We start from the raw sequence: 72,089 nt of genomic DNA on the forward strand, positions 1-72,089 counted from the left end.
GCCAATTTCACTGTTTGCCAAACACTTTGAGCAAGTATAGACAGGAGCCCCTCTTCAATGGCTTGAAAGTTGAGGCCTTCAGAGACACAGGGACTAGCATCACCATAGTGGCTGAATGCCTAGTCCCCTCAAGGCAACTTTTACCTGATGCCACATATCAGGTGACAAACATTGATGGCATAGAAACCAAACATCCCATGGCAGTAGTCAATCTTAGCTGGGGAGGTGTCACTGGCCCAAAAAGAGTGGCAGTGTCAGCAAACTTGCCTGGAGATTGCCTACTTGGTAATGATTTGGAAATCTCAGCCTGGGCTGAGGTTGAACAGCAAACCCATTATAGAATGGTAAATCTCCATGGAAAGGTTAGTGGGGCTGTGGTGGCTACAGCCCCAATCCAAGATGTCCATCCTGAAAAGGTCGGGAGGGCTGAGCAAACCTCAGCCCCATCTTTAGCTAACTTCCCTCCTGAAAAGATTAGCAGGGCTGTGATGATAACAGCTCATACCCAAACTGAGTCTCCTCTTGAAAAGGTTGGTGGGGCTGTGATGGCCCCAGCCCAAACTCAAACTGATACATGGGTAGTGAAGCCTGAAATGATGGATCACTCCACCCAAACTGAGAGCATGGAGGAGGAAGAGAAATCTCCCCCTCACCAGACATTAGGAAAGGATCAGCCTCCTCAGGGAACTGATCTTACCCCTGATGAAGGAACTGTCCCAGAGGTTGTTAGGCCTGGCCTGACAGAGCCTCTGATGGCAGTGGCCCCTTCTCAGGTGGGACCCAGTCTGGAGCAGGTAACCTGCCCCTCTCTACCTTGCCTTAGTCAGCCCAGGGCTGCAGAGGACAAGAAGGATATGGAGCCTCAAAGGGCCCCCTGTCAAATAAAGCACCCCCATCAACAGATTAGGGGCACCGAAACTAGTAGCCCTAGTAAAGTGAAAACTTTAAAAACTCCTCAGGGAGCCCCCTTAAAAGTAGTTAGGGACCTCCCACAGATGGATTCTGTTGGGCACAGCCAAACCTGGGACCCCAAGGCCCCAAACCTGACCTGTCCCTCCAGTAAGCCAAACAAAGGGACCAAGCCTCCAGCTTTAGGTAGCCAGAGGTTGACCCTGAGAGCACAGTGCAACTCAGTAAAAGAAAGAAAGGCACACATGGTGGAGAGTGATTGGAGGAAGTTGAGTCCTACAGAGGAATCACACTTCAGTACTCCATCCCAACGCCAGCCTTTAACTTTGCAAAGACACACCACAGGTAGAGATTCCCTATGGTGGAGACCCTCAGATACCCTTAGGGTGAGGGATTGCTTAGTGGACCATGAGACAGGGGGTAACCAAGCCAGAGCTAGTACACCCTTATATGGCCACTTAGGCAATATAGGCTTACCTGGTCAAGGATAGCCGTATCTCCTTTCGTTTGGGGGGGGTGTTGTGTAGGAAGGTGGATATCTGACTATGGTTACCCCCAAACTTTTTGCCTGGTGTTTAGCTGGTTTTTGACATAGTTGGCCTGTGATCCTGCTATTCAGGGCCCCAGGCTGATTGCTCTCTCCTTAAAATGGATTCCATGTACCTTAGGTGCATACACAATTGGAACTGGCTCACCTTATAGGCCCCTGTAACAGTGTACCATAGGTACCCAGGGCATAGGTGTAGCCAAGGCCTACCAGGGGCTGCAGCATGTATTGTGCCACCCCTGGCCTGGCCTCCATATTTTTACACAACTGGCTGATCACTCAGCTGGGGTAAGTTGATATCATCACCTCTTACTTAGATATAGTATCCCTATATCTAACCTTAACTGGACACATGTTAACCTATAAGCCATTCGTATGGAAGGCCCCTGCAATCCTGGGGCAGAGTGCATGGTTTCATGTGAGATGGTGCTCTAGCATGAGCTGAGCCTGTCTGCAGCTGTCGGGAACAACTCCCTTAGCTGTTCCGGGATATTGTCATACCATATACTCTTAAGAGCATTATAATCCTCGCGGTTATATGCTAACTTTGGTTTGGCTTTATCAAAACATGTTGAGTAAGGTGTCATACGATTTGGAATACTATCCCCTCGACAGTTCTGTCGACGGGGATAGCATTCCACCCTTCTAGAGGGACACGACATGTACATAACCTGAACCCCGGTTAAAGTTAACCAGAGCCTCAGCATCACAAAATGGATGCTGCCACCACAGACACAAGTCTGACCTCCTGCTGCTGGGAGTCCTTCCAGCGAGGGAGGCTTGGACAAAGGGTTTCCTGCCTTGGGAGGTGTGAGCACCACCCCAGACAGGATTTTGTGTATTGGGTAGGACAGGGCTGAATAGAATCAGACATGCCCGGGGCACACAAGGTGTCCTCGTGCATAAGCCAGTCCAAACCGGTCCTGGGACTTTCCAGACCCAGGCCTGGCAAGGAGCTGGACAAAGGAAAGGGGGTGTAACCGACCCCCCTTCCTGGCCCCACCCAGAGGAGGAACCTAGCAGGTGATCCACCCCTCAGATTGGGAATAAGAGTGGGAGCAGTGCCATGGCACCTCAGATCATCCTGAAATCAACTTAAAACTAAGAAGACGCCGGACTTCGACATTCTGCTGCACAGAAGACTGAAGAGCATCTCCCTTGTGGCCTAGGAGTGCCACCCTGTGAACACAGTCACCATCCAGCAACTCGACGTCTGCTTTGCCGCTACCTCCCGCCAGAGCCCGAGCCCAGAGCTTGATGAGACCCAGACTCCCAGACTTCTCACCGCCCGATCCACAGTCCTTGCAAAGAAGGGACCCGTGGAGGCACCGAGAGACGTGGGACCGGACTTCTTGGAAGACCCCTGAAAAGCTGACTGCGCAGCACCTGAGGCACCCTCGATGCTGTTCTTTGGGGATTGAGAACCCCTACAACGGAGCAGCTCTTGCATCGAAGATCACCCCCCCCAGCATCTCCACGATCTGCGTGGGGCCCTTTTGCATTGTGCCACTCGACGCACCATCCCGGCCATTTGCCACATAGTCAGCGGCCATCTTGGCAATGAAACCTACAATCTGCACTGCAAGTCTGGTTGCTCAAGACTTGCCCTCGCTCCTGTGAAAAGGAGCACCCGCTCTGACCTTGCTGTTCCGAGTGATAAGCCTTTTTTGATTACTGCATGGCTTGCATTAGCCAAGGCCTGTTTGCTCTGATCAAGTTGCCGACACCGCCATCAGCTAGAGCCTTTGTGGGACAGCTCGTGACCTATGCCTGGACGTCCTCAACCTCTTCGTGTCCACGTGGTTGCAGGGAGAAGCTACACCTCATCGCCTGTTTGCACCCGACATCGCCTGGTTCCATCCTGGTTCCATGGTAGTCACTGGCTAGTGACTTTGAACATTGTCCCCTCTGCTTTCAGGTCTTTACCACTTCAGATCCACCCTTGGGTCCACCGGAACTCTTCACATCGAGCCGCCTGCAGCATCTTCAGCTCCAAGCACCATCGACCTGCGTGACGAAACCCGACACTACTTCGCACCTTTGCACCCGCTTCCTGTGGGTGAGGTAACTCAACAACGCCGGTGTTCCTACACTGGTACACACCTCTAGTGTCTGTGTCTAAAGTTTCACTGCTCTAGGTCACTCGGAAGGTTCCTTAATAACTAACTTTGTAACTTTTACGCACCATTAACTTAACATTGGTATATGCGTGCACTTTCCGCACTGCACCCGAGTCCCGCGGGCCTTTCCCGACTTCATCACTGTTAGTCGCGAACAGCTCCAGCGATTCCCAAGGCCCTAGGCCTACTTCCTTTCAGCTAGGTGGTTCTTATACCACTATTTTAGTATATGGTTTAGGTGGCCCCTAGGGCTCATCCATATTGTGCAACTTTTGTATATTTAAAGTGTGTTTTGTTTTAACGCATTTGCTTCTGTGCTCATAAAGAGTATAGGGGATTTTGTAGTAAATAAATATATATATATATATATTTACAATATATATCTGTGTGGTGTCCTTTCATTTGGTATTCAAGGGGATTGTGTATGGTAAAACAGCTTGCTTCACATGCCTATACAGAGTTTAGCCTAAGACTGCTTTGTCCACGCTACTAGGATAGATGGTCTATAAGGTTGACTTATAACCAATCATCATAAGGGTTGCTTGGCATGGTACAAGGTGATCACTAGAATTAGTGAGCATCACATACCAGGCCAACTTATCACACCCAGGAACAACACTGCCAGTTCCGGGGCAAAGGGGCAGCCCATGGCCACCCCATTGATCTGGAAATAGAAGTCATTGTCAAACATGAAGTAATTTTTTTGTAATGCAAATTTAGCTAGCTGTACAATGAACGATGTAGGGACTTGTGTTGGTTGTTCCCTTTGATCTAAAAAATAAGAAAGAGTTTCCAAAGCTTGTTCTTGAGGTATTTGAGTATATAAAGCGGTCACGTCCATGGTTACCAATAACTGCCTTGATTCATCAAAAGGAACCAATATTATCTGGTTTAAAAAGTCAGTGGTGTCCTTTAGGTGTGCCGGAATACCCGCAACGAGAGGTTTAAGGAAGAAATCTATGTATTTCGAGACTGGCTCAATAAGCGAAGCACACCCTGAAATTATCGGGCGGCCTGGAGTGTTGTTTTGGTCCTTATGTAGTTTAGGAAGGACATAGAACAACTGTGTTATTCGGTGTTTATTTTGGAGAAAAGAAAATTCCTTAGGGCCAAGAATGCCCATGTCAAAACCTTCCAGGATAAAGAAGAATTCCTTTTGCAAATCATTAGTAGGGTTTTTGTTAATCAATCTGTAGCATTTTGAGTCGTCCAATTGACGTCTCACTTCCTCCTTGTATTTATTTATATGCAAGAGGACTATGGCACCCCCTTTGTCTGCCTCCTTTATAACCAGAGACCGATCATTTTTTAATGAAAAAATAGCATTTTTTTACTCTCTAGATATGTTGTAGTTGACATACTGTTTCTTATTCTCTAAGGAAGCTATCCCTGATAGTAATGACTTCTCGAACGTAATGACTTCCTTAGGGAATTTCGAGCCAGGTGGGTTGAATGAAGATTTGTTTCGGAGGCCAGTTGTTTCTGTAGATGTTTGAACCGGAAAATCATTAAAAAATGTTTTTAACAGGATTTTTCGACAAAAGTCCAAAGCTTCTAGTTTCATTTTAACGAAGTCAGTGGGTCTCACCGGGACATAAGATAATCCTTTTTTCAAAATAGATAATTCAGATGTTGTGAGGATCCGATCTGATAAATTAAATACAGGTGATTGATCTAACTCCTGTAGTACTGATGTCTCGTCCGCATTTCCCATGGCTGGTAGTTTGGGCGGTTCTGGCCTCTGCCTCTCCGTTGGCCTCTGGATAAAAAAGGTTGAGATGTTTGGGGTTGATTCTGTTGATTTCCTCTAGAGTTTTGATTTTGGTTGCCCCTTGTATCATTCGCATCCGATTCTCCCCCTGATGATGATGACGATGTGTCGGAGAATGTCAAAAACTTATTACGGGATCTACCTTGATTTTCCTGAAAGAACCGACGTTGGTTAGGTCTTGAGTAAAAATCTGGTTGTAGGTACGGGTAGACGGCTTCCAATGAAAAGTATTTTTGGTCTAGGTCGAATTTGCTTCCTTTTTGGGTCACTGTATAATCTTTAAACTCCAATAGTTCTTTTTCTATTTTTTCTAACAATCCCTTGGCATCAGTAATTAACTGGTTGGTTTGAATTGCCGCTTCCAAAGCTGAAATCTCAGCTAAATCCTTTACCGAAATCCTGTGTGCAGTTTCGATAGTGAGGACCATTAGGTCTCTGCTACACTCAATTCCACTGAATCCCTTCCTAGTAAATACCATCGGTGTGTTTCTGATTTGTAAACCGGAGGGAATTGTTCCTGCTTGTAAATGTAAAAGTAAAAAATGACCATGCAGGTCTGTCCTCACTTGTTTTTTTCTCAATCTGATCAATTTATCAGATTCATTCTGAGTTTTAGCTGTCACGCTGAGCGTACTGGAGGCAAAGACGGGGGAGGTACTAATTAGTTTTTGGATGTAATCCTCGCTGTATGAGAATGCATCTTTTTCAGACATACCAATCAGGCAACAAAACAACAACAAATTAGCACAACACTTAAGACAATGTTAGCAAACATACACCTAAACACAACGTATTTACCAACTGCTTGACCAAAAATGTAGTCAATGGGATCATATGTCCATGCCCCAAATTGTTTATAGGCAAAACCACTCAGAAGATTCGCCACCGAATCACACAAAATGAATCCAGAATCAGAAAAGAGACACCGAACGCGCCCTTAGTACATCACTGGATTTCTCATCAACATAAAGAAGATGACCTACGATGGACTATTATTTCAAAATTTGAGAATGATCCCCGGGGAGAAGATGTTGAAGGGAGATTAAACCAACGTGAGGCGCTATTGATAATGAAATTCAACACTGCGACCACAGGGCTCAATGAAATTTCAGAGATCATGAGGATGAATATATGAAACTACATGAGACAACTTTCCTTATATTTTGTCATGCGGATCTAACGTTCTGGTGACTCGGGGACATCCCTTCAGTGCCTGGTCAGGCATGGTTAAAAATGGGGCTCTATTGACTTTAGACATCAAGTGACATGGAGTGCCCTTTTAACCATACTATACTTTTCCTGCTTTTATGCCAACTGTCTAAACATATTAAATAGATGCCCACCAATTAAACAACCTAGAGCGTTGTCTTGAAGAGCCCAGCATTGATTACAAACGTAGTTAAGTTCGAGTGCCGCATTAAGAGACACATCCAATAGCACATGAATGTTTAATGGATCCTGAGAACATATAATTTTTTTAAAAACCCATCATGGCGTATGATTTTCGCCACAATTGGACTTGTGAAAAGATGTTGTTGGTCAATAAAGTTTTCCTAACGCCGCATATAGTTACACTGTTGCTTTAAAGTCTGCACTGCAACATGGAGATTGAGATCATGTGACTCCCAGCGTGCCCAATAAGATTGCTTGTCTTACTTTGCAGTTCCAACGAGGTCCCCGGACGTTTTGTTTACGGAGGAGAAAATACGCTACCGACGGTAAGGGACCACCTAAATCTCTTCACCATGTATGCGCTCCTAATCCAGTGTGTATTCTTTAACTATTGAATTAACCCGCGGATAACACACTCTGCCATTTATGCGCTCAAAACTCGGTGAGAATCCCCGTTTTTCTAACTCGCGGATACCTCATCTTCTTACAGGATTACAGCAATAAACTGCGCTCGTTCAAGGAGGACCAAAAACTTTGCCAACGGTAAAGGATCCACCCAATCACGCCGCTATGAATGTATCCTTAAACCTGGAGGGACACTTGATCTAACTCGCAACTACTTAATCTTATTTTCAGGACGCCGGTGATAATCAAACGCGGCGGGCAATTTCACCAAATCAATGTATTAAACACGTGGTAAGCTACAAATAATGGTGTCTCTCATCCATGTCGTTTTCATTTGAAAGATGTTGTGTCTAAGGAAGGTTTACAACACCTCATATTTTCTTTTTCCCATATAAGTTGCTATCAATCCTCAAATAGGTAAGTCCCCATGGATGTGGTGTTTGGCATGTATGTGTAATAGAGACTAAATGTGATAAACAAGGCTGAAGGTGGGCAAATCTAAACTGTTTGTCACGTCCTCTCTACTCAGAATTGTCCATCATCTTAATACCATCTGCTCGAGGACTGCTGTGTTTCTAATAATAAGGTATGGCTAGAGGCTATTTCCAGGAGGTGTTACTGGTAGCGAGAGAATTGGTTTTTGAACCGAATATCCTAATGAGTATTTGTTTGTGTTTTTGTAGATTTTTGGTCCTGAGGAGAACTCCGCATTTGGGAGTTTGAAACGCGTCGACCTGTTTATGGGTCCTTCTGTCAAATTTGAATTATACTAAAAATAGTGTTCATTAAGCAGGATTAATACCCCTGAAAGTGTACTCATCACATTAATTATCATTCTTAGGATGTGAAACTGCATATATGTATATAGAATTTATATTTTTGACATTAGGCCCTAAGTATTTTAGCTTTGTGGTACGATTGTAGATGGATGAAAGGTTTTGGCCAGAGTGAAGGTGTGGATGTGTTGTAAATTTTGTAAATTTCTCTGTACATTATGATCTAGTTGTAAGGTTTTATTGTATATTTGTACATGCACATAAAAATTGTTTGTTTGCTTATGAAAATAACCCTTTGTTCCACTAGTGCTAAAAATAAATGAATAAACTAGTGACGTGAATAAAAAAACGGACCGTTATGTTTACTTCATATACGTCACTATAAAATTATTTAGTGTTGTCCAGTACTGGCATTTAGTGTTGTTCTTTGGATAATTTCAGCTCAGCCTTACTGTTCAGAGTCACGACTCTGTGTCGTTTTTCATAATTGGAAAAGGAATGAGCAGCAGCGAATTTTTATTGAAAGGATGTACACCTGTCCATTTTTGATGCAGCCCAGTCAGTGCTTTATTCCAGCCCCAGGTTTATTTGATAGGCAGGTCCAATGTTAAGAATGAGCTTTAGCTGGCACAGGATCCTCCTCCAAATGTACACCTTTCTGCCACCACCGTTTTCTTCTTTCTTGTGTATGCAGCTAGCAGTGTGTCACGCCTGCTGCTGAGATGTAAAAATCCACTATGTCAGCATGAATGGTAGCAAGAGAAGGAGAAAAATAGCTTAGCAAATGCATTGGTCAATTGATACTCCCCAAGTATAACTGTATTACCAACCTATTAAAGGAGACTTTTTTACCCCTGAGAGAGTGCTGGGGCTAATCTCTGTCCCTCCCGTGGTAAACCCCATATGTGGCATTATGACCTTCCTTTCTCCTACTTATTAGCTGTTCATCTTTGCTGATGTCACCCATATCTTGTTCTCTTTCTTGACTAGACCTTCTTAGGGTGATAATAATCACTTAGGTATTTTATGGTATTACAGTTAAATTAAAAGGGTAAGAAGCAAGAAATGCAATTACATTGGTGTATATTAAGAGTATGTTAAAAGCTTTCAATTTAGTACTATTGATTTTAAACCTCTTTACTTTCAAATAAGGGTCTAGAGTTTGCATTGTGGTCAGTAATGATCTCTCTGGGTTACATCTCACAGAACAACATACACAAGTCTTGAATAAAAGTCTAGGTTTTCTACTGACTTCTCCCTTAGACAATTTAAGTGGACAAAGTAGACAGAGGCATGCTGATATCTCTGCTGGTGCTGGCTCTCACATTTTCAGGACACCCTAATTAGGTGTCTTAAGGAACAATTCATATAGCATGGACTTACACTAGCATATGAACAGCTTTGTTGTTTTAAATTCATTGTTCGTCTTCTCTTTCCATCCCATGTTCCCCATATTGAACATTGTGCTGTGGTATTTTGGGCCCCTCCCTTTCACATCTATATTTCATTTTTTGTTTTTCCCTGATTTGTTTTAACCTTTTTACTGGTTAATGAAATATATCTTTATTTCAATTAATTTTCATGAGCTATGTAAAATATCCAGTTTGCATACAATGCTGTTACTTTTATGGGCTACATAGTCAACATTTACTGTCAGGTATGTTTTCAATTTTCCTTTTACATAAAATATTGGCACTAAGGGCCTTATTACGATGTCGGGGAGGTGGATACGGGTCCAAACGACCTCTGGTCAGCAGCCCCGACTGCTGAATTTTGATGCAACTGCACATGATACGCTTCCTTCTCTGTATGGGAGCTTGTGCTGTGGTCAGAAAATGGTTGCAGCACAAGCTCCCATACAGAAAAGGGAGTTTGTGTTCATCCCTGCACCACCTGACAAACCCCTAATGGTGCCTGCCTCATGGTGTACCAGGAGTGCATGGCCACCAAGCTGAGGCCACTGGCTGAAGGGGGCTCTGCTCTGCTAGTCACTTTCCAACAGGCTTTCCTTGTTGAAAGGCCTGGCATGGAAAGCCTGCCAGAAACCAACCCTTGTAATCTGGATGGCATAAAATGTCCTCTAAAGGGATTACAAGAAGGTTCTGACTCGCAAACGGGCTCCTTGAGCCTGTCGGAAGCCATCTGGAATGTCTGTACCATTTCAAAACCGACAGCCTCCATTGTAATGAGGCTGTTGGTTTTGAAACCACAATGATGTTCGAAAAGCCTCTAAACTGCATAATGAGGCCCCATGTTTTTCCGAACAGGTAACCCTAAACATCACATGATGCCTGAATCCAGTCTAAATGTCTAAATAAGATAAATTCAAAAGGTTTTTGTTGCACTCTGTGGTGAATCTGTAATTTTATTCTGTTATACCAATTCAGTTCTTGGTAGGGTGCAAGTGGCTATCGCCCTCTGATACTGCCCATAAATCTTATGAATTCAAAGTTTAACATTGTCTAAACTGGAACAACGTCCCTACAAAGCACTCCGTAGGGTAACTACCCTCTGGCAAATGAATCTGAGCTGTTAAAAGTAAAAAGAAAATATGAATCTCAATGCATTCTGGGGCTGCGCATATCAGTCTCACACGGATTCACTTGGGAGACCAATATGCGGATTAGGATGAAACAAGACAAACAATTCCCAAAGATGAAGGGCACTGGCCCGAAATGCATTTGGGATTCATAAAAAAGGATGACAGACGTATTCTATGCATTTAAATGAACAAGATATATTTGTGTGATGTAACACAATGTTTTAAATCAAATGAAATCCAAAGATTTATTCACCTGCTATCTGATGTTTGACTTTTAATAACTCAGAATTATTTGCCAGAGGGGGGTTACCCTACATAGTGCTTTGTGGTGACGTTGTTCCAGTTTAGACAATGCTAAACTTTGTGTAAATAAGAAAAATGACAGCCTTTTGGCATCACACAAACACACACACATCAGCTTCAGATAACAATGTTGCATTCATCATAAAGCTTAAAATAAAAACTCCTTTAGTTCATTATGTGTGAAGTTGTGATGCTGTTCTGACTACCAATACTGATTGCTGAAATGACCTGTTTTGCTTATGCATAAGAGTGCTGCCACCAATAGAACTGCCGTTTGTGGAGGCTAATGAAAATGGCATGTTGCAGGTACAAGGCCTATGGAAAAATGTAAGGTTTAATTTTACTACTGTCGCAAAGCACCTAAGGTTGGACTCCCTTTTATGTAGGCCCAGAATCCCTTTTAAGCAACAGCTGTCGCCATCTTCCTAATCTTAGACAATAGAAATTGGCATCTTTCCTGATTCATTGTCATGTCTGCCATTTGACACAGATGGTGTCTAACCTTATCTTTCTAAGAATTGTGAAAGCATCAAGTCCTTCATTTGAAGACATAGCCACAATACTTAATGCAAAAATTCCAATTTCTGATACGATTCAGTATGTCAGGGCTGTCTTAACCACTTATCAGTAGAGGTACTTTTCTCAAATTGCATGAGATTCTGACAGAGACAGTCTCATGTACTGCCATCACACTTTGCGGGTGCAAACATTGTCTGAGGCACTGTTGCAAATTCTAATTGCAAGCCGCAAAATGATGCAATTTGTGATTCTCTAATTAGAAGGTTTGTACATCTGGCCCTAGGTCTGTTACTGTTACCAAGTTGTCCTAATCCCTTCATAGGAGGTGTTAGCAACCCAAAAGCAATAACTCTGTTTCAGTAAACACAATGCACATTGTTTTGTGGGACTGCAATAACCTTTCTCATTCATCATTGTTGCATTTAACCAAGTTCACTTGTGTCACCCATGGGTGGGAAGGCAACCTTGTAGTGCTGTAGCTTACTCACAAATACTGTCATCTGGAGCCACTATTAGGTGGTCTCTTTCTTGGAATATGACATGAAAGAATGCTGTGCATATCTACAGGGCGGATGCAGAATAGTGGCAATAATTTACTCATAGTAGGCCACTACTTTTGGATTCAGCCTAGGATTTGACACTAGGCCAAATGGAAGGACTCTCCCATGGATGGTGTATGACCTGTGTCCGTTCTACTGATGCAGTCCTCATTTCTTGCCCCGCTAACAGGCTACAGCTATTACTTGATTCTTTTCATGAATTCATGGGGAGATTTAAACTAAAAGTTAATCACCAGGAATCATATATTATGATTGTTGGCCCAAGAATACATCTTCACTAAGGTTCTTTAGGATTGTCCCATCATTTACATACAATTACATACATTGCGTCCCATCCACACGACATAACGGTCCTAAACACAGGTGACTTTTTGCCTAGTAGCGTACTTCTGTCCCTTCGACAACCAGGCTCTCAGTATCCTATCCTAATCCCTGTACCTGACGCGCATAAAAAGTACGAGTAGCAGTGGAAGTGTGTAAGGAGACAAATTTGCTAATGCTCTAAACATTACAGACAGACAGTAACTCTAAAATTGTTAGAATATTGATTACCTGCAACAGGTGGCCATGTTACCTTCTTGATTGAGGCACACAAGGTGTTCAGATCACAGGTATTCTATTCCTGGGTGAAATTCCCACCTGCAGATTTACTGACACATTTATTTCACGAAAACATAGAAGTGGATCCACCGGAAGTATACATCCCATATAAGGACATTGAAGTCCTGTTAGCTTCCAGCGACATACAAACTGGTTTAAAGGTGCCCTCAAACACACAACGCCGATCCTAAGACTCAGTCCACTCAGCACAGGAGGAGCGACATGGCCAACCTTAGCGACTTACACTCCATCTCCTGAGATAGACACACGCCAAATAGGGGAAGTGCGTACACTTTACAAAGAAGTAGTCAGGGTATACAGACATATTTTCCAGTTAGTCGTGCAAACCATCACATTACAACCTGCAAGATCTGTTTCACCTGGTACTGTCCAGTCCCAACACACACCAATAATTAGTCCACAGACACTAAAAGCAATAATGGGTGCATTCCCATAAAAAGGGATCAAGTACCATTCGGGATTGCTAAAAAAATAGGACAGTTGGAAGCAATTTTTGCTCCAGAAGGTTCCACAGAAAAACACAGAATGCTGACAATTTGCTTGCCAATGGGAATAGTTCCCTCAATTGAGGATTTTACCACATGGGGAACAATCTTTGCTGCAGTCTACATTAGGATACACAGTACCTTAACCATATCCATTATTCCTTAAGTTTTATATAGCGCAAACTAGACCCGAAGATATCAGGTATCAGAGTGCTTCACATGAGCACCAGTTTCATAACAGATTAACGCATTCATTTTTTTGTTAGGCACAGGTAGATTAAGTGATTTTTGCACATTGTAATATCTGTTGGTTGAATACAGAAGAATGTTTGTATTGTACATCAAGTGTTCCTTTTTTAATCTATTTGTGCACTTTTGTGGACCTCCGTTGAAGTTCAATATCAAAATAAAATAAATTGATAAAATAAATTGAATTGAGTTGGCTAATTCTCTCACTGCAACATATGTAGAATACAGATATGATCTGTTAGAATTGGGGGTCTCTAGTTGGCACAGGTAGATACTTGTGACAAATAGGGACCCTCTCCTCTAGTCAGAGTAAGGGGGATTACACTCTTAAAATAACCCCTGCTCACCCCCTTGGTAGCTTGGCACGAGCAGCAAGGCTTTATTTCAGAGGCATTGTAAGTTAAGCATTTGTGACCACATACAGTAACCCAGTGATAACACTACAAATGGACTCCACACAAGGTTTTATATCAAAAATAGGTATATTTTATATAGAGTTACCACAAGACCAATCAATGACAAAAGGAATCCACAGTACTACTAGATTTCAAGAGTTCTTGCAAAAAGGCGTAAATCAAGGTTATGTGCGAGTCGGTAGCCCAGGCGGGCTACAGCGTTGTTGAAAATAACACAGAGTCTAGCAAATTCAGCGGACCGCGTTGGTATGGGCGCACTCAAATGTCGACAGACTCAGTCACAGTACCTTTTACTTGGGGCAGTCGGCACGGATGTGCGAGCCGGTTCCGGTGATCATCGCGGTGAAGAAAGGAAGCATTGCAGGACGCCTTGTCCCTCGATGCGGTGCAGGCAGTGGCCCGTTGACAGAGTTGTGGATCCAAGGCTGGCGTTGCAGGGTGAGACAGTGCTTCGATGCAGTGCTTGCAGCTTGGGGTGCGGCGAAAGAGCCGGAGTTCGGGAGCTGGCGTTGATCAGTCCGGACAGCGGTGCGAGTCGGGCTGTGCGTCGCAAAGCGTGCGAGGCGGTGACCAACTCCGGTGTGGTCACAGGACTCGAAGTCAGCAGCAGTGACTGCGTCGGTCAGACCTGTACGATTCGGTGTAGCGAGGCGTTGCACGTCGCTGTGTCCACCAGTGGCGTTGCAGGCTATGGCTCAGTGACGGTTTCAGGACCGAGTCGATGAGTGCAGAGCTTACTTTGTTCGAGGTGGACGTTGCCTGATACAGGACACCGGGCCGGTCGTGAGAGTTGGTCACAGCTCCCTTCCACTGTAGCCACTTGTTTCCAGCAGCAATTCACAAAGGCTGGTGAAGTCCACTGGTACTGGGACTTCGGTCAGAGGGCAAGCTCTCTTCCAAGCCCTTGGAGATCTTTGCACAAGTTGAAAGAAAAGTCCATAAAGTTCTTTCTACTCTCTTTGGCAGTCAGGCAACCACTGCAGGCCAATCCCCCAAGCAGCTCTTCAGCTTGGGAATAGTCTCTACTCAGTTTCTTCAGTTTCCTTCTCCTCAGCAGAGGTTTCGTCTTGTAAGTCCAGAAGTTATCTAATTTCTTGGGAACAGGGTCCCAATACTTATACCCCAAAATTCCTTTGTTCTCTGAGGGGAGAGGGGCCTGTGCCCAGTTCAAGGCAGTTCTGAAGCACTCTGTTTACCAGACTTCTCCTTTCCTTTCACAGCGCAGGGCAGGCACATCAGACACCCCACTGGGAGCGGGAGCCAGCATATTGGAAGGCAAGTACAGCCCTGGAGCACTTTGTTGACAGTCCACAGCGGGTGTAGCCAGCACTGTGGGGGATGGGCACAGTCCTATTCATGTCCCAGGTACAACTCCTCCCTCCCATCTAGATACAGATTTCTCTATTCACCACTGGGCTGACTCATTCTGTCTCCTGGAATCCCCCAGCCCTGTCACTCAAACTCCAGACAAGGAATACACAACCTAGCAAGGCAGGCTCAAATGGTTAGGCAAGTAAATACCTACTTTGTAAAAGTGGTATTTGCAAACACAGAATATTAAAATAAACTCCACCAAAAGATGTATTTTATTATTCTGAGTCCAGGCATACTAAGCTCGAATTTCTACCATTTTCTCTGAGTTTGCTAGGATTATAAACATGTAATAATCTAGCAGCCCATTCTGGTCTATGGAGAATAGGTAGCCCTGCAATAGTGAAAAACGAAAATGGCTGTAATTCACTATTAGGACATGCCACACACATCAGGGCTTGTCCTACCTTATACTTACAATGCACCCTGCCCTTGGGCCTACCATAGGGGTGACTAATATGAAGACAAGGGAAGGTTTAGGGACTGGCAAGTGGGTGCACTTGCCCAGTCAGCACGACAGTACCAGACTGTTGTAATTTAGCTGTGATTAAGTTAAGCATTAGCAGAAGACATCTTGTATTTAGAGACTATCTTGTCCGTTGTGTGGAATCCATTTTGTATTTCTGGCAGCCATTTTGTTTGCCATGTGCTTGCCATGTGCTCTGTCCTACCTTCCTGTCAACTGCTCTTGAAATCTGCCTAGAGACAAGATATATTTAGCCTCTTCTGCTTCGCACATGCTCAGTTGAGCTTACAGCTGTCCCCAACTTGTAACTGTCAGGATGTGTCCACCATAAATTGGCTCACTGTCAGCCCCTCCCACTTGTTGCCAGCACACTCTCTGTATGACCTTATATGTATTTAAAACCAGCATTCTGTACTTGTATCACCTTCATTTGAGACCATGTGTGGGTATAAAAGGACCAAGCTCCTTCCAGTCAGTGTGCTTCTTCATGCATTACCGAAGGGTGCTGTGTGAATGTAGTTCCACCTCATGAGGTTTAATAAACTCTGTCTTTTCAATTCCAGTTTCTGTGCCAACTTCTTCCAATTGGTCTGAGGGCTCTGTGCAGAGAAGGGCAAATCCCTAGTAAAGAACCGACTATGTGCCATCTGATTTACAAGATCCTGCTTATGCATAGGATTGCCTAGGATGGGGTAAGGAACCAGTTGAAGTTCCAGTAGATCAGAGGGGTCCCTATGTTATAGCACATGTTTTGGCTTCTACTGATCAATTTCTGGTTGATACAGGAGCTACTTGTAGAGCCTTGTCTGAACACTTGGTTCCCAGGGCTCCTCTGTCTAGCTTAACTATTACATCAATATGTTTCGATGGAACACGTTCCTTTAGCCCACTGTCGCAACCACTTGCATTCCATGTTGATAGGTTTATTGCTCCATGTCCATATTTGCTGTCTCCAACCACACCAGATAATATTGTGGGTCTTGATATGCTCAAATATTCCAGGCTACGATACGATGTTCTCCGGTAGGAGTACGGGTTATTTTGAATGACAACTACCCTATGATTGAGAGATTCTGTATTATTAAAGAGGACATTGCATTAGCTTCACTTCCTAGTACTTTGTGGGCTACTTCAGACACTGATGTAGGGCAAATGGTTATTCCGCCAGGGCATATTAGTGTCAAGGAGGGTGGTTCTTTGCCAAGACTGCCTCAGTATAACATTTCTAAAGAAGGAGAAGAAGCGCTTACACGCATTGTTCATGATGTGATTAAAGTGGGGGTGGTGGAAGAAGTTCCTTACAATGTTTGCAATAGTCCGATTCTTCCCATTTTGAAAAAAGATACTGACACCAGGATTTATAGATTCATCATTGATTTAAGAGAAGTCAACAAGATTGTAGTACCGCAGTATCCTGTGGTTTCTGACATAACGACATTACTTACCCTGGTCCCTCCGACAGCAACTACAATTTCTGTAATCGATTTGAAGAATGCTTTCTTCTCGATTCCTATTCATCCTGATAGCCGATATTTGTTCGGCTTTACTCTGAATAATCGATCATACAGATTTTGTAGAGTTCCTCAAGGGTACATTGAGAGTCCGAGTATTTATAGTCAAGCCTTAAAACGACAACTCAATTCCTTTACTTTGTCTGAAGGAGTGGCTCTCAGACAAAATGTCGATGACATCTTGTTGGCAGCTGATACGCCTGAGCAATGTACTTTGTCTTTGCTTTCTTTTCTTGCTACACACCATCATAAAGTATCACGAAAGAAATTGCAATATTGTAGGCCGAAGGTAACCTACTTAGGCCGCATACTGTCTAAGGAGGGCCGGGTGTTGTAAATTGGCAGCAATGGGTAGGCGTTAGCAGAAGCCATTTTGCATTTCTGGCAGCCATCTTGTCTGCCATTTGCTGCAATGTGCTCACCATGTGCTTTGTCCTACCTTCCTGTTAGCTGCGCCTGAAGTCTGCCCAGTGACAGGATATTTTTAGCCTCCTCCACTTTAACGCATGCCCAGACATGCCCAGTAGGGTCTGCAGCTGTTACTGATTAGTTTCAGATAGGAATGTGTTTACTACTTTCTGAAAACTGTTAGCTCCTCCCACTTGGTTGAGCAAGTAGAACTTGCATGTCCATATTAGGCATTTTTGTATGCTCACATGAGCCAGGACTGCCCCTTGCATGTATGCTTACTACGTAACTCTAAAACATATAAAAAGCCCCAGGTTTCTGCATTCTTCAGACTGCCTCATTCAGTTGCTAAGGCTTCTGTGTGATGTAGTGTCACTGATTTAAGTTTAATAAAATATGTCTTTTGATATTGCAGTTTCTGTGCCAACTTTTGTTCAGCTTTTAAAGGACCAAGTATTGATGAGACCCCTGAGAAGGAGTTTTGATTTCTACAAATGGCGCGCCAACGTGGGCTCATCAGAGAGGTGGCTATCTATCAGGAGACAGAAATCTACGGAGGAGGTCAAGACAAGTTTCTACTAGGAAGGTACTCTGTGCACAGAGATTTCTGGGGAGTCTCTTCAGCCCAGTGTGTTTCTGATCTTCCTGATTTTGATCCTCCACATGATGTCACCCCTGACTGAGAACATTTTTGGTGTGAGTATTCTAAAAAAGACCGTTAGGTCATTCAGAACTTGGCAGTTAGAACCTGGACGCTCTGGGAGTGGTAAGAACCGTTCTACGGTACTTGCTGTGAGCTTTTGTAGCCTGTGAGTGGCAAGGCAGTTTTAGAATACGCTTGCTGTGGCAATTTGGAATGTGATGACTAGTCACATGTGTATGTGTATGTGTATGTGTATGTGTAATATGCAAATTGCAATTTGTGTAGGCAGGTAATGAGGAAACTTTTCTCTACTTTGTATGAAATTTGAACGGTGCACGTACCAAGAGTACTTTAAGCACTACTTTGGGTATGATATTGTATCTTCTGCAATATTTTTGGCATGCCTGTTTCAAGCTCACATCAAATAATGTGTTGCTTTTTGGAAGGTGCCAGAGTGAGATGTGAATAAAATTAGCCAGCTCCCCTAGAGGGAATACTTAATTAGGTTTAGGTATAAAAACATACTTCCTGTTTATGTCTGAAATGAGCTCAATGTGTGTTTGTGGGTTTTTTGATGTACTCAGTCTGTTAAGTACAATGTCAGATTAATTAATTTTAAGTAGAAATGAAATGAAAATGCAGCAATTTACCATGTCATATGCTATAATAGCTATATGTTGCTATTTAATTTATAGACTAAGTAAAAACGCATATGTTCAAAATGTTAAATGCTTAAAATAGATAAAGTTAAAATTCACATTCACTAGGAATATGAAAGGCCTCAAAAATAAATTGTGTGTTTTGTAGAAAAACGAACTTATAGCATTTTTTTACTTACATACATTGTATCACATGTAAACAGGCAAACACTTCAGCTAAAGTGAATCTTTGCTAAATTCAAATGCATATTATTGCACACGCATTTTAAAACTCGAAATGTCTGTTTTAAGTAAGACTGCCACCGTGCTCAGTTTCAACACTGCGCAGGGCTCTTACTGCCGTTAAGGAAGCAGATGTTGTTTTTTGAAGGCCACGAATAACATTGGAATGTTTATTTAGCCAGGACTTAGCCGTTAGTTAATCACGGTTGGAACTTTGCATTTCAGAATAGTGGTTTACAGGGTTACAAAAATAAGGTTCATTATTTTGTATCACAGGAAGACATATCAATTGCGGTTTACCTCTCTTTAAGCATTTTTAGTAAGCATATTCTTGGTTCTGCTGCTAAATAATAATTGTCCTTTTAAAAAAAAAGTGGCACGAAAATCTGTCATGTTTTAAGTTAGGCTTCTGTGTTTAGGCTCATAAATGAATGCGTCTAAAAATGATAGGCAAGAGATGCAGCTTGTTTTTATATGTGGAATTATCAAAAATGATTGGGTTTATTAAAAATAATTAATAATTATGAAAAATAATTGTTAAAAATAAGTGCTTCTAAATTCGTTTTTTAATATTTATAAAGCTTAATACTCATACTATGACCTCCTAGCATTAAAATGTAATTTAAGTTGTGTTTTACTGCATAATCAGGACATTTGCATGTGGATTTTCACTTGGCGCAGGCGTAAAAACTCATTTTTCTAAGGAATTACATGAGAGATGTCTAATGTCCAATCTCTGCAATCTGTAAAGAACATTCTGAGGATGATTAATAAGTAATGCTATTGTAGTTTCTTTATTTTTAAGTGCCCCAGATATCAAAGTCAAAATTGAGTTAAATAGACTTTTAAACAGCATTCTTGCCATTTACAATAGCTTTAAAGTGTCTCAGGCTTCAGTAAATGTATACATTTGTGTATAATACAAACTTGCAGGTTGTTATCATTTGAGGTTGCTTTTCATAGCTCAGTGAGCCAATGTGCCTGGTTCAGAGGTTTGTATTTAATATCAGGGTAGAAGGTTCTAACTTTAGCTGGACCTACGGAGACGTTCATCCATTTGAGGTTGATGAAATGAGTACCATTGCATGGGTTGTAGCAAACATTTGTTCTAAAGCTGGTATGTTATGTTATTATGTTCTGTGAATTATTCACAGTAAATTTTCAATAATCTAAGAATAAATAAATGTTAGCCCCTAAAAGAAGTCATTTATATAACATGTGTTTTTTTAAATAGGGTTGATTATTGCAGGTTAGAAAGAGTAAGGAAGGCTTTTTGTCTTTGTCAGCTTCGGAGTGAGGGAAAAGAGAGGAGGGCTGAGGAGCGCGGAGCGCGCAAGGCAGATTTTGACCTTAAGGTCAGTAAGGTTGGGGTTTAGAAGTAAGTGAAAACAGATGGAGAAATCACTGCTTGGAAAAGCTTCTCTGACAAACAGAAATTAAAGCTTGCACATTGCGAGGCTTTCATGTCGACATCTGCAGTCTATTACATTAAGGCTTTGTCTCCGAAAAGTGCATTCCTGACCAGCCTTGAAGAGAAAAAAAAATAGTCTTAAAGGGGGTTGGCGCACGGGACACGCAGAGTGTCTGTGAAAGAGTTTTATTTTTGGACAGTCAAAATTAAGGTGGTTTAGCATGTTTACAAAAAGATGGTTGGTTACAGTTGATATTTTGTGTGTTATGTGCAGTGTCAGCAGTATGTTGAAAAAAGATGCAACACAGTAAGTTGTATTTGACAGCTGCTCTTCACTAACTGGTAATCTGCTGTTAAAAGTGAGGAATGTAAAAGAAAGTAATTTAGGTGTAATTTTGAATTTAAGCCTGACAAATTAAGCAGGCCAGAATATTGGGTTTTAGGCTTCAGGTTCGCAGTGCATAATGTGCATGCAATGGTGTTGTGTGTCACCGCTTATTTACATATGCTATTGTACTTTGTCTATGCTTTTTGTGCTTGATATACAGCGCGTATATCTGATGGCTTGGCATGTGTGTGTTTTTTATCTTATGCATGTTTTTGTTTTATGTTGTTGCTTTTGATACTATTACAAGTTCCCCTGTGTTGTGAAGGGATTTTTCATGACGATGCATATCGCTGCACAACAGTTGGGTGAATTTGCTCTGATACTAAATTTCACAGATATGATATTTTCATGCTGTGAACAAGACAGACAACACTTCACCAGTGTATGTCAAATGTGGCTATATAATATTGAAGAAAAAAAAGAGATATACAGGATCAAATTGTGTCACCTGCAGTTAGTCACGTTACTGCCCCTTTTCCTTAGGAACAGGCAGCCCTAGATTTATGTTTCCTTGATTGTGGAGACGAGTTAGCCGGTGGCAGTGGCAGACTCTATCCGATTGTGTGCTGCAAGTATTGCACTGTGGGTGCTGATTCAGAGCGTTTTTTAATGTAATAGCGATTGTACTGCTATTTTTAAAACATAGTGTGAGCGAGTACTGCTGGCAGATTCCTACGAACTACATTACACTTGAGCTTGTATTTGTTTTTAAAATTGCGTGCATTCTACTTCTGGGCTGACTAAAAAGTTCGGGGGGGTCACTCACCTACTGTACTCCCGCCCCGGTCCGCCGCGTCCATTCTGGGCGTTTGATGCGGAGGGTGAGGAGGAGCCCAGCAGTTCCGGGCACATAACAGTCAGGTCAGCGCTCTAACTGCCCCTCCCCTTGCCCTACCTCCTATATATGTGTGTGGGACAGCGGACGCGTGCAGCGGGCGTGATGGAGGCGCGCCGAAGTTGCGCCAAAGTTAAGCCCGTCTGCGCCCGTCCGCGGCCGAACAAGGCCAGGGGCCACGACCCCTGTGCAAACTAGGCGGACCCTCACACACTATGGGAGACAAGAACTGTTAAATTTACGTCTACCCAGTGCAGGACCATGCTGGCACTCTATGGAGGCACTAACACTCTGAGACTGCTAACTATGCCCCTTTAAGGGTAGGAGGGAACCGGTGACTGGGATCTGCAACAAGAGGGTCCAGGGAGGCTTGCTGAATTGTAGATCGTTAAGCAAGCACAGCAATCAGATCTGGGATCTCCTTTTGGATGAGAAGTTGGACGTTCTCTTCCTAACGGAGACTTGGCTAGGGGAGAACTCTGACCCAGACATAATAGAAGCTATCCCGCCAAGCTAATCCTTGGCCAGATTAGATAGGAACGGGGGAGGGGTGGGGGGATAGCCATTGCTGTTAAGGCTCCGCTTGAATGCACTCTAGAGCCCCAAAAAATAGATAGTTGCGAAGCCGGACTTTTTACTTTGAAACTAGGACCTCAAAATTCTGTGTCGGGGATCCTCGTATACAGACCCCCAGGAGAGCTTAAAGTTTTTAAAACAAGTCTAGTGGAGGGTATTGCTCATTTAGCTATAAGGAAGAGCAGAATTATGGTGTCAGGAGACCTCAACATCCACCTTGAAAATGAGCAAGTCAAGGAGGCCACAGACCTAAGGCAGGAATTGCAGGCATTACAACTAGAACTGAAAAACACTACTCTGACCCATAAGCATGGCCACCTACTAGATCCTGTGTTTGGAAGTTGGGACGGAGTGAGGGTAGATACTCCCCTTCCTGTACCTTGGTCGGATGACTACTTAGTCCCCTTTAAAATACACATTCCAGCTACTGACACACATAGAGGGGAGAATAAGAGCTACCCCCGTCGCAAATGGAAGCACTTTTCCCAAGACACTTTTAATATATTACTACAGAAAAGGGGTCCACCGGGGGGCGCGGACTGTGAAAACGCAAATAATAATCTAGAGAAGCGCATTCTTAGTGCCCTCGATGCGACGGCCTGATGTGTATATCTAAGGCAGGGAGCAGAGGGAAAAAGTCAGCCCCATGGTTCACACCTGATCTGCAGACTGCAAAATCGGACTGCAAAAGATTGGAGCGCAGATGGCGGGTGGACTTTTGCCCTCAGATGAAGGCAACCTATAAGGAGGCACACAGAAAGTACCAAATTATGTTGCGAGGAAATAAAGCTACCCACTATAAAAATTGTATCGAGGAGGCAGAAAACTCCTCGAAAGAACTTTTTAAGATCTTTAAGGAGATCTCTGTGATAGCAAACTCTAATGCCCCTGAAAATGATTCAGTGGCAGAGTGTAATAGAATAGCTGAATACTTTGCAGGAAAGGTCAGGGATATTTATGCGACCTTTTCTAATACCACTGCAACTGAGCTAAGTTGGGGGGAAGGTAAGGGGGCGAGTAAAATGGAAAATAGTCTGAAGTACTTTTTGGTTCTGCTCCCGGAGGTACTTCGTAGCATCTGTCAGGGGATTAAGTCTGGCTCCCCTCAGGACCCGGCACCCCCTAAGTGATGGGAGAGAGTCTCCTGGTTCTGGAGCCTTACATCAGGCATGTACTTCAGATCTCGTTTGACACCGAAACGCTTCCAGAAGACTGGAAGAAAGCAGTAGTTCTTCTTATAAAGAAGAAACCTAATGTGAGCCATGAAGTACTTGAGAACTTGAGACCAATCTCTCTACTACCATATCTAGCCAAAATGGCTGAGAAAGTGGCCAACGCTCAACTGATGGCACACTTAGAGAAGAACAGCATCCTGCATTCCTCTCAATCAGACTTCCGGTCGGGTTTCTCGACTGAAACGGCCCTTTTGAGAGCAACTGAGACCCTGAGACGAGGGGCGGATGCCGGACGCACCATGGCACTGGTGATGTTGGACCTCAGTGCGGTGTTTGACACTGTTGCTCACTCCATCTTGCTGCAGTGTCTAAACAAAGCGGGTGTCACAAATTCCGCGCTGGGGTGGCTGAAATCGTTCCTAACAGACCGAAGCTTTCAGGTTCTACGAGGCTCATTTAGATCATCAGTGACGGGTTTAGAACAGGGGGTGCCGCAGGGCTCTGCCCTGAGTCCAATTTTATTTAACCTATACATGGCCCCCCTGGCCAAAGTGGTGCAAGCGTATGGAGTGGAGTTAGTCTCCTACGCTGATGACACCCAACTGCTGATCTCTTTGTCCCAAGCACCTGCAACAGCGGCATCCAATTTCAAGGCCTGTATGCAGGATCTGGCTGAATAGATGAACTCGCATTGTCTGCAGCTCAACGGCTCCAAGACGGAGGTAATGGTGATTGGTGGGACCAACCTGAGCTGGACAGCTGATTGGTGGCCATCATGTCTGGGTCCTACGCACGTTCCCTGTAAGGAGGCAAAGAACCTGGGGATATGGGTTGATCCCACTCTATCCTACGAAGGCCACATTCGTAGCCTAGTGGGAAAATGTTTTGGGGTGTTAAAAACACTCAATCACACCTTAGACTTACTTCCTCTGGATGCTAGACGCACCTTGACTCAATCATTGGTGACGTCCCGTATGGATTACGGAAATGTCTTGTTCTTAGGGACTACAGAAAAAAGCATGGGGCGCCTGCAAGTCCTTCAAAATATGGCCGCTCGTCTGGTCCTGAGACTTCCCAAAAGAGCAGCATCCAAACCTGCTCTCGTGGCTCTACACTGGTTGCCGGTCAGAAAGAGAGTTATGTATAAATCTCTCCTAATATGCCACAGGATACTCTGGCATAAAGCTCCTTCCTATCCCCTAGACCTGGTACATAGATATGAGCCTAGTAGAGCTCTACGCTCAGAAGGAACGGGCTTACTGAAGGTTCCCCGCGTAAAAAGAGCCAAACTGGGAGGTCGCTCCTTTAGAGTCATAGCGGCTCGAAACTGGAACAGACCCCCGATTGGCCTCAGACTAGAAGGATCGGGGGCCAAGTTCAGAAGTCTTTTAAAAACCCACTTGTACAATCTGTAAAGCACTGCTTGGGCTGGGGAGGTGCCATGGCTGTTTGCGAATCTTTATCTCCACAGCGCGGGGACATGCCGGGATGGCGTCACCAGCCGCTTTATAAACTACTTTATTATTATTAATATTATTATTGGACCTAAGAATGAAATTATAGATTTGTGGCTCTTGCTAAAGGTGACCTAAACTTTTCATTTTTTCCCTTGAAGAAGGAACTGGACCATTAGCTGAGATTACCGTATATGGTGTAGGGGCCAGCGGGAGAGTTAACATTTGTGTACTATTTTGACTTTTGTGTATCACCCATATTCTTGGTATTATGTCACAAACTTGACTATCACCCGAGTAATTTTTTTTTGTTCTTCCTATAGATTTTTTTTTTGCCACTTCTCCCCTGACTGATTATTGCATTTTGCCTAGTTATTGGGGATTTTAGCTGTGTCCTACTCTTATTTTCCTTTCCCGTATTCCTTTCACCAGTCAGCTCATTTATTATAATTGGTGTATTGTTCAGGTTCACGCTTCCAGACTGCAGTGATGTACCAGGGAGACCCTCATATTATGTATAATTCCCTTTGGTATGACCAGACTGGTTTTCAAGAATTTTCTTTAGGCCTACTTCGATGTTTTCCAGTCTGATTGTCAGGGTAGTGATAGACTGGTTAACTGACCTAATATTATAGTAAGACAAGTTTTCCATCTCAATAGGAGATACCTTATGTTTATTTTTTTGAAGATGACACATTCAATGCCTATTCTAATTTGGTTTTCAGTCCCTTTTTTCTGCTGCTTTAATTTTTGATGGACCGGTTGTGTTTTAATAATGGAAATACCAGGACTCCATGGTTCTTGTCTTTTCTGTTTCCACATTTTGATAATTAGCCTTTGTATTGCATGGTGCGCCTGATGCACAATTATTAAAAGGGAGGCATCTACATGTCCCTGATAATCTGTATTATGTGATTTCGCTTTTGAGGTGTTTTAGATTAGAAATTTAGGAACACTTAGACTTAATCATTGAGAGAGAAAAAATGTTTACCCCATTAGACGATGTCACTATGTGAGAGGACATCCATTCATATAGAATTCCCATGTAGTTATCTACCCTTAGATGGTAGAGGATATGCTCTCATATGAAAACCCAATTGAAGAGGCTAGAGGCACTGTTTTGCCTATTGCCTTTGTCTTTGTATTCTATGAGAATGACTGTGTATTTTAGATCATAATAGTCCCATGGCGTATGGCCACTCCTTTGAAGATTGTAGGCCACCTGCTTGCAGACCCCTTGTTAAATATATTGAACTGTTTTTGTACTAAATTGATGGAAACTAAGAACTGTGTCACATTCCCTACGTCATTAGGTTCTGAGGTATCAAGTCATAATAACCTGCAGAACGCTGATTTAAGCTTAATTCCCATCAGTGACAGCTACAGATGAGGGCCAGAGGTCTTGGCCCTACAGTCCCAGCACCCAGAAAGTAGCAAGGCGCCTGCACGCAATCAATGGTATCTTCAAAGCATTGTGCTTGCTTCATCAGAAGGCGTTGAACATCAGAGAAGAAGGAGGATCTGGTTTTGCCACAGAACCAGAGTTTCAGTGCAAAAGAACAAAATCTACCTGTCATGTGCTGGTAACCTCTGAAAGTGTGCAGTCCCTTGAGTCCCTTGGCCTGAGTTTTGGCCACACACTCCCCTTTTTTTCCTTTGCTCCAACAGAAGGGCAGTGCACCGAAGGATCCAAGTTTGGCACCAGGCACTACATTATGGTGCCCATGAAAGAGCAGCCTGAGCGTCCTCTGACACTGAATAATGAGTGTTGGAGCTTGAGAATGTAGGCCCGGGTCTGCATGAGATGATCTGTGCCCATGATCAATGAAGAGCACACTATCTGTAGTGTCTGCCCCAGAGGAGAGATACTGGTGCACTTCATTGAGACATTGAGACTTTCTAGTGAGCTGTGAGTATTTGCCAGAAGGGCACTCCAACGGATACTGAGAAGCACTATTTTCATGGAAAGCCTCAATCAAGAGGCCAATGAAAAAAATGGAAGCAGATTTGATGGACGATAGAAGCCTGCCAGAGAGGCTTAGAATGGACTCTGGGCATAGTTGTGGTTGCACAAGCGCTTTTCGTGCGATTGCATAAAATGGGTGTTAGGAGACTGATTCTTATTGTTTTGCTGGCATTGTTTTAGAGTAGTATTCTGTTTAGTAAAAGCAGAATAAAGTTCATTCTCTGTGGAAGAGTATCCCTATTCAACCTGAGAGCATTGAAGGATCGCCACTGTTTCACCTGAGTATATAGTGATTACTGAAAGATTTTAGGATTTGCTTTTGCTTAGGGTTGTGAAAAATGATAATTTTGTTTGTAATAGTGGTCATTAGTTTCTCCTACTGTCTGTGTGTGCATTATGACCCAATGTCCCATTCTCTTTGTATTCCTGCTCATACCCTTAATGAAATGTTCAGAATGGAAAATGCTCACCTAGCAATGAATTAGGAAATTGATAAAATTATGAAAATTAATGAGCACATGTTTTCTAAGTTCCTACTGGATCATGGGAATGTCTTCCGCTAACACTAAAACGGCCACCTGTTGTAAATTGGCAGCAATGGGTTAGCATTAGCAGAAGCCATTTTGTATTTCTGGCAGCCATCTTGTCTGTCATGTGTTGCAATGTGCTCACCATGTGCTTTGTCCTACCTTCCTGTTAGCTGCGCCTGAAGTCTGCCCAGTAACAGGATATTTTTAGCCTCTTCCACTTTAAAGCATGCCCAGACATGCCCGGTATGGTCTGCAGCTGTTACTGATTAGTTTCAGATAGGAATGTGTTTACTACTTTCTGAAAACTGTTAGCTCCTCCCACTTGGTTGAGCAAGTAGAACTTGCATGTCCATATTAGGCATTTTTGTATACTCACAAGAGCCAGGACTGCCCCTTGCATTTATGCTTATTATGTAACTCTAAAAAATATATAAAGCCCCAGGTTTCTGCATTCTTCAGACTAACTCATTCAGTTGCTAAGGCTTCTGTGTGACGTAGTCTCACTGATTTATGTTTAATAAAATATGTCTTTTGATATTGCAGTTTCTGTGCCAACTTTTGTTCAGCTTTTAAATGACCAAGTATTGGTGGGAACCCTGAGAAGGAGTTTTGATTTCTACACATGCATTGACACCAGATCACATTCAAGCAATTTTAGACACCCCAGTACCTTCCACACAGAAAGAAGATGTCCATGCATTCATTGTTTTGACTTCGTTTTGCAGGCAATGGATATTGGGATTTTCACACATTGTTAAACCCCTGCTAGCGCTTTTGACTAAAAACACTCTGATCCCCTTTCCATGGACAGATGAAGGTCAAAATACTTTTCGTCAGTTAAGACAAGCTCTTTGCTCTGCACCAATGTTAGGCACGCCAGATTACACAAAGGTTTTTACACTGTATGTACATGAGAAAGATGGATGTACATTGTCAGTTTTAGTACAGACACAAGGGAAAAAGCAGCGTCCTTGCACATACTTTTCTGCAGTTCTTGATCCTGTTGCTCGTGCATTGCCCGGTTGCTTCCGTTCAGTTGCAGCGACAGCTGTGTCCATACGTGAGAGTGAAGGGATAGTTTTGTCACACAAACTGTTGGTGCTAGTACCTCATGCAGTAGATGCCCTTTTGAATCAGACTAAGACACAACACTTACCTAGTGCTCGCCTGACAGGATACGAATTGACACTGTTAGCACCTCATATTACCTTGAAGAGGTGTGCAAACCTGAACCCAGCCACTTTGTTGCCATATCCTGTGACTCAGTCTCAGTAAAAGGAGCCTCACAATTGTATATTCCTTACTGAGGAACAGACAAAGGGTTGGATCGATTTGCAAGATACGCCCCTTCCAGATGTAGATGGGTAACTGTGGGTTGATGGGTCCTGTTTGAAGTTACCAGATGGCATGACTTCAGCTGCTTATGCAATCACCACGCTTGGGACAGTAGTGAAAACAGCTTGCATACCTCAGAAGTTGGGTCAGTCAGCTGAACTAATAGCTTTGACACGAGAGTGTGAATTTAGCACTGATTTGTGTGTGAACATTTACACTGATAGTCGCTATGCTTTTGGAGTGGTTCATGATTTTGGCCTACTCTGGAAGGAAAGAGGCTTTCTTACATCCCACGGGATGCTGATAATGCATGGAGAATTAGGACATAATCTCTTGACTGCACTTACATACCCAAAGAGAGTTGCTATTATGAAGTGTAACACACACAAGAAAATCATTGACAAAAGAGGACAAGGCAATGCCTTTGCAGATCGTGTAGCTCGTGAGACTGCGATGCAGTGAAGCACTACATCCATGTACATAGTGAAATCACAAGCTGAGCGTTGGCATGATGCTTGAGAGGTAGTATTGAATATACAGAGATCTGCCTCTGTGGATGAACTTGAGCATTGGTCTAAAGAAGGAATGTTAGACGATGAGGGCTGTTGGCGTAACAAAGAAATGAATAAGTGTAAGTTGCCTGCAGCCTATTTACAACCTATGGTTCAAATGGCACATGGGCTGGCACATGTTGGAGCTCTAGCAATACCTATATTGCTTACGCAAGTTTGGGAGCATCCTGAAATTGCCAGGACAGCTAAAAGAGTAGTACAGTCCTGTTTGATCTGTTGGCAGTATAATCCCGGAAAAGGGACACAGACTCCTACAGGAGGGTTTGCTACACCAACTGCACCTTTTGAAGTTTTGCAGATGGATTACATCCAACTCGAACGCTGCAATAATCTGAAATATGTCTTAGTGTGGTATGTGCCTTCAGCAAATGGATAGAGGCATATCTCACAAAGGATATTACTGCTCTCACCACAGCAAAGGTGCTTCTAAAGGAGTTTTTCCCTAGATGTTTGTAAGCTTTTGTGTTTGTAAGCTTTTGTGGAGTGACAATGGACCTCATTTTGTTGGGCAAGTTGTTGAGCATGTCCTGAAAGGATTAGGGATCAAACAGAAATTCCATTCAGTCTTCCACCCACAATCAGCAGGATTAGTGGAGAGGTACAACGCTACTTTGAAATTGAAGTTGGCGAAAATACTGGCTTCCACTTCTTTGAAGTGGCCAGATGCATTACCCTTGGCATTATTGTCCATAAGATCTGTGCCACATGCGCCTTTCATGATGTTCCTTGTGTTTTGATGAATTATTATTTGGCACAGTTAACCAACAGTTTGATCTGTATTCATCAACATGTTCGAGAAGCGCTTCCTGACACATCTACAGGTGAGTCCCACAAACTGGGTCCTGGCAATTATGTGATGGTCAAGGTCTTCGACAGACCAAACAGCCTGGAACCGAGGTGGCGAGGTCTGGAGCAAGTACTCCTTGTGACAAGGACAGCAGTTCGAATGACGAACAAGAAGAACTGGGTCCATAGCACACACTGAAAGCGTGTATCGCCTGCCTAAGTGGAACCTGCTGGGCTGACCGACCATCGAGAGATTGTGGAGATGGAAAAAGGTCAAGCTATCTCACCTGACAAATCTGCGGAAGTCTTACCGGACCACACGATTCCTGGAGCATCGCGATACCACTTGAGACCGAGGAAAGAATCTGCAGTGTTGAAAAAGATTGGTTGAGCTACCGCCCTTGGTTAGTGAAACAGAGAGCCGATGTGGCAAGGTGGGGATCAGCCCTGCGTTAGTGTAGTGACACCCGTCTTGGCCCGTGGTGAAGAAATCAGCGTCCCCCCAAGGGATAAGAGCTCCAACAATTGTTTTCAACTAGTTTTTAGGAAGATCAATTATCGCTGTTGCTGGAATGAATAACAAAAGAATGATTTGTGCTGTAGGGTTTGTTGTTGCTCTGGTGGTTATGGCGAGGGGAACATCCGTTACAACGGAACTTTTACAACACAGTACCGTTACCACGCAGGTTTTACAACAAAAGTCGTAACAATGACTTGCGCTGGAGTGCGCTGTAGGATAGGGAATAGTTTAATTCACTATCCAAAAGCTTCCCTACTATCCACGGGGACTGGAGTTGGAATAGTAAATTAAACTATTCCACTATCCAGCGGCCCCCAACGCAAGTCGTTGTAACAACTTGCCTTGTTAAACCTGCGAGGTAACGGTACGCGTGGTAATACCACACGTTGTACTGTCATACATCCTTATGGCGATAATCACCTCGTTTGTTGAGAAAGTGGCTTCTGCTCAACAGCTTCTTGTTGCCACTACTCCAGCTTCAGTGGAACATCACTATTGTACACTTCCCTATCACGAGCAGAAGCATTGAAAATCCTACCTAAATAATACATTCATCCAGATGTTGCATCATGCACACAATGCCACGAATACTACCAATTGTTGGGTGTGTGGGATGATACCTGCACACCAAAAGAAAGGAGTAATACCTTTTATTCCTCTACCATTTTCCCACAATGATTCATGTCAAACTTTGTATGCCCTTTTGCTTGCTTTCAGAAAGCCCTCAGTAGGTGAAATCATCTTTTGGTTGAATAAAGTATGCTACCAAGATGCAGATGGTTATCCTCAAGCTAAAGGGACTAAATGGGAATGGGAAGAGTACCAATTGGACAATATTTCAACACCATATGTCTTCACGAATATGAGGACTATCAAAGAAAATGGACCTTTTGTAATTTCTGTGACCAGAGCTAAAGCAGAACTGTGTATAAGTAGTGTTGGAAGAATTCCCGTAGGACGGAGTGAATGTATTTTGGCATTGATTATTGAAGGAGCTAATAATAGTAGTTTTACATTATCAAACAATACATACTTCATATGTGGTAATAAAGGATACTATCAATTGCCTATTGGGTGGTCCGGTGTATGTTAAATATCATTTTTGTTTCCCCTGTGTTTTTAGCACCTGCGTCATATCACCTCGACCTAAAGTTGTATAATGATATTTCCAAGAGTAAATACAAATTAACAATAAGTACAGATGAGGTTGAACAGACAGATACCACTTTGCAACAATATGTCGATTTCAATTTGGGTTTGTTCTTCTTTGTGGGTGCTGCATTGAATAGCAGAAAGATAAGGCGATTAACTTGTGTTGTGGAAGTTGTCCCCAATCAAACAGCTATGGCACTTGGCAGACCCCCAAGGATATAGCGGCATGGATTAGCAAATTTAGCAGCACAAAAATGGAAATTAAGTAGGCACAAATATGGAAATTTAGCGACAATTTTGCGGCATTTTATTTGGCCATTTTTCCTACAACAAACACAGATATCATAGTCTTTTTTAGTTATTTAACAACATGAAGCTATGTATATTTGGTTTATTTACAATGTAGACACTTTGTTTCCCTCGAAAAGCAAGACTTCCTCTCCGGCAGAACACAGAACGTCCGCCTTCCGCTCCGAAGCCACCAAGATCATCTGCGGCGTACCCTAGGGCTCATTCCTCAGCCCTACGCTGTTTAACATCTACATGGCACCACTCGCCCACGTCGCCCGATTGCACGACCTCAACATCATCTCCTACATCGATGACACCAAGCTGATCCTCTCCCTCGCCAAGGACCCCCACAGCACCAAAACCAACCTACACGAAGGAATGAAGGCCGTCGCCGAATGGATGAGGAACAGCCGACTGAAGCTGAACTCGGACAAGATGGAGGTTCCTCATCCTCGGATCCACCCCGTCGGCCAGGGACGACTCTTGGTAGCCGACCGCACTGGTCTATTTTAATGTTGGAGCCGGGAGATGCGCATTTTTATAAAGAAGTGCTTTATCAGGGGGTTACACATTCTCTTAGCGCAGAAGAACGAAACATATGTGGAAATGTTTTCTTTTTCAAGTTTGTAGTTTTGGACATGTGTGCCTCAGTTACAATGCAGAACTACTGCATGTCCTAACAGAACACTTCAGTTCTGTGATCCTGCTGGAAGTGAAGTAGTGCAATGTTCAATGTAAACATTAAAAATTGAACTTTTACACCTACTCCACTTTAAAAGTGGAGTAGGTGTAATAAGCAGCAATTAGCATTTCTCAAAATAATGATACTCAGTTAATCAAACTCAAGAAGATAAAATCCTAAGCTGGCTCAAAGGCATTAAGTAGAAAGCATTGAACTTGATAAGCTATCAGTTACTCTGCTAAGCACATCATGATGAGGAAGGAACACAGGGCAATAAACGAGTGCTTTGGTGCTACTCGTCTACTTGTAATTTTAATTTTAAATTAAAAAACGGGAGGAATGTTTTAGAAATTATGCTATTTGGTGACATTTAATGAGGGAAGAAGGCTCGGACATACGACCGACATCTTAGGTGTATGTTTACATTGTCACCATTGTTACGGGTGATTGCGAGCACGTGATCGCACGTAGTGCATCTCGGACTGTTCCACTTCCGTATTTAACTGGGTACAAACTACGGTCAACTTGCTCCCTCACGAGTACCAAAGAGAAGACCGTGCGTTGTTAAAAGGTGAGCCGGTACCCGGAAAGATAGTTGCACTTTAGAATTGGTGGCAGTTTCTATCCTGGTTAGGTATAGGCTGTGTTAATTTTCACTTTTTAAAGTTTGACTGCACGGAAGGGGTTCGAATGAAGGCTGGTCCACTTTTAACGTAATCAAAGTCCAGCCCCTACTGAATTTCTAGCTGCTAGTCGGGGCTAATTTATGATGATGGATCTAAGGGTTAAATAATTGTATGGCCGATTATACAGACCCCCCACAATATAGTGGCTTTTGTAAAAATGCTGCACGATTTCTACAAAAGTGTCGATTTCGCAGGCACTTTTGTAAAAATCGCTGCATTTTTACAAAAGTGCCGATTTCGCAGCAAACCGCGAAATCGTGAAATCCTGGAGGGTCTAACTTGGGAATATTACAGAGGAACTACAAATTGCGAGGATTGTAGCACTCCAGAATAGGATGGTGATAGACGTGATTTTGGCTGATCGAGGTGGTACATGTTGCATCATCGGTAGCAGTTGTTGTGTATTTATACCAGATCACTCACCTTCAGTACATGTTGCAATCTCAAAACTGCATAAGATTACTGCAGAAATTCACACAGAGACTGGTACATGGACATTTTCAAACTGGATATGGACACTCTTTGCTACTTGGGGCTGGAAGCTACTGACTATTCTATGTATACTACTTGTGATACTATTTACATGCTTTACTTGAATACAATGTGGTCCTATGCTTTGCTCCATGTGCCGTAATCAAAACTGGGTCTGGGCTCACGGGCAATAAGGAGAAGCCTCACTAATTTTTGTGAGTAAGTGTGGAGTGAAGTAAGCAATGTTTTCTAATTATGTGAATCTTTTCTAAATATGTTCTGATGAAATTTGAGTTTAAAGTTAATTGATTTATTCTGGACTGAAAAAGTGTCCTGAGATTTACTGTTTAGCCCAGTAGGTCGAGTGGCCTTCCCAGACCCTAGTAGAAAGTAGTTGGCAATATCGGTGCTCGTTTGGTTTTTGATTGCTCCATGTGCATCGCTGCTTGTAGACCTGCCAAAGGAAATACTGCAAACATAAAAACACAACAAATGTTAAATAATGAAATTACCGAGATGATGAACATCAATGTACAAGATGCATATCTAGATTACCCCAGATAAACAAATGTCTTCAGCTAATGATGAAAGGGTCATCTTTTGTAATTTAGCAACGATTAGGTTAAGCATTAGCAGGAGACATCTTGTATTTAGAGACTATCTTGTCCATTGTGTGAAATCCATTTTGTATTTCTGGCAGCCATTTTGTTTGCCATGTGCTTGCCATGTGCTCAGTCCTACCTTCCTGTCAACTGCTCTTGAAATCTGCCTAGAGTCGAGATATATTTTGCCTCTTCTGCTTCGCACATGCTCAGTTTAGCTTACAGCTGTCCCCAACTTGTTTTACAAGGCCGTTTCTGTGGGTGGCACAACTAATGCTGCAAGCCCACTAGCAGCATTTGGATTTACACGCCCTGGGCACACTCAGTGCACTGTACTAGGGCCTGACAAGTAAACCAAATAGTCAAATCATGGACTCACCAATTAATACATTTATTTACAATATGAGAGCATATGCACTTTAGCACTGGTCAGCAGTGGTAAAGTGCCCAGAGTCATAAAATAACCAACAACAGGTCAGAAAAAAATATAGGAGGAAGGCAAAAAGTTCAGGGATGACCCTACAAAAAAGGGCCAAGTCTAACATGATCCTACACTGAAAACACAAGCATTTCTGCAGTATGAACAAAAATACCCTTTCCCAAATAAAACTTGCCTCTTGATCAGTATGAATACAGGATGGTACGTTCCATCCCAGCAAAATGATTACGCAATCTCTAGGAGGTTGTACAGCACAACTGGCAGAACTGTAAAGCCCTTATATAAGCACTACAGTATATGGATCAGGAATTCCCCACACTGAATTTGTGTGATTTGTTTTACTATGTGCAATCTTACCTATGAATATCTTCAATACTAGTACCAGAATGGGTTCAGAGACTCCAAGGGTTGCATGATAAATCACTAACTGTTATGGGAACAAGTGGCAAAGCTGAAAGCATGCCTGCCATGGGCTCAAGTTATTCACACCTTGAGTCATCAGCGTGTTGGTATACACATTGAAGGGAATTTACTGGCTGATGAAGTCACCAAGGCAGCAGTGTGAAGTGCTGCTGTTCCCATAATCACTCCTTTACATATGAGAATAGACTGAGATATACTAGTAATTATCCATACCACTAAGAACGGCTCTGCCGTCCTGCCAAAAGGCTTTCAACTCACGTACTCCTACACTGGCAGTGGAATCATGCTCTAGATTCCAATGGGTTTGGCCCCAGTGCTCAGCTGATGCTCAAACTGTTACAAAGGATTTGTGAGTCTTCATCTGTACATACGTAATTGGCACGTTACATTCCAACCGTGGCACTGCGTTGAGCTCCCAGGCTTACCTGGAAGCCATTGAAGGTATGGGCATGGCCTTGCGGTACTCCTTCTCTACCAACCCAAGGGAAATTTGGTGGTGGAGAGGAAAAACCAGGACCTAAAGCAATCCTTAACAGCAAGGGTACTTGGTTCCGGTGGTACATGGGTCAATCACCTACATGGGGTCCAGAGGGCACTAAACAATATGCCAAGAAAATCCTTGGGAAGTCATACCCTGATGAAATCCTGTTTGGTACAAAAATGTGGGTACATTACCTTGATTGTGCCAGCACAGGGGCGGATGCAAAAACATTTGAACTGAATCACCGTTTGAGTATTTTACAGGAACTCAATGCATTCGGAGCGTTACAAAGCAACCGCCACTGGGGAAGTGAAGCCAGTTCCGGCAAGACCTGCTTGGGTTACGAAGATTGGAGACTTGGTCAGGGAAAAGAACGTGGACAGAAAAGAGTTTGGGCCATCTTACAGAACAGCTGTGTCTGTCCAAGCGGTAGTGGGAACAAGAGCAGTACTTCTTCCGCCTCTTGCCAGCAAAAAAGAAAAAAGATTTGTCTCCCATAATCTGATCAAACTGCATCATGTGGCTGATCCCCAACAGTAGGACGTGTGGGGTCCTAAGTGGCCACAAACCTCCTCTTGCTAATATATAGGAAATTCAGTTGTAAAGACTGATAACCTTTCAAGACTCCATTACACAATGTGAAGGAGTAACGAATAATGGAGCACAAATCACACCAGTTGAAATTGAAAAAGATCAAGAAGAAACAACAATACAAGATGCAATTTGCCCCTACAATAATGTCTAAATTACTGTGCCTTCAAACAACACATCTGCCAGTTCTACAAAACCTGCTGAGCAACCAAAGATAGCTCGAACTGCGTCTAACTTCGTCATCAACTTCAATGATTTCTCTTCAGATCCAAGTGAACCTGATTAAATGCCACCCACTTCAAAGAAAGAAAAATGTAGCCAATTCTATCTTTTTCTCAAAAGAACTTACTTTGTGCCACGTGGTTGCATATTTGGTACCCAATAGGGGTAGTATCCCTGTTCATTTGGATTGGCACAGTCACTGTCTCTTTTCTGCTTCATAACAGACATTATCTCCCAGAATGCTCTGCAGTACAATCCGTGAACTTGGTACTGAAACCACATTAGTCATCACACCATGAACAAAGAGACTTGTCCCTGGTGAACATTACATGCAATTCAAATACCGGATGGTATAGTTTGGGATAAAGTTTCTTATGATGTATATGGCCCCACTGAACATTTGAAAATTCCACATTTGTTTAAAAATGTCATTACCCCAGTAGACTATCTGATGATTGGGACATTGAGACTGTAAATACTGTGCTCACAGATTTAGAACAATCTGCTGCATTTTCTTACAGGGAATTGTATTAGGCTGTAACTAACTATGATACCATGTTTTGTTACCAGCATTATGGTCATCAGTTTTTGCATAGAGCAAGTATACCACGCACTGCTAACACTTATCATCATTGGGAAAATTGCCCAACACCACCCAAAGCTAGTTTTGCCACATTCGCACCAAAGTTTGCATACTTTTCAGGGTTCAATACATCTGACCCAAAATCGTGTTACTATAAACTTGTGCAATCTAATGCAAAAGTGAAGAAAATGATGCCAACAAACACAAAGCTGATATATTCAGCACCTTTTATCTCCTACCTTTCTATACATGGTTTCAACTATTTGAGAGAAACCTAGATACACAATCTGTCTGGGGGACAAGAGAGTGGCAGGTTCAGGGAACTGAGCTTGACTAATACCATTAGAGATGAGTTTCCTGAATAGAAAAGTGCAGCAGACTACCTATTATGGGTTTGCAAAAATCAAAGACCTAAAAACACTGAGCATCCCCTCACCTGCACCTATTACGGTTTCCACAAATAACACACTAACAAATGAAGGGGCACATGGTACAGGTACATACAATTCATCTTCTCCAGGTTGGAAGGGTTGGCTGGTATACCACCGAAGGGTTTACTATCCATAGGCCCTACCCAAACTATGTACACACACACGACCCAGGGTTAGTGACTTCCTATAGTGTGAGGAAGTTGTGCCTAGATTGGCTAAAGACCTCAACACTTTCACAGGTGAAACAACACTTGTCCCTTCTGTCAGACAACATGGATCTTGGGGTTTACTTTTTAGGTCCCAAGAAACCACGTAGGAAACACTTCTTATACACCATCTATATAGAGGTTTGGAAAGTCTCCCAACAGGAAGCTGTAGAGAGATGTCGTGAAATCAATACAATGAACCTACAAAAGGCCTTAGCTATGGTAGACAACAGCATGACCACCCTGTTGTCTCAAATTTATTCATTGGGCAACATTGTGTCCTCAGCTTTTGACAAAAGTGAACAAGATTTGTCTATTCTATAACATGGGCAATCACAGCTACGTGGTATTATGCTTTTAAGCAGGATGCTTCAATCATTGCGTTCTGGCAAGGTTCCGTGGCGATACATTAAAGACACAAATATGTTTACAGCTTGAAATCTGACCGACAGACAATTGACTATGGCATACAAAGATGCAAAGTACACCATGCTGCTCATTAAAATACTAGATAAGTTACAGATTACTGTAGCAGAATCACCATCTATGGAATGGTTAATCCATGGCTATATCCCATTGCCAATCACAACATTCCAATTCCAGTACTGCTTGAAATATTACCCAGAAGGCAGGCATGAATCATTGGGCTAAGGGTATATAAGAGAAACCTGGGAGTTACCATACACATCTAGGTGCAGGAACAAGGAGAAGGACGTTTTCTTGAGTGGTTCAAACTGCAAAAAGTCCTTCAGTGGGTCTTTAGTGTGTAAAGAAATATCGCTGCACAGAACATGTGCCAATAGCGAACTTGTCCTGCTACCTTAAGGGCTTCCAGCCACACAAATTATCCAGTTTTCAAGTTATTTGTTGTAAGCAAGTAATGTTTCCCCCAGCTCACTCAGTTAGGGAGGCACCACTGTGGCCTTCACTGAATGTATCCAATATTTAGTTTGATTCTCTGAGTGTAATGTGGCCTTAACTTCAGCCCAAGAGAACTTTGATCTTGAGGTGGCAAGGTCCTCGACAGAGATACAGGCTCTGGAACTTCCAACTCCATTTTGGAGATATGGTCCATTGTATCTTTAGGATGTCTGATACAAGGTGGCTAGTACACTTATTAAAGAGCATTGGATCAGGTCTGTTAACCACCTTTCAAACCATTTTCAGAATGATTCCATCATTTATACACTCCGTACTTGAAAGAGTTTTTGGAGGGCTTCCCTTGGTCCTGCTTTCAGTAGCGGGCATCCTGATTTTAATTCTATTGCTTCGCAATGGATGTCAACATCACTTAAGACATGGGGAGAACACTGCTTGAGCGACGTTGTCGTGAGCAATTGGTGTTCTTTGTGGGTATACCTCGGTTGTGATAGCTGAGTGAGCATTGGTTCCCCGTCTTTCAGACCGACCTGGCTTGACTACATTCTGCCAGTTTTCCACTGCCTCTTTTGCGCATTCGGACGTGTGTTGGACCTCTGTCTGAAACTTCGATTGGTTTCGCCACCGGACATAGACATGCTCCTGACACTTTTATAAGTCCATGTGCACAGTGGTGCACAGCGCATTCCCATGTTGATGATGGCATTCCTAGAGCCTCCACAGGACACTTTAGCTCCTGATGGCACGGAAATCAGCTCCACCACGGAGATGCAGGCATCAGTCTCATGCACACAGGCATCTAATTCTTCCCCAATCACTGCCGTGGGAACCTGTGATGACCACCTTTGCTCATTTGATATCATACTGGAGGTACTAGAAGGACTGCCTCCTGTAGATTAAATGATCAGTGATTCTGAGTCTTCAGTGCAGGATTCTTAAACAATCTGGCCTCTCCTGTGCTGGGAACCGTTTGGCAACTTTTTAAACATGTACCAAATTGAAGGTCAAACTGACTTTGTTTTTTTCTCTGCTCTAACTAAACATAGTGGCTTTCAAGGTGCTCAGAACAACAAAGACAATATATATTCAAACATATAAAGGACCTTTTTCTGAACGCTTTTTAGGGAAGAATGCTTTCACTATAGACCCTGCTTTTATGGACATTTTTAAAGAATTCGCCAGGAACTTTTTTGTATATTTTTAGGTACACTATTATAATGCCTTATTTGGCTTTGCTATCTTTACCTGAGCTGACCTTGTTGACCTTTTGATGAGGAGTGGGTGTCCTGTTCTCTTGGATAGCCCCATCATGTACATACCAATTACATACATTGTTGCCTATACACACAACATAACTGTCCTAAACACAGGTGACCTTTTACCTGGTAGCTTACTTCTGTCTCTTCGACAACAGGCTCTCAGTATCCTATCATAATCCCTGTACCTGATGTACATAAACATGTCCAGATGCACAGTAGATTTATTCTGTATAAGGGTCACCACTGTTTTCATCCATGGCCAACATCCAGCTGTGAATGAGTGTTTTTGTTTAGAAAAGGATTAGCTAAGGATCAGTGAATGTTTTAAAAACATATCGATTCTGGAAAAACCCTGGAGTAACCACTTTAGTATAAAAGGCCCTCACTCCCCCTTACAGAATAGAGAGGAGAATTGCTTTCAGGCTGAACCAAGACTCTGCAGTCTGATCCTTCGACAGGCAGAGACCTAACATCCCTTGCCGGGTTATTACAGTTGCACCTCCTCACTTGGAAGTGTCCCTCATTGTGCACTGCCATGAACCACAAAGTAAATGTTAAATAATCCAAAAGAATCCAATGTTGCAGTCCATAAATATTTTTTAATTTATTCAGCAAAAGTTAATGCTCATTATTCTCATGAGGTCATTGTATATTCATAGATCCATGGTTGGTTATGCATAATGTTTTAAATGCATTCAAAATAGCTACAATGCATTTCAAGCAGTGATACTGCCCTTCTTCAGAGAGTCAATTCCTAAAGAAACAAGAGAGAAGAAAATGAGATGCCAAGGTTCCTGTCAATGGTAGTTGTGAATAATCATGTGACCGAAGGGTAAACAAAGTGAAAAAATAAAGTGGAAAGTGAAGTGAGGCCTATATATCGGTGCCCGAATGATAAAAATAGTGAAAAAAAGAGTGAAAAGAGAGTGAGAAAAAAAACCATTCAAATTATTCGGTCAGGCATAACGTGAAGCTAATATGTGCTAATGTTACCAAGTGGTATCCAAACAGTGATGAAGGCTAAAAGTTAGAACCCGACACAAAACATAACATTGTGTGAGTGAAAACATGCCATTATGCTCAAAGTAATAGTGTGTTGCTGTGGCATTAGTGTGGTGATTTTACTTGCACAATTTGCTTGTAAAAACGGATTCTCATTTTTTTTTTTTTTTTTATTTTTTCTTTTTATTTTTGTTTTACTTTTCCTTCATTACAACATATTGTTATGAGCATTACATATATGACAATTTTATACATTGGTTTATAATATAAAGCTTTAGACACCAACATTAATTAGTAAGATCAAAGCCACTTATATACTACATCTACCTAAAGAAAACTTACGTATAGGAAAATTCATCTAACATAATCAATCAATCACAAAAAATATCACAGGAAGATAAAGAAGGTGGACGCCGAAGACATTGATAGTAACGATAGCTTCAACATTCTCCTTCCCCCTCCCCTAGTTGCTCCTTCTTTGCCTCTCTTTCCAATTACATATTGGCTCCCAAATTCTTCTCCCCAGTCTTCTTCCATTTCTCCCCTTTCGAGCGTACATTTTTTCCTCTATATTATATGCATACAGAGTGTTTGCTAGCCAACATTGCAAGCTTGGAGGGGTTTTTTCCAGCCAGGCCCTTGCTATTGTGAGCCTATAGACCGCCATTATTAGAAACATAAACTCAACATAATGAACCTGCTCCTCGTTATTCACCCCTAACATGATCCACGTCGGCGTAAGGGATACCTCAATACCCAGTGAATTTGCCAGAAATCCCTCAATTCCACTAATCAATGATCGCAGCTTAGGGCATGTTGCAAAAATATGTACGCTATCTGCTTCCAGCTCGTTACATCTGGGGCAGTTGATACCCTGATTCCCCCCCCATTTTGCAATCTTTGCAGGCGTAAAATACAGGAAGTACAATGTTTTATAGTGCTGCGATTGCAGCGGGGCAGCGCAGATTATCGTAGAGCCCAGATTTAGAGAATCATAAAACAAGCTACCATCAATTCCCAATTTATCCTCCCATTTCTTACTAAATTTATCTAAATCATCATGCTTCTCTTCCACCAATGCTGCATAAAAAGTTTTAATGGAGCAATCCCCCATCAATTTAATTTTCTCCATAATCCCTATTTTATTAAAGCCCGCTGGACCTCCGACTTTGTTGTTAAGAAAGCTTCTGACCTGCAGATATTTAAAAAATCCCCTATTATCTAGGCCGTATGTATCTCTCAACTCTGAGAATTGCTTCAAACCATCCTGCGAAAGTAAATCACCAATTTGCATGACCCCCCTTGTAGCCCAATCTGCCATGACTTGATCAGCAAAAATTTCCTTAGGCAGTGAACTATTATTAAATAATTGGACATACCTATTATATCTTCCCATCTTTACTTTCTTTAAAAATGCGTTCCAAACCGTCACTGCCGCCCTTATGGTTTTAAATTTAGTCCGTTTGAAATAGCTATAGTCAATGCATTTTAAAAAGCAATTCTCAGCATTTACCCCTAGCGCGACAGCATAAACCTCTGTCGACATCTGCTGCAACCTTACATCTTCAGAATTTCCGCCAATAAGGCCTTGAATGTATTGGAGCACCGTAGCCATGTAATATAAACGAAAATCTGGTGCCCCCCACCCTCCTTTTTCTCTAGGAAGCGTCATATACCTATAGGCCCTCCTGGTTTTACCTTGGGCCCAAATAAATCTGTTGCATATTGCCTCTATAGTGTTAAACCAACTGGCTTCAATCAATAGGGGTACAGCCCTGAACACATACAAAAATTTCGGTAAAATCATCATTTTGATTATATTTGTACATCCAACTAGCGAAAGGTGTAAATTATTCATTCTTTCCAAGTCATTTTTTGTTTGAGCAATCAAGGGATCCATATTTTTTTCCACAATTCTATTCACTTCCGCTGTCATTTGTACCCCTAAATATGTTGCTATGTTCGTTACTCTATCATCGTTGCAAATAGCCCATTGATTTTTAACTATCTGTGTTTTTGTAGTATTCAAGCTGTAACCTGAGAACTGACCAAACCTCTTAGCTTCTTCTTCAATTACCCTAATGGCATCTGAGGGTTCTGGAGTTAGGATAGCAACGTCATCCGCATAGGCTAACGTTTTAATCCTACGGCCATTTAATACTAATGGTACTATCTCTTGATTGAATTCCAGTTTCCTTATATAAGGGTCCAAGTATAAAGCAAAAAGCAGAGGAGAAGAGGGACAACCCTGCCTTGTACCCCTTTGAATGCTAACTGCATCCGAGTGACCTCTGTTGACTCTTATCCTGGCTGTCGGATTAATATATAGTGTCTGTAAAGCCTTTATAAATCCTGGACCTATGCCATGCCACCTCAAAACCTCCCAAAGATATCTCCATGAGACCCTGTCAAAGGCTTTTTCGGCATCGAGAAACACCGCTGCCATTGGATCTTCCAAGGTATCTGCAACGTCAAATGCCGTAATTGCTAATCTCGTATGATGGGTTGTTCCCTTACCAGGGATAAACCCATGCTGAGAGGGGATGACTAGAGATTCAATTTTCCTGGACAGTCTTTTTGCTAACATCTTGGAAAACACCTTGACATCGGCATTCATTAACGTGATAGGTCTGTAAGCGCCCGGGGCATCCGCCGGCTTTCCTTTCTTCGGGATAACAATGATGTCTGCACCTCCCCAAGACTGCGGAACCGACTCACCTACTTGCGCTAACAGCATCGTGCTAAACATATCTGGTAACAGAGAGGATTGAAAGGTTTTATAAAATTCAACTGGGATCTGGTCCGGACCAGCGGCCTTCCCCGATGGCAGCTCTCTCAGGGCGTCAGTTAATTCCTCCACATTGAATTTCTCTTCCAACTCTTTCCTATCTGCCTCATCTAATTTTGTCGACTCTATCTCCCTTAAGTATGCCCTTATGTCGTCTTCTCCTCCATCTCCTTCTAGTTGGTATAATACCATATAAAACTGCCTAAAGGCCTCTCTAATCTGTTCTGGACCCTTAACTTTAACTCCTTGTTCATTTTTAATCTCTTTAATATCTGCAACTCCACCTCTTTGTCTAGCTCTTACCGCAAGTATATGACCAACTCTCTCACTGAGTTCATAAGCCTTCTCTTTATTAGCCATGTACTTCTCAACTGTTTTTTTTGCCAACCCGTCCATAGCTTCCGCTCTAAGTGCAACTAGTCTCAGTAAAATCTGTTCAAGTGGTAAATGCATATTTATAGCAGTCATAAGCTCCTCTTCTACCTCTCTTATTAGTTCATTGTCTCTCACCATTTTTTCCCTCTCCCTTTTCTGTGCAGCAATACCATAACTCAGGGTCATTCCTCTTATCCCAGCTTTACAAGCATCCCACTCCATCCCTGGTGTTGAGGTGCCTCTGTTAATTTCCCAGTATTCCTTAATCCATTCCGACATTTTTTCCCTATATGTTTGGTCCTGGAGCAGCATTCTATCAAATGTCCATTGTGGCGGCTCTTTATTTCTCTTTTGCCCCATATTTACACTAAGCACTAGTGGGCTGTGGTCAGAAATAATCCTGGGTTCTCTTTCTATCTTTACCCCATCTATTACGTCACGTGTGATCAAAAAATAATCCAGCCTGACTAAGATCTGATGGGGAGCTGAAAAAAAAGTACTCCCATCTAGATTCGGGTGACACTTTATCCATGGATCCTCTAAGGAATTATTTTTTACCAAATCTGCCAGAGCCCTGTAGGTTCTCTTTTTCCTCCCTACGTATTTCCTATTGGAGTCTAGAAAACTACTATCTGCATCATGCAGATTCAAATCTCCACATAAAATAATAGGCTCCGGCCATTGTGCAAGTTCTACATCCAAAAATTGAAAAAGATCAGGATCATCACCAGTGGATCCATACACTGAGACAAGGGTAAATGTTTCTCCCCGAAATGTTAATTCTGCTATCACCCATCTTCCCCATTGATCTTCCAGCTTTCTCTTGACTAGTGTATCCTGCCTTTTGCCCAGGATTACCACCCCTCGTGTCTTAGTATTCAAATTGGTTTTTGCTAATACATTAAAACCCAATTGATCTAATAAGTAAGCCTTAGTACCCTCGATATGAGTTTCCTGGAGACACACCAGGTCTGGCTTTAATGATTTTAGCAAAGCAGCAGCTTTTAATCTCTTATTCAACTCATTGAGACCACATATATTTAGTGAAACTATTCTACAGGTCATTATGTTTCAAAGGTTTTCCTAGTCCAGATTTCCATTTGCCCCAGCAAGCATTGAAGAATATCCTTAACATTTCCCCCACATTTTCCTCCTTAAGTGTGTTTATATATTTTAGTTCATGCATCTTTTGGTGTATTTTGCGAACCATCCTACTATTTATTCCATTACCGTATTTGTGCTCAAAACCAACCTGTTTGTCTCCCCCCCTTGCCACCCACCCCTCTCCCCCCCTTGCCCCCCGCCCCTTGGGACCCCCCCCTCCCTTACTACAGGCAAATAGGCCAATCCTGGCCTATGTGTAGCCTCCTGTAGTCTGCAGAGTCGCTACTCTCTCCCATCCTGATTCCTTACTATCAAAGCTTATCTACTGCTGCTTGCGGGGACTCGTGGGAGACCTTGGTGGGGTTCTTGATCTGTTTTTACTCTCCATACCACTACCACCTTCTGATATTTCTGCAAGGTATTCTGCTGCTTTTACTTCTGAAGTAAACATTCTGGTATAGCCTTTCCTAATCACTTTCAGCCTTGACGGAAACAAAAGGTATGCTTCTGCCCCTTGCTTTTGGAAGGGCCCTATCAGCTGCCTTAGCCTCCACCTCCTTTCCACTGTGACGTGGCAGAAGTCCGGCCTGGAGAAAAAAGTGTTCCCATCGGCTATCTTCTTTGCATCCGGCCTGGCTTTATCTATTATTTCCTGCCTCGCTAGGAAGTTGCCTAAAAACACCAACATAGCTCTTGGGAACCCCTTTTCACCCCCTCCCCTATCCTTCTTGAAAAGTGGGTACCTATGTGCTCTCTGCACTTCCACATCCCAATGCCATTTTGACTCGGGAAAGGCCTCTTGCAAGATCTTAATCACATATCCCCTGGGGTCTTGTCCCTCCTTTCCCTCCTCAAGGCCCAGCAGTCTCACATTGTTTCTCCTTTGGCGGTTCTCAAAACTTTCCAGCTTCCATTGGAGATCTTCAACCACCTTCACTTGCTCTTTTTGGAAAGATTGCCAGTCTGTCACTTCATCTTCAACCCTACTTGTCCTCTCCTCGACTTGCGAAACTCTTCCTTCAACCTCCTCCTGTTTTCTGCTTACTTTCCTTAATGACGCCTGAAGTTTTTTAGTGTCCCTTTTTGCCCTTCTGCTCTCAGTCCTTGCCTCCTTCTGCATTTGTTTTAACGTTCCAAACAGCATTTCAAGTGTTACACTCTGCGTGTTCCGTCCCCCTTCTTCTTTTGCTCCATCCTGCTCGCTTTCATTGTAAGTCTCTGAAGTAGCGGCATAATCCCACGACAGTTTCTTCGCCATACTACTCCTTGATCCTCTACCACTTCTTCTTTTGCCCCTACCAAGACTTTTTTTCTTTTTCGTTGCCGGATCATTAGGGCCCTTACTAGTATCTGAGTCAAAAGTGTGCTCAGTGCTTTCCTCGTTCTCAGATTCCACTGACTCCTGCTCACTGGTAGTAGCACTAGCACTTACACTTGATGTATCTGTCTCCTCATATACTGAAAAAAACTCAGGGGAGCCTCCTCTTGCACTTCTGTCCATATTATTCGTATTCCTGCCATCGACTTTAATCCTAGAAAGCCCTCTCTGTTCCGTTAAGCTCTGGGTGCTTCCCCAGCTTGGACCTGCATCCTGTTTAGAACTACTGCGTGATTCTAGCTCCACAGCCATCAGAGCGTCAAGCATCAGTTTATTATTTTGAGCCTCTATCATATTTGACACTGTATCGTCAGCGCCGCTGATCTTACCCGACTCCTTGCTCGCTTTTTCGCCTCCTGCCGCTTCTACAGCTTCTGTGCTTGTCTCCGCATTGAACTCTGCCCGTAGACTGCCGGGTTCTGTAACCCTCTCTGGTTGCCCAGCAACCAAGCCGTCTCTGACGCTTGCGTCCTCGCGGAGTGCCGAGCCTGCTCCTGCGGCTGCTTCCGCATTCTCCTCCGGTGCTGCTCCATGGACGCCGTTGACTGAAGCCGACAGCACCGCCTCGACCGGCGGTTTCTCCTGACAAGGATCAGCTTCTTGGATCTCGATCCGTGGTACCGCTAAGGAGACTCTCGGCGTGAAAGACTCAGGTAGAGTCGCTTGCCGCTTCTGGTCTTTCATAAAGGCTGATTGTCCTGTTTGCGCTCGCTGCGCTTTCGCTTCCAATGCCATCTCCCTCGCCGATTTTGTCACTCCCGAGCGGGTCTCCGGGCCAGCCTCTGATTTCTTTTCCAATTTCTCATTTTTCTTTGCTGCTATGTTTTTGGAGGACCGAGTGGGGTTTTCTGCAGCTTTCTTCGGGATCGCTCCTTCTCTCGCTGCTACTGTGGCTGAGGCTTTAATCAGTCCTACATTAGGCTTTTCTCTATCTGCCTTAACTCTGTGAGACATGCTGGCAGCGAACTTCACAGAGCTTAGCGCCCTCTTCCAACGGATCAGCCACTTCAATACCTTCTTTGGCACTGAGTTGAATGCGTCTATTGCAGTATGCTGAAGCTGGTTAACCAAATCCCACATCCCGGTTCAGCAGTACTACAGCATCTTTTGGATGGGAGAGAGTGAGAGTGCGACTACTCTCTACAGAGCTGCAGCGGCCATCTTGCCCCTGGACCAAAATCACGGATTCTCATTTTTAAAGTATTATGGCGTGCTGCCGGTGTGTGTTAGTGTGAAGAACCCAGTGATCAAGCCCAAAGACCAGGCCTGTTGATCTTTTTGTAACACGGCTAACAATAACATTAAATATAACAAGTGACCTTGGTTATGTGACGTTAGATGTGCTCAACCAGTGGCCGAACTCGAACTGAGGTTCTATATTGCGCAACGCCATATGTAGTTATGGAAATTGAAAACCGGTTAACCAAAGTAATGGTGATGAAGTATAGAACGTGGAAAAGTTGTCGGGACCTTATTGCAAGTGGCTGCTATCTTAGTGAGGTAAAACACATAAGGTACCAAATAAGAAGATTTCAAATACAGCAAATGTATCTATTTTCATCTATATTCTATATTCATCGGAGCTTGAGAATAATTAAACAACATTCAAAGAAAAGAGACAAAAAAGTACAATATAGGCTAAGCAAGAAAATATAGGCTAAACCAGGGAAACAAACCTGTAAAGAAGTGGTAAGAGGTGAGCATAAAGAAAGAGGAACATAATACTGACTAATTGAATAAAAGAACATAAGAAAGTAAACATGAATAATATCGAAAGAGTAGTGGGAAAAAACGTAAATAAAATATAGATGCAATAGCGATAGAAAGTTTATATCTGTACAGCTGTTGCAAAACCAGTTCATGACAGTATAACAATAGAAATTGCGACCATGGAAGGAAATGTGGGGGAAAAAACTTAAGTTAAATTAAAAAGTAGAAGGAAAAGCAACAATATGACAATAGAAAATCTACATCTGTACTACTGTTGCAAACCCAGTTCATAGCTGTATAACAATGAAAGATATGAATATGTACTGCTGTTTACAAATCCAATTCGTCACAAAAAATAACTGTATTCGATTCGATCGTTAAGACGGTGAGGCATCATCAAATTCATCTTTTTAATCCAGAATGTTTCACATTCCAACCAGAATTTTCAGTTGTCTCTACCAACCTTGATGTCAACAACTTCACACACAAAAAAACGTAGTTGACTGATGTTGTGATGGAAATTTAGGAAGTGTGTAGCCACAACTGATTTAGGATTTTTATTCCTGATGTTGCTTTTGTGTTCGTTTAATCTGATCTTGATTTTTCTTTCAGTTTTGCTGATGTATACCAGCCTGCAGGGGCATTTCAGTAAATACCCTAGATTCTTTGAGCCACATGTGGCTGTGGTGTACAATTTGATGTTGTGCCCCTTAGTCGGATGGCTAAAGATGTTTCCCTTTATGATGCTGTTGCAGTTCCCACAGTTAAAGCAAGGGATAGTACCTTTATGTGTTGTGATCATGGGCTTAAAACTTTGTGCTTTAACTGCGGCACAAAATACACCTCGTTGCAGTGGTTTGAATGAGTGGGCAGGGCCGCATCAGCTAATGGACGTGCGCGGCACTACAGAGGTAGTTCTTGCGAAAGCCGTTGGCTGATGGGAGCACTTAAGGGGTTAAGAAACTCTGCCACGTTCCTGCTCCTCTCATATGCAAATAAAGGTTTGTCTGAAAACATTTGTTGAAATCAGGTTCCACTTGAAGCATGGGCCAACGTTTTAATATAACCCTTTAGATGTTGCTGTCTTCAGTAGAAAATGTGGTCACTATTACTGTCTTTAATGTTTCTGTGGGTCGCTTTTGAATAGTCAGAAATTGCGTACGGGAAAATGAAGTCACTCAATTGTGGGCTTCAGTAAAAGCATCTTTGGGGTAACCACGATTGCTGTAATGCTCCTCCATGTTTGATATGTTTTCTGAGAGAAGTTCAGGATCCGACACAATTCTCTTGATCCTAAGCATTTGAAAATATGGTAAGTGTGCTTTGAGAGCTGGTTGGTGAAAGATGTTATGGTATAATAAATTGTTACGGTCAGTGGCTTTCCTATATATAGTGGATTATATTGTCCGGTCCTTGATGTAAATCAAAACATCCAAAAAGTTCATTTGGTGTTATCAATGTTAAATGTGAACTTCAATCGATCTTTTACTGACTTTAGTTGGCCAATGGCGGCAGTTAAGAATTCCTTGGGACCATTCCAAATTAAAAATATGTTATCTATGTATCGAAGATACAATACAAGATGTTGTTTCCATGTCGTGTTGTTTAAGATATTGTCCTGCTCAAATTTGTGCATGAAGAGATTTGCATAGATAGGGGCTGCACAATTCCCTATGGATGTCCCTGTTAGTTGAAGAAAGAATTGATCTATGTGAATAAAGTAACTATAGCGTAAATTGAAGCAATTCCCGCCAGAAGACTTTAAAGTCCTGATCGAGTGCAGCCAGTAATAAGAAATATTCTACTGCTTGAATAACTAGATCATGGGGTATCGAGGTATACAAAGATGTCACGTCTATAGTGCATAGAAACATTTCTTCATCCCACTCTACCGAAAGATTCTGGATCTTGATGAAAAATTCTGTAGTGTTTTTGATATATGTAGACATTTTTTGTACGAAATCCTGTAGATGATTGTCTAAATATTCTCCCACTGGTTCATGAATTGAGCCTCGTGGTGAAACTATGGGGCTCATAGGTGGCTTCAGCAAGTCTTTGCGGATTTGTGTAATGTGTGGCATATAGGAAAATCCTAAATCAAAAATTTGTGTTCCATTTCTCCCATAGTTCCTGCAGAAATAGCTTTGTCAATTATCTCTTTAAGTTCTCGTAGGAACATCCCTGTGGGATTTTATCTAATTTCAAGGTACATGGTTGGATCTTGTACATCTTCATCAATTTTCAGGTTGTAATAGTACGTATCCATTATAACCAATGCTCCACCCTTGTCTGCTTTAACACATACAATATCTTTATTGTTTGCTAAACATTGTAAGGTGCTCCTGTCTTTTATACTGAAATTAGATTGCTTCAACTTGTAGTTTTTTAACAAATGTTGTAGGTCGTTCTTAACTTAGGTCTCAAAGGTACCCAGTACTTTCTTGCTGATTGGTGCCATATATGTGCTCTTGGATCTTAATCCTTTCAAGGTATCTTTTGTTTTCTCAAGGGGTTCTGTAATAACGTTGTCGAAAAAATGTTGCAAGCGTAGAGAGCGCATAAATCTGTAATAGCTCACTTTAGCCTCTAAAATGTTATATTTATAAGTTGGTACAAACGATTTTCCTTTTTGTAGAACCACAACCTCTTGTTGGTTGAGGTGTGTTGAAGAAATGTTAATCACCAAATTATCAGTGTTGTTAACTATTTTTGACTCCTGGTTATTCGTTTTTTTATTGGAAGATCAGTTGTTGTTCCTCCTCTTGCTCCTCTTGGTTCGTCGGTGCTTAAATGCCCTGTTCCTAAAAATGGAACCGTAGAGGTGGTTGCTGTGGTTGAGATGGATGCAGTTGATGTACTTTCCACGTTAGGGTGTTCCTTTTGGTTTAAGGGTCTACGGTTCTGTCTATTGATTTCTGAATCGCTGCTCGCGGGTGATGTATAAGCGTGGGCGTAAAATCCGTTTTGTTTGCGGAATTTGCGGATTTTTGGCAAATTCGCAGTCCGCAAATTTGCCCAAAAATCCGCAAATTCGCAAGCTGCAAATTATTTTGCTTGGTCGCACTTGTAAAATACAATATCGCTTGCGCGCTCTTGACTTACCGTGATTCTGAGTCCGCCGAGTTGTTTTTCTCCCGGTTTGCGTGTGCTGCACCATTTTCGATCTTGCTGCGTGATCGCGTGAAAGTTTTTCTAACGCAATTACGTCATTGTGGCTCGCCATCCTGCACAGCGAGAGTTTGACAACACGAGTACGTCATAAAGGCCCGCGATTACGCATTGCGGGAGTAAACAATGCCGAACATGTAGATGCGGCGCGCAGCTGACTTCCGGCGGGAGATTTGAACAGCTCGCTTTCCCGAAATTGCATAAAATTCGATTCTGCACAAGAAATCCACAGCAGGAAGAATAAACCTTCTGAAAATTATGATTTTGATCAGAATAACTCCTTAGATTGACATTTGCTGCACTTTTTGGTGCAAGGAGTCCATTTTTGGGGGAAGGGGGGGAGGAGGGAAGTGCCCCAGAGTCTCCAACTTCCTGTCCCTGCCCAGCAGCCTCCTCCCAGGGCTTTGTCATTGTCCTGGTCACTTTGATTTGGATCTGGAGCTGGAAGGATTACTTTTTGTGACTGCTGCTGGATATTTGTATTTGAGGACTTTTTGGACTTTGAAGTTTGGATCACTTTTGGACTTGAGATTTTGCAAGTAAGTTGGTGTTGTTTGTTTGGGGCATTGCAGTTGCTGCAACTACAGTTTTAAAACTTTTTCACAACTTAAAAAAAATATATATTGTGGGTAGTCACAGTATCCAGTAGGCCCAGGGTTAGTCATGGGTGCATGATACAACTGTTTCTGTGATTTTTTTTGTTGACCTTAAATATCATTTATGTCATGGAATTGAATAGCTCACTGTTATATGTGTTTTTTAAATTTTATTTTGGGGTGCGTGTAAAGCCACACTAGCCAGTAGCCCAGGGGTAGTCAGTGGTGCATGGACCAAGTCTTTCAGTGGGGTGTCTTGAATTTAAACATCATTTAGGGCATGGATGGCATTGGATTGTGGTAATTTTTGTGTGTTTTTTGATTTTTTGGGGTGTTGTTGGGGCCTGGCCATGTGGGTGGGGGCCATTTTGAGGCCTGGTCCAGGCAGGACCTGGCCATGTGGCTGGGGACAAGGGGGCATTTTGAAGCCAGGCAGTGTGCTTTGTGCGATAGGCCGGCACCCAGTCTGCCTTGCTTTCATCCATTATGCCCAGGGGTACTCACTGGTGCATGGACCAAGTATTTCCGTGGGGTCTTTTGAATTTAAACATCATTTAGGCCATGGATGGCATTGGATTGGGGTGATTTTTGTGTCTTTTTTTACTTTTTGGGGTGTTGTTTGGGCCTGGACATGTGGGTGGGGGCCATTTTGAGGCCTGGTACAGGCAGAGCCTGGCCATTTGGTGGGGGTCAAGGGGCCATTTTGAAGGCAGGCAGTGTGCTCAGGTCTTCACCCAGTTTGCCTTGCTTTCATTCATTATGCCCAGGGGTACTCAGTGGTGCATGGACCAAGTCTTTCTGTGGGGTGTCTTGAATGTAAACATCATTGAGGGCATGGATGGCATTGGATTGTGGTGATTGTTGTGTGTTTTACGACCTTTTGGGGTGTTGTTGGGGCCTGGCCATGTGGATGGGGGCCATTTTGAGGCCTGATCCAGGCAGGGCCTGGCCATGTGGTGGGGGTCAAGGGGCCATTTTGAAACCAGGCAGTGTGCTCAGGCCTGCACCCAGTTTGCCTTGCTTTCATCAATTATGCCCAGGGGTACTCAGTGGTGCATGGGCCTAGTCTTTCTGTGGGGTGTCTTGACTTTAAACATCATTGAGGGCATGGATGGCATTGGATTGTGGTGATTTTTGTGTGTTTTTCGACTTTTTGGGTGTTGTTGAGGCCTGGCCATGTGGGTGGGTGCCATTTTGAGGGCTGGTCCAGGCAGGGTCTGGCCATGTGGCTGGGGGTCAAGGGCCCATTTTGAAGCCAGGCAGTGTGCTCAGGCCCGCACCCATTTTGCCTTGCTTTCATCCATTATGCCGGGGTACTTAGTGGTGCATGGACCAAACAGACACAAGCCATGATGACACAGACTTGCGTTACTGTACCAGTCCAGTACATGCAGGTGGTGAAGCTCTTACTTTTCTATTATGGGTGGCACTGGGAATACTCTGTTACAAGGGCTACTGCTTAATTAATTTAACTTTCACCCTACAGTGCCAATGACTACTAGAAAAGGAAAATGAAGAAGATAAATAATATGATTATCTATCCCTTCACACAATACTTGCTTACATATGGGATGACTTTAGGTGCTTTGTTTTTTATTGAGTGAACACTGATAGGCCACACATGAATGACAGAATTGTACTAAAATTATTAACAGAGTTAGTGAGTGGCCACCGTAATCGCCGGATATATGCTGAGCTTGCAATACAAACTACTGCTACTGTTCATGGTAGTATTTTGAAAAATTACAGCTTCTTTTCCTTGCCTGTGGTACACTGGAACGGACGTGCGGGTGCAGTGTTACATGCTCTTCAAAGTAACACTTACTTCAGTGAACGTCTACTCTATGAGTCAGATAGTACCATGATCCAGGCATCCATCCATTCAAAGTAAATGTCAATCATTCTTCTTAATGTCTCAACTGGACAAACCACGGAAAAACAACATTTTCATTTTATTTTGGAAACCGCAAGCCATGCATCCGTGCTTGACTTGCATTTGAATTTGAACCAAAGGATATATTGCACACATATACAGTTTCTGTTTCACCCACCCAGGCAGTCCTCTGCCCTTTCTCCCTCCACCCATCCTTGCTTCATCCTTCAACCTTCAACCCGCCATGCATCATATTCCCAGCCACCTCGGGCAGCATTCAAAAACACGTATCATTCTTTGCCAGTCATCATCACTTTTAACTCGCTCGTCCTTCCACACTTACTTACACCCTTCTTTCCCTTTTCCTTCATCCCAGCCATCAAGTTCATCTCTGATCTGACTTGGCTTCTCGATAAAACTTTCACAGCTGAGTTGAAGTCAATTTAGAGGAGGCTAATACCTGGTTGATAAAAACTTAGTTCTACATTTGTAAGTCTTCTTAACAGTAAAGTATACTTGTACTGTACAACATATACACCCGTGCAGAGAGCACACTCTGCAGTCTGCAATCTCAATAAGTAAGGAATATAATAGGTTACCACTGCCCGCTACTCCCGTGGCATCCCCCACAGCAGTTCCCGCTGGCTGTTGCACCGCCTCCGCCCCAGGAAGTGCCCACCTCCGTGCTGGCCCTGGCACCGGTGGATGGCTGTGCCAATGTTTCGCCTAGAAAATACATTTCAGATTCTTAGGTGCCATATACACCACTCCCTAGTATTTTGTCTAGGAATGAAAAAATGTTACTACGAATACACAAACAAATTTAATAATTTGTGACTCTAGTCTAAACTACAAATTGCATTTTTTTCAGGGAAGGGTGTTTTTTAGTTATGCTTATCCGTAACATGTCTTGCTACACTTTTTGGCACAACTGATGAATGCTTGCTTTTTAACACGCACCATTTTTCTCATAACAGACATAAGCTTCCCTTCTAAGAGCAAGATCAGATCCTCATCACTTGGACGGAGTCAGCAACAATTCAGCACCACAAAGAAGATTTGAAGTTCCAACCAGGTGAGGGCTCGCCCACAATTAATGTGTGAAATCACTAAGCACTTTTCAATTTTCAATCCACCGTTTATGTTGTATGATGAACTTGATTTTAATAAATGTTTTTACTTTTAATAAAGCTTTAAAACTTACATAGACTCTGTGGTTTTTGGTCATGAGTGAGTGAGCAAAAGGGTTTGGAATTTGCAAGCATGAGTCCGTGGCTCTGAGAGGTCGGGAATCTGACTCCGTAGTCTTATGTCCTGGGTTGTATAATCATTGGGGATCAATCATCGATGAATTCGGGAGCTAAATGACTCTGACACACTAGCTAGTCAGTAAGGAGATTGGGGGTTCAAATTCTGTTATGACTGAGGTATGTGGAAAGTCTAACTGCGCCGATTATACTTGATAAACAATGCCCTATTTCGTGTCCATAGTTCTGTTTGTGCAGAATTGTCCCTGCAACAGTAGTAGTATGGATTGTCCTCCTATCCAATCAAAAAGTAAACTAGTATCTTATTCTTTCTTGGTGGCCATTGACATTTTATTGTTGGGAATTGTCAAAGCATAAACATTTAGAAGACTTCAAAAGACATTATGGACAACCCAGAGGACTGCACTCAGTGCATAGAGCTATTGCTGAAAAGAATGGGAGTTTTGTTTAACACCTTTTGCCAACTGTGCAAGCTTAGGTAGCTACACAGACAAACTAATAAAAATCTAGTAGTACCACAGGGAGTCATAGTAGAGGCAGGATAAGAATTTAGAAACAGTCTACAAGAAGATCAAAGACGATTTAGAAAAAATCGAATGAGGAACGTTAGGAAAAAATAGGTGCTGTAAAAGATAGGGAAGTATAAATATTAATATTAACAGGAAAACTTACTGGGGCCAGCAGAGGAGCCCTCGCCAAACCAATCCTGGCCTTCCTGATCTTGTCCCTTCTCCGCCGGCGCCGCTACCTCCTCCTGTGTCCCCTTGCCCGTGGGGGATGCTGATGTACAACATGAAAGAAAGACACAAACATGGATGATTGTTGTCAACCAAATCAAACATTTCAAAAAAGCAATAACAAATTATTTCCGGGAAATAGACAACAATTGCACTAAATTTATTGACCTATCTGATGTGGTCTACTAGGATATTAGTATTGCTGGATTCGTGAACCGTCTACTTGGAAAGTTATGTAACTCACTAAACCAACTACAAAAAGGTTCGACTACGACTCGCAGGCAGTATTCCGCAGCACGCGAAGTGACAGACACAGTCCATCGTGATTGCAGACCAGTGAGAACACTAAGAAGTTTCCTACTAAATAACTAGTCATAATATACTCAAACTATCAAACCACCACCACTATCTCTTCTTAGTGGCAGGAGTACAAAGGAAGGACTGGACTTGAGTCTCTGGGGGCGGATTTACAAGCCCCTTGTGGCTCTTTTGCTCCGTCGTTGCGTGACTTTTGTGACGCAGCGGCAGAGCAAAAGAGGCACCATGGTGCGAGGTATATTAACAACGTGACGCATCTGGGAGATGCATCATGTTGTGAAGCCCTGCACCATCAGGGGGCGTTCCGGCGCAAGCCTCCTAAAAGTGGCTGAGTGAAATCTACAAGATCTCACTCAGTCACTTTTAGGCCAATGCTGCGTCAAAACCCTGCGCCTGCTTGAAGCAGACGTACGGCTTGATGCAGCATTGGGGAGATAGGGCACCCCAGAACATTGCTGGAGCTGTATCGTGCTTGCGACGCAACTTCAGCAATGCGCCGCCTTTACGGCACAGATGCCTGACACATCTGTGTCGATTTTGCCCCATGGTGCGCCGCATTGTAAATGTGGCGCACCATGGGTGGTGGAGGCGTGATGCACACTTACTGGCACATCCCTGCTAATTTCCAGGGATGTGCCAGTAATTGTAAATCTGTCCCTTAGTGTTTAGCATTACACAGTTCTGTAAAGTACACTCATAGATAATCACTCAGGCCAATGAAATGAGCACAAAATCGAAAACAAGTAAGCATAGTAGCACTGCCACTGAGCAGGTGAGCATTGCACCTGCAATGCAATCACAGAAGATTTTGAAAAATAATTTACCTACAATGTAATCGGTAGCATTATTGCTCTTCAGAAAAAACAAACATTTACAATATGCTAACATAGAGCAGGAGAAAACAGAGTAGTGATTAAATAGCTACTACTACTCACCAAGCCCAGGGATCTCGACGCCTAGCAGGTCGAGCAGGTCGTGTTCACCATCCAGGATATCGGACCACCGGTGCGTGGCCTGGCTTTAGGTGCGCCGGACCCGAGACTGCCGATATATGGCCCTGCACACCTTCCCCCACAGCTGCCGATGCTCCCGGAGCCCGTACCCGACAGCGATCCTGCCGCCTGCCGCGATAGTCTTGGGGAGGCGGCGCTGGACATAAAAAATCAGTGCGGCCACCTCCTCCGTGCTAAAGATCTTCCGGGCTACGACTTGCTCCCCCCTAAATCACCCGCATGGGAGCCGGGTACGGGGTGCGGGATCCTACCCCTTGTCCTTCCTGGCTCCCTTTGCCATGGTCCTGGACAGGAATGGAAGTAATAAATAGGAAAGAGAATAGGGAAAAGTTAATAAAAGAAGAGGTAAAAACAAGTAGTTTTAAAGTAACCAAAAGTAGAAAAAATCACAAAATATAGATCTAGACAAATAGAGAGATAGATAATGCGCAAGAAAGAGTAAAAACAGTTCAACGAAACAAAGGATTGCAAAGAATAAAAGAGGATAGAAAAGCCAGGCCCAGAACCATAGCAATGAATGAAAAACAAGATGGCCGCGCCCATTGAGGACTTCGCGGTCGGTGCGCTGCAAGCGGCCTGCGAATACGCAAAAAAACCTGCGAACACGCAAAAAAATCCGCAAATTCACACGGATTTGCACATTTTGCGGATTGCGAATTTGATTTTGCACGAATTTGCGTACCGCGAATTCGCGTATTTCACCCTTACTTAGTGATGTATTGGTCTAAGATGATTTATTCTGAGGTCCACTCTGTCTTCTTCTGGTGTATACTTCTGCCCAATTGTATACCTCCACCAGCTTGTAGTCAATGGTGTCTCTACGGAATTTTCTGACTTTCCGTTTATTGATTTCCTGAGTGTGTCTGGTTAACTGTTTGTTGATTTCACTCAGAATCTTTGACCATTCATCAGTACTTAGCTTGGTAGATAGTTCACTTTTTAATTGAGTGATTTCACTGTCAAGTTCCTTTAAAATCTTTGATAATTCCTCTATGATCGGCAAGATTAAATCCAATGAGCACTTGTTGAGGATCCCATACCACTTGTCAACAAAGTTAGGGTCATTTTTACACAATGATGGTTTTAACTAAATTTTCAAACCCCTTGGGATGCGTTGTGCGCAGTGATATTTAATTAGCGTGCTGGCATATTAAAGTTGGCTAATCTCACGTTTTGTCAAATAAATCAGTTGCTTAATGTTGGTTTGAACTGTTCCAGATACTGGAGTGGCTGTCTCAATTTCGCCTATCAAAGAATATATTCTCTAAGCCTCATCTTCTCCGAATGCAAAGGTGTCCGCTCTCTTGTCTGTAAGGTTGGAAATGTCTTGACATTATAGATGGTGGGTGCTGTGATTCCCGTTTAGATGAGAGAAATATAACATAAATTGTAAAATCACGCACTCCTTAATCTTCAAATTATACCTGTGTGTTTATACTTTCAAATATTTATGGCCGTGCGTTGAGGTATCATCCCCTAAACCTGGGCATCTTGAATAATTACAGTTGCCACTCCCCACTGGGAAGTGTCCCTCAATGCGCACTGCTGTGAACCAAAAAGTAAACGTTCTATTCAAATAATCCAAAAGAATCCAACGTTGCAGTCCATAATTCTTTTTTAATTTATAAAGCAAAAGTTAATGCTCATTATTTTCATGAGGTCATTGTATCTTATTTATAGATCCATAGTCGGTTATGCATAATGCTTTAAATGCATTCAAAATAGCCCCAATGCATTTTGGGCAGTGATACTGCCCTTCTTCAGGGGCTCAATAAACAAGAGAGATGGAAATGAGACGCCCAGGTTCCTGTCAATGGTAGTTGTGAATAATCATGTGACCGAGCGGAGTGCCATCCTCGATGCAAAGACGGGGTCCTTCACTCAGAACCATGAGGTGAGGGGTTAGTCCTCTCCCATGGGAATCTTGGCTCCATTAGGATATATCCTGAAATTAACACACACAGGCTTCACCCACATACGTAGGCTAGGTATATTTAGGTAGGCTACGTATTGTAGGAGTACGTCAATACTATTGTTTTATATAATATGTTTTATTCATCCTATTAGCACAATGGTAGAAATGTATCTACTTTTTATGATATTGGTACTTCCAATTACATTTGTGTGCTCCTGTATTTTGATTGTCGCAGCTAACATGTTTCATACTAGACTGACGCTTGACCATTAAATAATTAGTGAAACCATTCCAATCGTCATTTTATGTATTCAGAGAAAAGTGAGCACGAGTGACTGAGCGAAAGATACCGTATTCTTTCCACAATACCTGAGGAATCAGGGTTGTTATGTTCAGTAGTTGCCAGAAACTGCCTACACCTACACCACTGTCGAAAACAGGATGGTGGTAGTGGCACTGTAAAGCTAGCTGGTCTAACGGCTGACTCATCCTGTGTCTAAAGTCTGTCTGCACACCAAGCCCTCAGTTTAGGTCATCCAAAACGCGTTGAGTTGGATGACACTTTCATAAATCTGGCCCTTAGTGTTGCTGCAAGTGTGTGGCAATTGTATTTGTTGTTGTGCTCGTGTTGTAGAGTAATAGTTAGCGTTATAGTATAATTTACAACTCCAAAGAGAATACAAGTGTAGATGCTTCTCAGGTAAACAAATTCAAGAAACTATTCACATGTGATCGATCTAATTATCCACAGCTTGACTTTTATATTTGCATCCAAGTATAAGTTTACCTGTCAAATGGAAAAAATGAAACTCTGCTCACAATGGCACATAAAACAGATCAAAGCCATACAACCACACTTTCAAGACTATTTGTGTATAGTAGTATGTACAATTCGCAAATGTCTTTGAAATGAAATGTTCCAGATGCAATGCTGGGGACGTCATGTAACTTTATTTTTGTATTGAAATTGGCATTTCCCCAAGGGAGAAATGTATGCAGAGTTAAATTCAGCGTTGTGCAAAGGCACATTTTTCCCTTTATTTCTCCTTCAAAAATAACTCCTTCCCAACACCTCTACAATGTATTTCATTCTATCACCCTACGCACTCTAAAAAGGTGTTATATTTGGGAGGGCACTAGGATTACCAGAGTACATTCCCCACTTACTCCACAAAAAAAGACAGTTACCCAGGTTAACCAGACAGGACCGGGAGGTGCAAAGTAGTAACAAAGAATGTTCTTTTCTGTGTTTTTCAGTGGTAATATGTCAATCACATCCAATATACAGTGAACCAAAGGAAATCTTTATTATAAAAATATATAGCAACACGTAAAATTGTACACTTCATTTATTATTTTATCAAAAATAGCAGAGTTAGATATTGTTATAATTCTTAACACATTTTTTGATGCAATTAAAAATATATACAAATACAAATCATTATAGAATAAAAATTCAGCATGTAAGTTTTTCACTACAATGGGATGATTTTTACAATAATGCATCCAGTCGGACTGAAGCTGCTGCTCTTGGCAGCTGTGGCTTGTGAGAAGGAACTTAGGAGGTTGCAGTCCTCTTAACTGGAAATCCAGGGACATACATTTCTCCAAGAAACTGGTTCCCTAGGGTGGCTCCAGGAACATAAAAAAAGCTTATGAGGACATTCCTGTGGAGAATCTTAGCTGCTGAACAGTGGCAAATGGACTTAGACTGGACCTTGATGTCACCCTCTGCCTGACAACCTGAAAGACGCTACTTTTCACCTTGATGTCATCGGGGCCTTAGAAGTGTACTCCAGTGGTTATTTGGGCACCAAAGGAAGTTTGAGGACTTTGTAAAATCTATTTCCTGCAGAGCTACAAGAGGACCAACCATGAAACATATCCAACCAACACTTCAACATCATCTAATTTGAATTCAGGTTTGTCCAGCACGTAAACGAGGTTTTACTCAGAAAAAAGAACACATTCCTTTCTTAGATTGAGACTTAGAAACGTTTTCAGACTTCCCAACTTCCAGTCCTTAGCAGAAGAGCAATTGGGTTCCCTGCACCTCTTCCGTGGTATTGTGTACTTTTGATGGCCCTACTAGCTGCTGGGTTAGCGCTCCAGTACCCCCTGTGCCCCTCAATGATCTTGTGTGCCTCTGATGGCCACGGACAGCCCTCAATATTCATGTGTGCCTCTGAAAGCCCTGGGTAGCCCTCAGTGGTCATGAGTGTCTCTGATGTGCCTTGAGCAGTCGTGACAGTCATATCGATCTTCACTTTTACTCTAACCTTATGTCATCAGATTTTCTCTAATAGTGCCAATCTGCAGTGGGAGAAATAGGCAATGCAAGGGTATATCTGGAAACCCACAACAATCATGCATTTGCATGGGATGCTTCTAGTACTTCAGTGATTTCTGGATTATCTGGGCATCTAAGCCATATGTTTTTCCTGTACGAGGATGGCTGCTCAGATATATTACCATGTTATTTACAATGACAGGATAAACTCCAAGATTATATATCAGTTAAGCCATGGAAGAACATACTTCTATCACTTACTGTTAATCTGAATCCATCCTACACTTTTCTAGTCATTACATAGTGAGGCATCATGCCTTCAATAGACAATCTTAACAGCGGTAATATCATGTATTGAACCTGGCACTCTCTGCAGGGTAACCCCCAAACTTTTTTGCCTTTATCCTCCACACTTTTGCTGCATTCGTGTTTGCTGGCCTTAGGACTCTGTGCACTTTTCCACTGTGAACTATCGGTAAAGTGCTTGTGCTTTCTCTTCTAAAGGAGAAAGAATTGGCTTACACCCAATTGATATTTTTTAATTTGCTTGTAAATCCCTAAAAAAGTGCTACCACATGTATCTAGGGCCTGTTAATTTATTGCTACTGGTGGGCCTGCAGGGCTTGCTTTTCCGCTCTTTTAAGTAGCCTTGAAATTCTATTCAGGCCTGCCATGGTAGCGTTTGTGTGCAGTTTTAAACTGACATTTTGACCTGGCAAAAAAAAAAAGATTTCCAGTCTCAAACCTGCCTTTTTATTACATAGTCACCACAGGCTAGACCCTAAACAGCCCAAAGGGCAGGGTGCAATGTATTTAATAAGTAGGACATGTAATTTTAGGTTTTACATGCCCTGGTAGTGAAAAACACTTACGTTTGTTTTCATTACCACGAGGCCTGCTTCTGCTATAGGATAAGATTGACATAGGTAAACAATTCATGTTTGGTGTCTTTAGAATTGTATGTTGGATTTTGAATTCCAATTTTAAAAATAGCACTTGCAAAAATGTCCTTCCTTAGGCATTTCCTGCCTACAGTCTGTTTCAGAGTCACTTAACTGGGTGGAGTTGGCAGTTGGTCTTTGTGTGTTCCTCCTAGACAGCCACACAGATCAGAGAACTTAGGTGTGTCTTGATAGGCCATCACTGCCAGGATGGGAGGTAGGAGTTAGGCATAGCCCCACTTACATGTGAATTGAATGTTCCTTGTCTTTTCACAAAGGATTGCATACCCCTTGTAATTAGTCTGGTGCCATGGCAGGGAAGTCAGGACACCTGAGCATTTCAAAGGGAACCCTCTGGAAGCTGTTCTCACTGCAAAGGAGGCACCAGGTAAAATATAGGATCTCAATCACCAACTCTTCAGTACATTCCTGGACCTATGGATACTTCAGAAGAAGGGCTGCGGTACTGACTCACTGACCGAAGGACTGCTACACTGAGCCCAGCTGGCCTCTGCTGGAGTGAGTTCCTGATGTTTAGCAGGTGCCCCTCCCATTCTGGACACTTGGCATTGCCTAATTTGAGCTCCCCTGATGCTTTTGTACTCCTCGCCAATGAGGCACACAGCGCCAAGACCTTGCTGCCTGTGACAGCCGCCACCTCGACGTTCAGGTGAACCAAATTTTGGTGCTACAGCTTCAACCACTGCTGTGACCACCATTGCGAAGCTCTAGCCCAGACTATCAGCAATGCTGATAGGATCTGCGTGTTGTAGCAACAACTGTCTGAAACGACTGACTAGCTCTTCACACTAGTTCGAAGGACACCCACAACACTCTCCCTGCTCTCTGCTACCCCTTCCAACAGGCACGGAGCTGGACTGAGAAGGTAACTATTTCAGAGGGACTAACCTGGTCCCTGTATGTGACTCAGGCTCCATCTCGGCAGGCTGTACTTGTGACTTTCTCACAACCTCGCATGACCAGATAGCCACGAGTAGAGCTTTGGGCCTTTAGGCGCTATTCATAACTCTGGTTCTTCTGATTGGATTTTTGTTGTTTTGGTGGCAAATTATTTATTAGATGTTGCTCTATTTTTATACTTTGGTGTAAAATGTTTCATGTGTTGTTGTCACTTAATTACTGTTTGAAGTGCTGAATAAATACTTTACACTTGGCCTCTAAGTTAAGCTTGAATGACTGCTCTGTGCCAAGCTACGAGAGGGTTGAGCACAGGATAATTTGGGGTTTGATTGCGACTTCACACTAACAAGGATTGTAGTTAGTGCTTGAGTAGAGTTTCACCCCCTCAACCAGTAACCACATTTCTTACAGGGCAAATCTGTATAAAAAGAAGGCCCTATAGTAACAAGCCAAACAATAAACCTCTCCTCCAATTCTAAGCAACCTGGGAAACGTGTTTGAGAAGCAGGGAGGCTAGGATGTAATGACGATAACTGAGAAGGAGGGACTAAGGGTAATGACATCTACTGCAAGTAGTTTGTCCTTCCCTGTTCTGGTCATTGCAATGTGAGGACTACCCAAGCTGTAAAAATTTTTAGGTGCTTTTTAAGATTACAGTTATTTATATTTTTATATTGCCCATGCTCATATTGTCTGATATATTGTACTGTTTACTGTGTCATTATCTGCCATTTGAAAATGAATTGTGTATAATGTTTTTAACTGTGTGCTCATAAAATGCACTTTTATGATTGTAAAACTTACAATCGAATAAAGATTATGAACTGAACTGAACACAACTAAACTCTTGTGCATAAGATGTTTTAAACACAAATAATTGTATATAATAATGCTCGGCCTTTTACCTCATAGTAGAGAGCACTTCATGCCACAAACGTCTTCAGACCAACCTTCATGTGCAAGACTGTAATGCTTTAAAAATAATTGAAGGAATGCAGCAGGTTGCTGCCCTGCAAATTTATCACAGTGACATCTCAGGAGCGGATCTCCCTTGTACTCCCATAGGACAGGGAATTCCATTTATATTGTAGGCAGGCAACAGAAATCAAAGATTTTTTTCACTGATTAAGCGTCTCGAGGAAGGTTTGCATAATTTCTTAATCCAACCAAAGCTAACCAAAATTGCATCACGATTCACTACGTAATGATCAGAGAAGAGACCTAACGAAAGAAGAGCTAAATTTTGTTCTGTGACTATCTCCTCTAGCTGAAACCAGCCGTGAAAGAATAATTACAAGATATATCAGAGGTATAATCTAGCATTCATTGCCTCTTCACCTGAGCTGGGAAGATCCAAACATAAGATCATGTTCTTTACAAACCTGCTACCTGGGTCAAGATATTTGCAAATTATTATTTCAGGATTTATATTGCTCATGGCTGCCCCAGCAATGGGGCGTCCCAGTGCATACAAGTACTGATAACTCAATGCCATAATTAGAGCAGGCCTTATGCCCAGAAGAGCCAGGTCTTAATCGCTTTCCGAAACATTAGATGATTCTGAATTCCTCTGATGTAAACTGGGAGCGAATTCTATAATCTAGCTGTCAGGACTTTAAACGAGTGCCAGCCTAGTCTAGATCTTAAAAAGGGGGGGCACAAGCAAGCTTTTGATCCATTGAGCGCAAAACGCGCCTTGGTGAATATGCCATTAGCAGGCTGGCCAGAACCGGAGGTGCTTGTTGGGTAAATATTTTATGGGCCAAGCAACGTGTTTTAAACTGTATCCTTTCTTCTACTGGCAACCCGTGTAACTTACGTAAATATTTTGACACTGGACAGCGTTTTGGCAACGTCAGCAGAGTGCGGGCGGCTGCATTTTGTACTCTTTGAAGCCGTTGCACGCTAGATTTGTTGGCTCCCAGGAATAGACTGTTTCCATAATCCAGCCTGGAAAGTATTGTCGCCTGAACAATGGTTTGGAGAATCTTTGGCCAAAGAAGCCCAGTAGAGGTTTTAGTCCAAAGCAGGAGTCCAAAACAGGTCCCTGCAACTGATTTAGAATGGGTGTCAAATGATAATCGGCTAATAATCCACACTCCCAGATTCTTTACTGCCTCCTTAGGTACTGGTGTCGGATTAAGGCTATCAGGCCACCACTGCTCTGACCCCAGATCACAGTCCTTTCCTATCACTAGAATCTCTGACTTACTAGCGTTTAGCTGCAAGCAGTTCCGGGCCATCCAATCAGCAATCGTTTTCTTTGAATTTAATAAAATTGCTTTTACAATTCTTGGAAAAGGCGATCACTAATTGAGTGTCGTCAGCGTATGACACCAATGATAGCCCTCTGCTTTTAGCTACCATCGCTAAAGGTTGTACATAGACATTAAACAGCATAGGGCTCAAAATAGAGCCTTGTGGCAACCCGTGCTGCAGAGCATAATCTCTGGAATGATAGGGTGGTACCAGGACCTGGAATGATCTATCTGACTGGAAGGCTCTAAACCATTTCAATGCCAGCCCCCTAAGCCCAATCTAAGACTAAGCTGATTTTCTTCCGCCTCACAGTTTTAATTAAACGAAAATATTTATCTGATGGAGCGATTGTCTTTGTGCCCATTCAGGACCTATATGTGCTCTCAGATTAATGGAGATTCAAAACTCAGGATAGTCATCACATTACCAAATTAAAATAATGGCAAGGACATTAGGCTCCACATGGATGACAAGGAGTTTTTATGTTTTCAAACTATAGGATTTATTAAAGGTTTTACCAATCCCAAATCATTAAATTAGTATCAATCAGTGATTAATCAATAAATGAATGCATATATGTAGGTGAGTTCCAAATCAATAGGCAAGAGAACATATTGAATATAAAGTAGTTTGAAAAGGAAACGTTAAATAATCAGTTCTCCCATGAAGAAAGCACCCTTCTCTGCTCTATTTTGTCTCAAAGTGAACTAAAACATGTATGTGATATAACTATGGTGAGAATTCTCCTGCAACTTTGGAAACTGAATTATGAATGTAAAATGACCACCATGACACCAAGGCACGAGCACATATCCAACACCCTGCAGCTTTCTTAATGAATACTCTCTCACCTCCGTGCCACTCCACCAGTGGCTCCTTCTGAACCACCTGAACTCTCTCTTTCTTTTCCTGTTTCCTTGCCTCCCTTGTACTTTTAAGTGCCCCACCCCATTTCTAGATACATCCTAGTAACTTACAGACATGAAATTTCAAATCTGATGTCCTCAAGCTCTTTAAAGTATCATCATTCATGAACATTCTGAAATGTCATCTTTAAATCCTGACTTTTATTCAAATAAACTCCAAATTCTGTAGTGAGCTCTTTCAATTATTCATGCACCCAACAAGCACACCTTGCAGCTTCCCTCTTCAAGAATATAGGCTCTCCTTCATTATACCCATATATGAAACGAAAGTCAAGATTCCCCTTCGCAAGTTCCAAAATTTCTGCCTTTAATCTTAAAACATCCAATTCTCTAGGAGTCTCTTTTTCATGGGTTTGTGAAGCTGCATCTGCCTCTGAGCCTACCACGGGTACATTTATAGAGGTACCCCGCATGTATGTGGCCATGCTCTTAAATCCTGTAAAGCACAAGTATATACTGTACTAGGAGTTTTGGTGACAGTGGATGCCACTAGTGTGGTAATGATAACAGTATTACAAATGGCTCCGAATAATGTACCTAGAGTAACAAGAGGTAAACCTCCCCCTGCAGAACTCTGATCATCAGACATGCTTGCACTTGCACTTGCAGTCATGCTTATCTCTTCTCCTTCAACTCCAATTAGGGCCTGTTGGTTTCCTGCTGTCTGATGAACAGCAATGTATGGATGTGGCCCGGAAGTTAGCAAATCATTCAGAAATTCATCATCGGTGTCACTGCCACCCTCATCCCCTCTACGTTCATCTCCAAGTCTCTCTCATGTGTCTTTCTTTCTGTCCTTCCCTTTGCTATCAAATGATGCATCCCTGTGCCCTCACGCATATTTTCTCTCCACCATTACTTCTCTGTATTCCACCTTGACTCCATCCAACTATGGACCATATCTCTCACTTGGGTCTTATATTTCTCCTTCTATATAGCACATGCAGCTCATTCCCATGCATTCAAGCATCATATTTAGCCTGTCTTGGCTGTAGGTTCATTTCGTACAACACTCACCTTAAGTTCCCAAATATTTTTTAGTTTAAATGTGCCTTGTGGGGAAAATTGCAAACACCAATCATTTGTTGTGATCTTATTCCTCTGATCCAAATAAAAGTGTGTAGCCTGATGTTGATACAAACAGGGGCCTCTTTACCCTCCCAAACAGGTATTCTTGCATAATTTCTCGAAATAGACCTTATTTTCTCGTTTTTAGCTCTTATTTTCTTAAGGAAGTTTGTCTTTGCTCCTTACACAATGCAACACGGAATTTGTGAACTCCAAATTTAAATACCTGTCAGTTCCCAACAAATTACAGTGTAATACCCAGCAACACAAACATCCAATATACGTACTACAGCACTGAACTGACCACTCAAGAGAAAGCTTACTGGACACTATCCCATCGGAAGTACCTGTGGATCTCCTAACCTGTGCAACAACATACAGTACTTCCACGAACACCGTGAAGAAAATCATCAACAAGAACTGGAGGAATCTTCCATCAAATACCCTAAAATGGCCTAAACCTCGATTCGCGAACAAAAAAACGCGAAACATCAAGGACTTTCTTGTACACACAAGACCAGCCCCATCATAAAAGAGAAAGCTAAACCACAGCTTGGAACCTAAGCCTAGTAGTAGGACACTATCCTTGTGGCTCCTGCTCAGTCTGTAAACATACCAAAATAACCAATACTCTACAACTTTTACCACATTTTTACATGGATGTTGCGCCATCACACAAACTGCAACACAACACATGTGGTTTACATGATTGTGTGTCCCTGTGGACGAAAATACATTGAAAGTAATCACAACACTGAGGTTCTGAACTAGGTAGTCCTAGAGACACTACAGATGAAGACCCTTAATTCCGAAAGAATCCTCTTCGAAAAAGAGCAACGTTGGATCCATCGCATTAAGACAGATATAGAGGGACTGAACGATAATATCCTGTGGTACGCATTAATGTGAACACACACAATATTATCACACATGAAGTATCCCGCCCAGAGAAAAACGGAGTGACACCATCGCCCCTAACATCTCACATGTGAATACTGAAACAGGATGATCCCAAACATATGAAACAAATACCATGTCCCAACGAAAGTAATGTCCTTATGAATTGTGACAATAATCTTGAGCACGTTATCCACCCCAGTGCCTATTCCACTGACTCTTAGAACGTTTTTAAAGATGTTTTTCCCAAGAACCAGAAGAGAACATTTGGATAAATTAATACATTTTTAATCTTTAACTTCATTCAATGTATTGAATTTAACCAACAAGCGGTGATTCTCAGTAGTAGTCTTTTTACTATTACTCCAACAGAGAATACTAACCAATTATGCCAACTGCCGACATTGTAAAGCGTCCTACTCCTATTTTTACTTTCACCTTAGGTAAATACGAGCTCTGTACGGGCCTGCATCACCCGGGGCACCACACATAGAGCCAGTTCAAGCAAGTGACTTGTAAAAATCGGTGGGAGACCACGAGGAGACTCCTCCGGCACTGGAGGCCTTCTCAGTAAGACGTAACTAACCCCCTTTCTCATCCCTACAGAATTGTTTTCCCTTAGCTCACTGGCACCCAGACTAGGCCCGGCACAACGCTAACAAGGTAATGAGAGCGCCTATGATTTGGAGATATGTAGCCACTATAACGATCACGAGCTTCTCAATTACCCTTTCTTCATCTTATGTATAATAACAGTACACTTACCAACTATAAGCACAAATATAAATTAGGCCTAGACTGAAATACTGCCCCTCTATGAGCACTAATGTTTGCTTAATATGGCAATAACTATGCATTGATTCCTCTCTGAGACCCCTCCTTGGCACATCCGCTATACTCTTGACTAAGCCCAGTTTAGTTGTATTCACTTATTGCGCAACCTAGACGCTCCGACCTGCTCCGATAGCGGTAAGAGTTCAACATAACTCGACAGAGCTGCAGGCATTGTGCCCTCTTATGGCTAGCGGCTGTAGGCACAGTATGGCACAGTATGGCTGCCACCCTAGATGAGGCCTGCTGTCACTGCTCGTTCAGGTGGAACACTGAGCGTTTAAGGCAGTCAGGGAGTGCTGTTCTCTGCTGCGGGTTATTGAACTGTAGATCTTTATGTAAACACACAATTGAAATCTATGACCTGCTCATTCTGTTTCTTACGGAGACCTGGCTGGATAATGATTCTGAGCCAGATATCCTAGAGGCATTTCTCCCTGGCTATACTATAGCCAGAATGGATAGGGCGACAGGCAGAGGAGGAGGGGTAGCAGTAATCTCTAACCCCCCCCTTGAGTGCCTCCTCGAACCATCTATGAATTGTGAAAGTGAGGCGGGTTCTTATATGCTTAAAATTAATGCTAATTTTACGGTGACAGGGCTCTTGGTCTATAGACCTCCCGGTCCCCCTACACATTTCCTCCCGAGTCTGGTTGAGGGGATTGCCCACTTGGCCTTAAGACATGATAAGCTTCTGGTACTGGGTGACCTGAAACTGCATTTAGAGGATCCTTTGGATAAGGAGGCCTCTAGCCTAAGTCATGACCTTCTAGCGCTCCATATGAGCCTGAAATCCTGTGCCACTACACATCAGCACGGACACCTTTTAGATCCTGTGTTTGCTAGCTGGGAGGATGTAGGAGATACCTCCCCCCTCCCGGTTCCCTGGTCGGATCATTGTTTGATCCCCTTCAAGGTGGGGGTGCCAGAGACCGGATGTCTGGAAAAAGTGTCATGCAATCACCCGCGCCGGAAATGGAAACATTTCGCGTGGGATGATTTTAACAGAGCACTGATGATAGACGGGTCCCCAGGGGGCACAGATATTGATACTGCCTGTTTGAACCTGGAGAGGCGCATAGATAATGCTCTTAATACGGCGGCCCCGTTGCTCTCTAATAAATAATCGGGTAGGGCTCAGAAATCTGCACCTTGGTTGACATTTGCTCTGCATTTTGCAAAAGCTGAATGTAAACGCCTGGAGAGGCAGTGGAGAAAGGGATTTTTGTGCCATGATAAAGTGAAATATACTGAGGAACGAAAAAATACTATGGCCTTATTAGGCGTGCAAAAGCTACCTACTATCAGGCGAAAATTGGGTCTGCAGAAAATCCCCCCAAAGAACTCTATAAAATATATAAGGAGATCTCCTCCCTTGCAGTAGCTGGCTCGGCCGAGTAATGCAACCGGAATGCAAACTTTTTCGCTGAGAAAGTGGAGAAAATGTACTCCTCCTTTCCAGGGATTGGAATGAGGGGTGTGGATTTCGAGGAAAAGAATGGGGAAGCTGAGGTGGGTCAGAGACTGTATAATTGTACCATTTCCTCCCCCGAGCTTCTCAGAAAAATCTGTAGTAGCATCAATTCTGGTTCACCCAGGGACCCCGCCTCACCCAAGTTGTTGGGCAGAATTATGGATATTCTAGAGCCCTATATCAGGCATGTTTTGGAGGTCTCATTTAGGTCTCATACAGTGCCTGGCAGTTGGAAAAGAGCCATTGTTCTTCCTCTCCTGAAGAACCCGAACATCAGTCCAGACATATTGGAAAATCTGAGACCTATCTCGCTTCTGCCAAACAATAGCGGAGAAGGTGGTCAATCAACAGCTGATGACCTATGCTGAGGAATACTGCCTTTTGCACCGGTCCCAATCGGGCTTCCGGGCTTTTCATTCTACGGAGTCCACATTACTCCTGGCCACAGACTCCATTAGGTAGGGGGCAGACGCTGGGCACACTATGGACCTGGTTATGCTAGATCTTAGCGCTGCCTTTGACACTGTGGCTGATTACACCTTGCTGCAGTGTCTGAATAAAGGCGGTGTCTCTGGCTCTGCTCTGAAATGGCTGAAATCATTCCTGGTAGAGCGTAGCTTTCAGGTCAGACAGGGAGCGCACTATTCCAGAGATGTCGAGCTGGAACAGGTTATGCCTCAGGGCTCTGCCCTGAGCCCAACCCTGTTCAATGTGTATGTTACTCCTCTGGCTGAGATAGCGCAGGGTTTTGAGTAGAGGTTGAATCATATGCCTACGTCACCCAGCTGGTGATCTCCCTATCTCGGGTGCCGGATGTTGCTGCCTCTAATTTCAGGGAATGCATGCAGGAGCTTGTCTCCTGGATGGCGAAGAACTGCCTGAAGTTGAATGGCAGCAAGACCGAGGTGCTTGTGGTGGGGGAAATGCATCAGGCTGGACGTCGGCATGGTGGCCTCCGATTCTGGGCGCCACTCCGTTTCCATGTACCCTGGTAAGAAATCTCGGAGTCTGGCTGAACCCCACTCTCTCCTATGAAACACACACTTGACAGGTAGTGGGGAAATGTTTCAGAGTCCTCAAAAATGTATGGAAAACAATGGATCTCCTTCCTATAGGGGCGAGGAAGACGTTGGTGCACGCCCTCATTACATCTCGCCTAGACTATGGCAATATCCTCTATCTGGGCGCTACTGTTAAATGCCTTGGGAGATTGCAGGTTGTACAGAACGCCGCTGCGTGACTGGTACCGGTGCAGCCTCGGAGGGCAGCCTCCAAAAGAGCCCTTGATACTTTGCATTGGCTGCCAGTTAGGAAGAGTGATGTTTAAAGCACTTTGTGCTTGCCATCACATCACCCAGGACATAGGTCCTTCGTATCTGAAGGACCTTGTCACCAG

This window comes from Lissotriton vulgaris, chromosome 6 (genome assembly GCF_964263255.1).
Source record: "Lissotriton vulgaris chromosome 6, aLisVul1.2, whole genome shotgun sequence".
Classification (NCBI taxonomy): Eukaryota; Metazoa; Chordata; class Amphibia; order Caudata; family Salamandridae; genus Lissotriton; species Lissotriton vulgaris.